The sequence below is a fragment of the Ochlerotatus camptorhynchus genome, unplaced genomic scaffold, assembly GCF_037179485.1.
Source record: "Ochlerotatus camptorhynchus isolate MF236.1 unplaced genomic scaffold, CSIRO-AGI_Acam_v1.1 ptg000311l, whole genome shotgun sequence".
NCBI classification, from domain to species: domain Eukaryota; kingdom Metazoa; phylum Arthropoda; class Insecta; order Diptera; family Culicidae; genus Ochlerotatus; species Ochlerotatus camptorhynchus.
This window is the reverse complement of record NW_027040799.1, coordinates 230,363-302,451: the sequence shown is the minus strand read 5'-3', so window position 1 is coordinate 302,451 and position 72,089 is coordinate 230,363. Positions and strand designations below refer to the sequence as shown.

The window sequence follows — 72,089 nt, the reverse complement described above, 5'->3', positions numbered from 1 at the left end:
ATTGAACATTTTCCTAAGTTCTAAATGTATGAAATTTATGTTGTGTGCACTTTACCATGTTTCAAAACCAGAACTTAATAAAATTATAAAATTCAAACTCTTAAAATTTAATTTTGGTTCCTATGTCTGAGATTTAACTGATAATGAAATATTCAAAAAAAAAAAGCGACGCCGGTGGTGTAGTGGTAATCGTGATTACCTCTCACCCCAGCAAGCCTGGGTTCCATCCCAGTCGGCGACGCCAGGATATTCTGAGGCATTATGTTTCTGATCACGTCGGGATCCCCGGCTCATGAGTTGATGATTCGATAGGTGGGGTCCAGTTGTGGGGGTTGCCTCCCTGGCGTCGGTAGCATTGGTGCTAAGCACGGAAAACAAGATCGACGGAAAACAAGATCGACGGAAAACAAGATCGACGGAAAACAAATATTCAAAATCTAAATAAAAACCTTTTAACAAAAATCATGGGATTTCCTAACTCTGAGAATTTTCTTAAGTTTTAAGTTTTATGACATACGGACGCTATGTGATTTCATTACAAATAAACAAATGATCATTGCTTGTTCAAAATCAGTATGCAGTATGCTTTTATGAAATAAATGTAATCAAATTTATTGTTTCACAATTAAAATAAAATTAATGCTCAATGTCATATTATTGGTCACACGCAACAAAAAGTTGCCTTGATGCAATTGGATTGAATAACATCTTCGCGAGTTTTTATTTAACCGTAGTTTAGCAAAATAAAATAAATGCGGTAGGTCCCCCCTAGGCCCCCTCCAAATAAATTTTCTAGCTACGCCAATGCAAATATCTGCTATTCTTTCATAAGGGCCAATGTAACAAACGTAAACATTAACATTTTCCGTGAATTTCTCGAGAATGAAGTAAGCCACCACGATGTGTGTGTATAGGAAAATTCCCCCTAGCCGATAGAATTGCTGACTTAGCTTTGAATTACGAGCAAATTACATTGGCCCATATGAACGCTCAGTTTCGAAATCACGAAAATTTATTTTTGGCAACACAAAAAGGGGTCAACTTTTAGTCAGCAGTTTTGTATGAAGTTCCACATATGTTATGTGTTCTAGTGTAGACCAGACGAGAGAGAAATAAAGCGTTCTCAAACAGAAGTATCCCTGAAATCTCTTGCGAAACGAAAAATAAAACCAAGTAGAGTAGAACCTTAGCAGAAACATATGTAATATTCTTTTAGCAAAATAGAATTGAAAGGATAGATTGACTTATAAAAATAATATGCATATAGTTTATATATTTTTAATTAAATAAATTGCCTTCGTTCGTCCACTACTGGCTCACCCACCCTAAGCATCAGCCACAGTTTCCTTTTTGTTCCAACACTTTTCACTTTTTCACTGCTTGGACCACCATGCCCTGTGCTCGTAGATCACGCTTTTAGTTTTCTAATCCTGCTTTGCTTCTATTGAGGGAAGGGTAAACAAAAACACTCTGTTCGACAGATTATAATCAACTGATGAAAACGTGGTTTCCGGGGCGCAACGTGGCTAAAATGAATTAAAACTTTGCTTTTGTTTTACATTGTATATCTTTCACTTGAAGTGTGATTAATTCCAAAGTTCTCCTGGGGTTGATTACGAGAAAAATTGGCTCATCTGTCAGAGTAGCAGATTGCCCTGAAATGTTATTCCTTGTGCAATGCGAAGCAAGCATTTACCTTTGAGGATGACTCAGTCTTTTTAATTGGAAGGTGAAGGCAACCTGGTAGATTAATGCATTAGAGTTGCGAACTCATGTTTTAGTTTTGAAGGAGGAATTGACACAATTAGGAGCAAAGTTTTAATTGAATCACTATGATAAGGTGTTACATTGCAGTTTGGAATTTGATTTTTTTTTTTCCGTGCTGATCACCAATGCTACCGACGCCAGGGAGGCAACTCCCACACCTGAACCCTACCTATTGATCCATCAACTCATGAACAGGGGACCAACGGCTTTACTTCTCCCCTTCCCCCCGAAGGAAGGCGTGATCAGAGATGTTATGTCTCAGAACATCCCGGCGGCGCCGACTGGGATTGAACCCAGGCCTGCTCGGGTGAGAGGTAATCACGCTTACCACTACACCACCGACGCCGCTAGTATTTGATTTGTTCAGTGGAAATATTATGCAACACAGTTTACAACGGCACTGATTGATGGTTGTTCTTTATTTTCAGCAATCAAAGTTTGATAGTGAACCATTAAGTCAAGTCTTTATTTTTACATAGATGGCGCTATTTCATTGGTAGTATAAGTATTTCTAAGTGTTTCTATTCATGGAATTTGTCGATCTCTTTTTTCCTGGAAGTTATTGTTACACAAGCTGCAATTCAATAATAAAAAAAAAAAAGTGTGTTTCCCGTACATTTTTTACCCGCTTTACTACACACTTATAAATAGCTTATTTTACACGTGATGTACCAAAAAAAAAACATCATTTTAGAGAATTTAAAAAATTGTAACTAACAAATTGGACACAGAACATGCCGTAGCAATTTTGACGTAGGACTACGTCTTTGATTTCTATATGGGGGTACACTTTGTGAAAACCAAAAATGGATCATGTAACAAATTTAGAAAGATTTTGAACGTTAATAACTCAGCTACCCCTGGTCCAATTTCAATAATTTTATTACCAATCGATCAGAAATATGGCTACGCATTGATAACAATGCTTCCGAGTGTTGATTTTCAACAAGAAACTATTGAAAAACTGGTAAATGTTCAGCATTGTCCAAAAGCGTCGAATTAACTAACAAATCCACCAATTACCTACATGCATATGCTGCTTCCCCAGCACAGTCGTCAGAGAGTAGTAAGTAGACGAAACAAGTCGAAGTGGCATTCGCCTCCGATCCTCGGGCGCGTGTGAATAGGGAGGATGGAATTGCGTAATATTTTACACACTCATCGCCATGTTCAGAACCAAACGCAAATTCTTCGAGATAACCACCATCCGTCGTCTGGCTCGCCGTGGCGGTGTCTGACGTATCTCCGGTTTGATTTACGAGGTGTGCTGAAGGTGTTCCTGAAAAATGAGATCTGTGATGCTGTCATCTACACTAAACACGCCAAGCGTAAGTGGCCATGGATGTCATCTACGTTTTTGAAGTGACAGAGACGCACTCTGTTTGGTTTCAGAGGTTAAATCATCACCAACATTGGAAACAAAACGGCTCTTTTCAGGGCCACCAAGCTTATTACAGTAAAGAGTAGGAATAGAATTCATCTGCCTGTTTGTCCATATTCAGAACCACCGACCACACAAAAAGCTCATGTGATCAAACTGGAAGCAGGGATACAAAATGTTTTGATCAACCTTGATCAACTTTGAATCGCCACGGCCGGATATTTTCGATGGAAGAAGCAACAATCTAGCATCTAATTCGACGAAGACGTCAGGAAACATTTCTGGATCACCAATAGAATAGGGCCCATCAGCATTTGTAAACAAACCGTTCCAAAGCCTCACAAATCGAAGGCCGCTCACACAAACCAACACCAACATCTTGTAGGTAGAAGTTTCCCCTATCCGATGATGGTGTTGGTTTGTGTGGGTGGCCTTCGCTTTGTGAGTAAAGGGCTTTGGAACGGTTTGTTTACAAATGCTGATGGGCTCTTTTCTATTGTTGATCCAGATTTGTGAAGCCGAGTTATTTACGAAAGAGAGTGTTGATGAAGAGAATCGATCAATGTAGATAGGACCTATTGAAAAGTGACGCGAGATTTGTTTTCCGTACTGAGCTCCAATGCTACCGACGCCAGGGAGGCAGCTCCCAGAGATGTTATGCCTTAGAACATGCCGATGGCGCCGACTGAGATTGGACCCAGGCCTGCTGGGGTGAGAGGTAGTCACGCTAACCACCGGCGCCGATATCTATCACGGCGAATGAGAACGACCCAAATTTGAGTTTAGTTATCTCAGAAATAAGTGCAGGAACTCAGCGATGAGTAAATATTCCTCATGTTTTCTCAGGTTTTTCCAGGATTTTCCAGGGAAAAATTCCCGAATTTGAGAAAAGTAAAGATTGGATTCACTCAGTCTATTAACGACGGACGACAGGGTCATAAATGACGAGCAAATAAATTCGATGCTGCTCGCAGAGTATAGTTTGATGGACGCCGCATGATATGACTCCAGTAACGAAGCTGATGAGCTCGAACTTGTGTGATTAACCGTCGTTTCTAAGAAGGATGTCCGCGTATCGACGTAAGGCCTGTTCATCCTCAGAATAGTAAAAAGTATCCATCTCTCGCACGATCTACCTCTCATTATTGCGCAATGACTATACTTTGTCAGAATAGCAGTCTGAGTTTTGTATAACATGACAGGAGCCAGAACTGTCTCATAAATAAATCGGCCAAGCTCCCAACTAGGGTTTCGCCTCTTTAAAAATTCCATAACCTCCTTTGAGATCCTCACGGTATTTCTGCAGCGGGCTTTAAATTTTAAAATAATTGACTACATACTGTATGTTAATAGAAAAAAGTAACCTTTAAAAAATCTTTGTTTGCAACAAACTAACGCCGGCGCCGGTGGTGTAGTGGTAAGCGTGACTGCTTTCTAACACCCCGATGGGCTTGGGTTCAATCCCTGAGGCATAAAAATCTCTGGTCACGTCTTCCTTCCGAAGGGAAGTAAAGCTGTTGGTCCCGGCTCATGTGTGTGTTGAATGGGTGATATCCTACGCAGGTGTGGAAGCTGCCTTCCTTGCACATTCGATTACCATCAATGGATGGCAATCGATGTCCGTCGGTGATTGGCACTAGATTGCGGAACAGAGACCGACGTTAAATAAAGGAAAGAACAAACTAACAACCAAAATCTTCACCGCGCACCGATGTGATTCTCCCACATCCCTGGCAAGACTAGTACTTACTGAAGTCGCCACCGATGTTGGTGGTGTTAATGTTGACAACACGTTTTTAAGCTACATTCAGGTGTGCCGCATGGTTATATCGCGTTAAAAGTTTTTACCTGTGTAGTAATGCTGCTATCACATCAAATTAAAATGCACTTCATTTTTAGGCAACGATAATTCGTGTTCAACACAGTAAACACGAGCCTATGGCACAACAAAGATTAAAAAATCCTTACCACCGCTCGCGACAAACTTTCCTAACAACGTATCATGCATGAACAGAGCTTGCTTGCGAATATTTGAAGCAGCTGTCAAATGTTGACGTAAAATCGAACCAGAGAACCAGGATTTTTCGGCTTCACACAAAGTATATCGGAATGACATTTGTGTCATAGATGTGGATTCTCCCCGGGGAAGCAAACGAACTCTCTACGGTGCTCCCTAGTGATCACTCATTCGCTCCGGTGTGTTGGACTGGTGGAGGTGCGAACGTCAGAAACTGTATTTGTTTGCGAAGTGGGAGAAGCTGTAGAAAGTGAAAACAAAATAAAAATCCCTCGGGTGAGCTTGCTATTGTCATAGTGCGAGGAGTCTTTTCAACTCATCACCCTGCTTACACTGGAGAGAATGGCATCCCTGGGCCAGTGCTGAGATTTGTCATTGTCATTGACAGACTTTCGCGCGATATTGACAAAATTGTTCGTCACATAGTCACTGACAGACTTGATCCTCAAAAAAACCTTGGATCCATGTAATTGTTTTGCTCAAGTCATTTAATTTCGTTACAAATTTAGCTATTAAAAAAAACTGCACATGTTCGTCACTGACACCATTGTCATTGACAATTGACATGGTTTGCCTTGACTATGACTGTTAGCTCAAATGAGTGACCAAAGCAGAATTGTCAATATCACCGTGTACTGTCGAGATTTTGCAGCACTGTCCCTGGCTACAACTTTTGAGTTGAAGGATCCTGAAGCCTAGATATTTGCTGTGGCGATGGTACAGATGAATCGGTAGGCTGAAGAACTGTTCCTTGAAATGTTGCTTTTTGTTCAACGATTTGGCAACATGGACCACGTAAGTAATTTATGATCAGTGCTCACGATCTGAGCTCTGCGTGCGCCCCTTCAAGCCCCTGACATAATAGCTACATACAATGGGAGTGATCACATGATAAATCTACGAACAGCTTATTCCGTTGGCCCAGGTCCATAGCAATGATTTATCTATCTGTTTGGATCATGCCGCAAAAGGAAAAAATTCAACTGTTCGCCATTTGCCTTATCATGACAGGTAGTTTCATCCAACAGCTTCCTTTCAGCCTCAGAAGAGTCCTCATAAGACAAGTGGCTATTAAAATCACCAGCCATCAAGCAATTTTTTTTTGGGTCACGACCCAGTAAAGTTCCAATACGGGATAGATGGGTAGCGATGGTCTTATTTGGTACATGAACATTAACAATGAATAAGCGTTGAGTAAGCAAGTCCGTTGTATAGGAAACATATGCACATAACACAAATGGACCTTCTGAACGTATAATGTGAAGACCAATGTTGTACCACTTGGAAATTATGATAGCGAGATTCCGTTTGAGATTCGAACAAATGAAACCAGTATGCCACGTGTAATTACTGCTATCTAGTAAGCCTGGTAGCATCAAAATTGGCCGCCTGTAGCAGCGCTATAGCAATACCCTGCTGGTGAAGAACATAATCAATTTCACTGCGCTTAGTTCTATTTCTGCATCCACAGACATTCCTGGAACCCATTTTAAGCAGGGTTTGGATGGTGATCTCGTTGTTATCTGGTATCAGATCAGAAAAAATTCTTTCCGATTCAAGGGATGAAAGCTTAAAGTGTAGAGGAAGTTATCCGGTCAGTTGTTAACAAAACCTTTAAGTAGGGGTCGATTCGTCTACGCTGAAACCGAAAACATTAAGAAGCTTACCAGTTACGGGATTTGGATTAGTCCGTACATCAGAAAACAAATCGAAGTCTGAAATCCAAGTCCGTTTCATAGAAGGACCAACTTCGTGAATACTCTGCACACTGCTAACAAAAAGTGCAGTGCTCGGAACGCTTATATAATCTTACTGACGCTTGACTACCTTCGCAATGAAAGCACTTCTCTCCATCCTTATCAGTGTAGATTGTTATGTTAACGGAGAACATATCAGAAAGAATATCAATCATATTGTCAATATTGTCTTCAAAATAATGCTTTTGGGAGTTGACACCTGAAAGATTGAATTATAAATATCTAAAAAGAAACGTTTATGTGGGCTCAATCTCACAATCAACTCCGACTGATAAGGGAAATGGCTCTAATGTTGGCCTATGGATCTAAGATTAGGCCCATCGCTAAAAATCTGCTATTTATCAATTTTATCTAGATGAACGCGTCATTGGGACGGTACTAATGGATATATTCGGTCGCTATTGAAAATTTAGTCGATTGCTGAATTTATGCATGGGCCCAAATTAGGGGCATTTAGGCCGACATTACATCAATTTCCGCTATTAACTGTCGGGACTTAATCATAGCAGCATTTAACAAGATGGCCTCAGATTCAGAACATAAAATACGAAGTCGGTGCAGGAAAGATCTAAATAGTGACTGAGAGCCGAATCGGATAACATCCAATATTGTAGATTAGGGTGTCCCAAAATTGCACTACGTCTGGAAATCTGGGAGCTCACCTTCCAAATGATAGCGAAGGGTGTAACAAACAAACTTTTGTAAGGCGTCAACTCTGAGGAATGTTGTTTAGAGGTCGCCCCGATGAGATTTTTGAAAAAAGTCAATTTTTCATAGCTATTATCCAATAAGTTCCTTAAATTTCAGTGAAACCTCACCCTTTTATATTTTTCGCAGATTCCCAAGGGTCAAAAATAAAAGAAAAAAAGTAGAAGGGTCTGTGCCTAGGGGCACAAACGGAAGCTTGACGTAGGACCGCTAGTGGACGGAATAAATGTGAAGAGCATTAAGTTCTTTTAATTGATCAAATCAGGCATAACATTTGATAACGGCACAAAAGCATTTGTAAACAAACATTCTAAGGCCCTTTACACGCGAACTAAAGTACGCCCACGCAAACCAATACCACTTTCGGAAAGGTGATAGTTGCCCCTATGCGATGATGTTGTTGGTTTGCCTGGGCGTACTTTGGTTCGCGTGTAAAGGGCCTAAGAAGGTTTGTTTACAAATGCTTTTGTGCCGTTATCAAATGTTATGCCTGAAATATCTATTATCTCAACTCTTTCCGATTTTGAATTGTAGGCGATCCAAATTTGTAGTAATCTTTTTCAAAAAGAAAGTTGATTACGAGAATCAACAGGGTGGACAGTGAATTTTCATTTTAAAAATCCAGTGAATTTTCATCTTAAAAACTCCCCGTTGTTAATATGCAACAAAAAAAAAACAAAATTTACTGATAGGATAAAAAAAATTGATTTAAGAAGATTCCCAAGATTCTGGAGCTTTGAAATTTGTGTAGATTCTGAAACTAGAACTTTTCTTCAAAATTTGTGATTAATAACATGCTTCGTGATGCAAGATTTGGAGAAACAATAATTAAAATGTGAAATTTTGATTTTTTTTCAAGATCACAGATTTATAAAAAAAAACATCATACTTATGAGTCGTGGAGTCATAATTGTCACGCTCTGAGACTTGGAAGCATTTTAAGGGTTATAACAAATTACATAGCAATCTGTAGAACAAACCGTGGAATTTTTAGTAAAATTTAAAAGAATTCAAAGTGTTGATTAAAAACAAATATTGAGAAGGATTCCCACACAGTTTTCGAAGGAGAAGAGCAGATTTCCAGAATTATTCTTACATGAAATCCATAGAAATTGTTAGATGAATTTGGAAGGATTTCTTTGGAGAAGAATGCAAGTTCTAAATTAAACTGTTAGGTAATTTTAGTAGATTTAAAAAAGAATTGTGAAAATAAAAATAAAACATTGCAGAAAATTCCTACGTGGTTCTGATGAGATTTGTATGGGCATCGTGAGGAACATGACAGATGAATTTTAAGAAGAATTCCAAGAGAATTATGATCGGAATTCAACAAGAAACAGAGTTCTTAAAATGTTCTGGCAATAATTTCAACCCTAGTGCGAATGATTCATCACATAACCCAAACAAAATTGAATCCAAAAATTTGCTGATAATTAGAAAGAAATTCTTTAAAATACTCCAAGGGGTTTATAAATTAATTTTCGAAAGATTTCTTTTGTTTTGAATAGAGTTAAAAGAAATGTTTGAAAAGATTTTTAAAGGAATCAAAGTCTCCGGATAGGCGGGAACGGGAATATGAAGGATTCCAATAAATTCTTAGAAGGGGTTGGAAGAAAATTCCTAAAAGAATTCAACGGTAATTATTACGCGGAGTGTTTTCTGGTTTATTTCAGAACAATTTCAAGATAATTCAGAGTAGAATTCCAAGTTAATTCTGGAATTCATCATGAGAATTTTGAACAACGAAAAATTAAAACCCCGGAAAAGAATAATTCAGTTTCGGTTTTTACAAATATTTGTTTCCAAACTCCAGCATCTTCAATATTTTCTTTAGAGGACCATGCACTTAACATCTGAAATTGAAACGACAAAAATCTATTTCCAATAATGCTGAGTGATTAAATTCTAAAAACAATAAGACGGTATACTGAAGAAAATTATGCAACAAATAGAGCAAGACATTAATTTGCTAAAGGATCACTCTGTTTTAATGGTTTATTCTGAAATTCTGATGTAAAAATTAGTTCCTATGATATGGTTAATTTATTTTCCCGGTTCTCTTGCAGAATTCACGCGTTTTTCCCGGTTACTTTCCAAATTCCCGGATATTTCCCGGTATTCCCGGATTTCCCGGTTTGCTGGCCACCCTGAATCAATCAAAATCACTTGCACCCCTGCTTCCAAGTTTGTGTGGTCGTTGGGGGCTTGTGGTTCTGAATATGGACAAACAAACAAGCATAGATAAATTCTATTCCTACTCTTTACTGATGTAAGCTTGATGGCCCTAAAAAGGGCCGTTTTATTGAAGAGGACATCCATGGCCACTTACGCTTGGCGTGTTTAGTGTAGGTGACAGCATCACGGACCTCATTTTCCACGAACACCTTCAGCACACCTCGTAGATCAGACCGGAGATACGTCAGACACTGCGACGGCGAGCCAGACGACGGATGGTGGTTATCTCGAAGAATTTGCGATGACGATTGGCACCTCCTTTGCCACGACCTACTGCTACTATTGTCCGAAGCAAAAATGAGCTGATACCAGCCATTGCCATTTAAATGATTTTTATTTCTTGTGATTGTGTGGTTTACATGTATGAATTTTTTTTTTAAGTGACACAGATGCGTCTTTTCAACTTTAGTACATTTGAGATTTTAATTATTATTTACAGTTCCTAGTCCTATCAGGCCTATTTTAAAGTATGACCACCTTGGTGGGATTGGTTTGATTTGAATTGGAAAAAGGAGACTACTTATAACTACTATTTACAACTACAACTAACCTACAACTACTATGTACACCTAACCTACTATATACAAATTGCTTATCAAATCGTGTTCTGATAAATTACATTTTTGTGCAAATTTAGTCTTAATTTCGTTAATTTTGGAATCTATTTTGGCAATGCCTGCCTCTTCATGTAAATTTGTTATTCTAGTGTCGAAAGGACGATCAAGAACCATCCTCAGCACTCTATTCTGAGCTACCTGAATTTTGTTCCTGTGAGTCTGTGCACATGATTCCCACACCGGAGCTGCGTAGAGGATCGCAGGTGCTATGATTTGTTTGTAGACGGCCAGTTTGTTCACCCTTGAGAGGCGGGATCTGCGGCAAATCAGCGGATACAGACACCTAACCAAGACAACACTTGACTACTGTTTTCTCTACATGCGAACGGAAAAGGAGCTTTTCATCGAACAACATCCCGAGATAGGTTACTTCGGCGGACCACTCAACCCTTGTGCCATCCATGATTACAGTACAAGATGGAGCCGGTTTCAGTTTGGGCGATTGCCGATGTAGGAACATGATCGCTTGTGTTTTGGAGGGATTGATTTTAATTTTCCACGTGGTGGCATAATCAGCAAAGGCGTTAAGGCATCGTTGAAGTTTGTTCGTTATTTCGCGAGGCATCCTTCCTTTGACGGCTATTGCGGTATCATCTGCGAACAGGAAAAACACGCAACCGTCTCCAAGGGGAGGAATGTCGGAAGTGTAAATGCTGTAGAGCAAGGGGCCCAGCAGACTGCCTTGCGGGACTCCTGCAGGGATGGAAAACGTGTCTGAAAGACAACCATTCAACGATACCTTAAACGACCTTTGCTGGAGGTAGCTACGGGTGATTTTAACCAGATGTAATGGAAAGTTGAAGTTACAGAGCTTGTATACAAGCCCATTGTGCCAGACATTATCAAACGCTTTCTCAACGTCTAACAATGCCATGGCTGTGGACTTGGATACAGCTTTGTTACTTCGGATGTTATTCATCACCCGCACTAGCTGGTGATTGGTGGAGTGCCCCTTTCTGAACCCAAACTGTTCCGGAAGGAGAATGTTATTTTCCTCGACAAACTTGAGCAAACGATTGAGAATGAGTTTCTCGAACAATTTGCTCAGCGCTGAAAGGAGGCTGATTGGTCTGTAGCCTGAAGCTAGCGTTGGGTCCTTCCCGGGTTTGCGGATAGGTATGATTTTCGCTGTCTTCCAGATGCTTGGAAAGTAGTGCAGTTCCAAGCATCTGTTGAAGACAGCAGCCAGCAGAGAGTGAACCTTCATGCTGAGATTTTTCAACACTAGGTTGAATATTCCGTCAAACCCGGGGGCCTTCATGTTTTTGGTGCATTTCAGCGCTGAGCAAATCTGTTCAACTGTGATTCTATCCTCCGGAGGGATGGCACAAGGGGAGGAATCAAAGTTGAGTACGCATTGCTCAACCTGAACTTCGAGCGGACTTTGGATGTTGGAGCCAAGCAAGTGCGATTTGGCAATATGCTCACCAATCGCATTTGCTTTCTCCTGAGGGGTGATTATGAGCCGATCGTCATCATTTTCATCTTTTAGTGGCGGAATGGGTTTAGGGTGCGTCTTTAAGACCTTGGCAACTTTCCAGAATGGTCTGGAGCGGTTGTCCAGATTCTGGACAAGCCGCCCGAAACTTTCGTTCCGGAGTGAGACCATTCTGGAAGCAATCTCCTTGTTCAGATCGGCCATTTCACGTTTCATCGCTTGATCTCCAGTCCTCTGAAACTGGCGTCTACGAACATTTCTCAGGCGAATTAAGAGTTGGGTGTGGAAATCAATAGCAATAAACTTACCCCTAACAGGAACTCGTCGGATGCACGCCTCGTCAGCCACGGTTATGGCTTGGTGGAGTCCCTCCAACGCTCGGTCGATGTCCTCCACGGTGTCAAGCGGCGGGTTGTCGATGATGTGCCTGTCTACCACGCGTCCAAACTGGGCCCAGTTTACGCGATGATAGTCCTTGCGCAGGCTTGAAGCAGGAGCCACGTTGCAGCCCAGCTCAGACACCACCGGTTGGTGGTCGGAACTGAGTTCGTTCAAGGCTCACGTCGATGCTGTGCTTGCGGAGGAAGTCGGCAAGCTCAATCTCTTTTGCTCTTACAGAGCAAGCATTCCAGGTGACGATACTTAGCGGTTTAGACGCCATACTGGATGATGAACTTACCGAGCACTTGGATCTGTTCGGGCTTATTGCGGCACTTACGAAGAGCACCGGACATGTTGACGAAGATTTCCATCAGTTCATCCGCTGAGAACAGATCGGGGTTGTTGTTTTGCGCTGTTGGTTGTCTCCAGAATCCAGGGGGGATGGAGAGCTTTGGCCAGCAGAATCACCGGAAGTTGCTTGAGCGGAATGCACCCGCGAATTCACTTGCCTTTGCTGAGGAGCACGAAGGGGCGGGAAATCCTCCGTCCGAAATGCCGGGACTTTGTCCTTCTTGCGTCCTGGTTGGTTGTTAGTTGCCGCCTGTTTTCGGATGCGTTTGAAGTCCTCGCGTTTGGAGCACTGTCTGTCGGAACCTTGATGAGCACCACCACAGTTGGCGCATTTTAACGCCACGGCTCCATCCGCAGGGCAGTTGGAAGTGGCGTGTTCTTGAGCGCAGTTGCTACAACGTGGCTTGATGTTGCAGTTGCGAGTGCCGTGTCCAAAATTGAGGCACCTCATACACTGCGTTACGTCACGATGGCCGCCACGGTATGGCTCCCACCGTACGATGATGGAGCAGATTGATCGGATGGCTTGTAGCGCATTGAGCGTCACTGTCCCTTTCTGGAAGTGCACCAGGAAAAGACAATCCGGGTACGTCTTCACGTTTTCGTCTCTCCTTGTCATTCGGAAGACAGCGATTGGGGCAAGCTTGTACCGGTTGATTTCAGCTTCGACCATCTTGGGGTCGAAGTTTGGTAGACCCCTGATGACTACCTTGAAGGGCTTCTCACCGGGGATGTCGTGCGTGAAGAATTCCGCCTTGGTATCCTTCAGATGTTTCACGGCCACTTCGTACTCCGCTTTTGTTCGGAGCATCACCTTGGTGCCGATCCTGCCGAGCTTAAACTCAGCTGCAACGCCCAGCGATGAAAGATCGCCAATCAGCGTGTTGAGTGGGACTTGCTTCACCACCAGTGGAGGAAGCTTAATTTTTGCTGCACTCGGGGTGGCAGCAGTTTCGTTGTCGACGGCGTCGGCAAAATCACCAATGACGCTGACGTTCGTCGCGGTGGCATCGTCCCGTCCACTCGCACCATCGGACTGGCCTTGATTTTTCTTCCTCTTCTTAGACCGCTTCACCGTGGCTGAGGTGGGATTCCCTACATCGGTGGGAAGAGTAGCGTACCTATTCGAAATAGGTACACTCAAGCTACCCTCACCGCTGTTCTTCTTCTCCGTTTTCTCTCGGAGCCTGCTCCGGGAGCGCTGTCTTCCCATCACACGAAGCGACCGACACTACTGACGACGCGATTAAACTGCGAATGTTTGGAACAAACTAGAAACTTTAGAACAACTCGACAGAGCGAGCAAAGACCGAAATGTATTGCTTGACGTTCAAGCAGAGAATGCCTAGCTGATACCAGACAGCAGCGCTGCTTTATATCTTCTTAGGTTAAAGCAGAATGATGTGCAACCAAGTGGTATAAAAGCTACAAAGACTCCTCCCATTATGAGTAGTTTGCTATCAAGTAGCGACACTGGCTATTTTCTTTTTGCGTACACGGCGAATGAGAACGCCCCAAATTTGAGTTTAGTTCACTCATAATCGCCAAAAGTGTAGGAACTCAGCGATGAGTAAATTTGTCTCATGATTTCCTGTGGAAAACCTAAAAAATCTGCCAGAAAATGAGGAAATTGACGAAAATTTTATTCAGTCTCGGAGTAGTACCAATAGACTGAGTGAATCCAATCTTTACTTTTCTCAAATTCGGGAATTTTTCCCTGGAAAATCCTGGAAAAACCTGAGAAAACATGAGGAATATTTACTCATCGCTGAGTTCCTGCACTTATTTCTGAGATAACTAAACTCAAATTTGGGTCGTTCTCATTCGCCGTGATAGATATCGGCGCCGGTGGTTAGCGTGACTACCTCTCACCCCAGCAGGCCTGGGTCCAATCTCAGTCGGCGCCATCGGCATGTTCTAAGGCATAACATCTCTGGGAGCTGCCTCCCTGGCGTCGGTAGCATTGGAGCTCAGTACGGAAAACAAATCTCGCGTCACTTTTCAATAGGTCCTATCTACATTGATCGATTCTCTTCATCAACACTCTCTTTCGTAAATAACTCGGCTTCACAAATCTGGATCAACAATAGAAAAGAGCCCATCAGCATTTGTAAACAAACCGTTCCAAAGCCCTTTACTCACAAAGCGAAGGCCACCCACACAAACCAACACCATCATCGGATAGGGGAAACTTCTACCTACAAGATGTTGGTGTTGGTTTGTGTGAGCGGCCTTCGATTTGTGAGGCTTTGGAACGGTTTGTTTACAAATGCTGATGGGCCCTATTCTATTGGTGATCCAGAAATGTTTCCTGACGTCTTCGTCGAATTAGATGCTAGATTGTTGCTTCTTCCATCGAAAATATCCGGCCGTGGCGATTCAAAGTTGATCAAGGTTGATCAAAACATTTTGTATCCCTGCTTCCAGTTTGATCACATGAGCTTTTTGTGTGGTCGGTGGTTCTGAATATGGACAAACAGGCAGATGAATTCTATTCCTACTCTTTACTGTAATAAGCTTGGTGGCCCTGAAAAGAGCCGTTTTGTTTCCAATGTTGGTGATGATTTAACCTCTGAAACCAAACAGAGTGCGTCTCTGTCACTTCAAAAACGTAGATGACATCCATGGCCACTTACGCTTGGCGTGTTTAGTGTAGATGACAGCATCACAGATCTCATTTTTCAGGAACACCTTCAGCACACCTCGTAAATCAAACCGGAGATACGTCAGACACCGCCACGGCGAGCCAGACGACGGATGGTGGTTATCTCGAAGAATTTGCGTTTGGTTCTGAACATGGCGATGAGTGTGTAAAATATTACGCAATTCCATCCTCCCTATTCACACGCGCCCGAGGATCGGAGGCGAATGCCACTTCGACTTGTTTCGTCTACTTACTACTCTCTGACGACTGTGCTGGGGAAGCAGCATATGCATGTAGGTAATTGGTGGATTTGTTAGTTAATTCGACGCTTTTGGACAATGCTGAACATTTACCAGTTTTTCAATAGTTTCTTGTTGAAAATCAACACTCGGAAGCATTGTTATCAATGCGTAGCCATATTTCTGATCGATTGGTAATAAAATTATTGAAATTGGACCAGGGGTAGCTGAGTTATTAACGTTCAAAATCTTTCTAAATTTATTACATGATCCATTTTTGGTTTTCACAAAGTGTACCCCCATATAGAAATCAAAGACGTAGTCCTACGTCAAAACGTTTCTGCTAAAACTTTCACGATTCGTATACGATAAAAACATTGTACATTGCTTTTGTAAGATCGATATTAGAATATTGCAGCATAGTTTGGTCTCCTTTTTTAATCACACACGAAGAAAGAATAGAGTCCGTTCAAAAGCAGTTTCTATTGTATGCACTCCGCAAGTTAGGTTGGACTGTATTTCCTCTGCCATCTTACACAGCTCGGTGTATGCTCATAAATATCCAAACATTAAAAGTGCGTCGTGAATTTGCTATGATTTCTTTCGTAAACGATATCGTATCACGTCGCATTGATTCTATAGAACTATTGCCATCCTTAAATTTATATACACCATCTAGGCATTTACGAAATTAAAATTTATTTGCTACAAATCGTCATCGTACGAATTATGCCAAATTTGGACCCTTGAACCAAATCATAGATACATATAATAAGCACTGCGATAACATTGACTTTACAATGACAAAAACCAAATTAACGCAATATTTTAATTCCTCGCATAACGTCAGCTAGAAGTAATGTTTTCACTTGTTTTAAAGACATATTATAAAAAAATATAAACAAAGACAAAATTGTAAAAATAGCTCTTAAGACAACAATTGTAAAACGGTCTACACTGATTGACGACAAATAAATAAATAAATGATAAAAATGTTCAGTACCTCACGCCCTCATAGGAATTGAAAACTTCATCCACTCTAAGCATAGACTGCATCTAGCCAAACTGCAGGGCTGCCGGTATTAGCTCCAAACTTACGCCGATAAATAAAAATGATGATATCACTAGAATCCGTACCCAGCTAAAACAACCCGCCTGTACTGCAGCTATTTGTTCGCATTTTATGTTCTCTGGTTGACAGCACTAGAATTATAAAGAAAATTATGATTTTAACTAAGAAAAACAGACCATCGATTCTAGCGATTGCATCTTGTCAAATTCTACAATCAAACATACAAAACAAGAAGCTTATCGATGTCAAAAGGGCAAATAACCAAATCTATCTCTTTTTTTTCAATAAGAAATTTATGTGCATATCACTGTGATCGATAATAAATTGACATTTCATGTTTTCGTGCCCGATACAGTGCTGCTAGTTTGTAATCTTTGTAAATCTATGGTTCAATAAATATTTAGGAATTTTTTACAGTTTTATCTTTTCAAATTGGCGCATTTTAAATCTGTTTTACCAAAACCAAATGATTATTAAAAAAAAACACATTGGTCGGATTTTACTAGTTTGCAATATATAGAAAAATATTTATCGTTTTTTTATAAATCTCCATGACTGCTGCTTAATGATTTTTTTGCAGCCCTGCTTGTTGCACTGAACACGCAATGTTGATTCCGATATTTTATTTCCACAGATTGCACTACGAGTCACTTTTCTGAATTTTAATTGTTCAAACCATACCAAAAATCAACAAAAAACATCCAGCCCACTGCACTCACTTTCTAAAAACTTCCCAGCTGCAGCATCCCCTCTCAATGAGCTCTGAAAATCAGGGAGATAAAGTGGTTAGTTATTGCCTTTTACTTGATTTAATTCAATTTATTAAAACATATTTCTTCAATTTTCAATTGAATTACATGGGATTAGTTAATTTCGATATAGAGGATTGAATTTAATTTTTTATTTACGCTTAGCTTGGTTCAAACTTTCTTCAATCTTCACGAAGAACCAAGCGTCTCCATAGAAACGTGTTTGAATTTATTGTTTTTTTTTTAGATTTCGAACAGATTTAATTCTTTGGATAGCCTAATTTTTCATCGAATTTGATTTCCTGCTAGATTGGATTTCGGAATGGAGGGCCACGCACAATGGATCCATTTGCGTTGCATTGACGTAAATTTAACAGATAACCCATCCTATGGAGTTTGATTGGAAGTGTTTAGGACATAGAAACTTGCCCTGAACAGCATTCAAGGTTACAACTGAAGCACGTTTCCAAATCTTTGAACATCTTGATAGTTTCCTATTCCTATTCAAAAAGAAACACAATTCCAAAATCATCGCAAGTTGCCTTCCACAGTCTCGGAAAATTATCGTGAAAATTGATACCCAATTCCAAGCACGTAGCGAAGATATTTTCCTTGCTTTCGTACAAACGACCGACCGACGGCGCAGTGACCATCGGTGAGTCGAGACGAAACGGACAGCAACTTCAATGAATTGCAAATTTGGCTGATGGCATTTTAATGTGTTTGGTCGTTTGTAAGATGTTAATTTTCTAGAATGAGCAATTAGTATTGTGTCGTGGTTCCACTTGCGTTCGGAAGCTTTGCGTAAGAATGTCAACAAAAACGTGCCCCCTAAATACCGAATTGCGATGCCCTAATGGAGACATTCTTCCACGTCGGATACTAAATGGAATAAACAACACGTTCACATTGTATGTTTGGTACGGTTCGCGGGCAGTCCTAGATAGGTTCCTTTTATTGGAATGTTTGTATTACGATACCAGCTAACCCATTAACGTCCGAATTATTTTACATTTATGATAAGCACGTGAGTTTTTTCAGGAGTAGTTAATTCTAGTCTAAGAACAATTCTAATAAAATTTTAAACAAAATCTGCCGTTAGAATTTTATGAAACTCATGGTGAGTCGTATGTACCATCAAAGTAAAAAAAGTAAAGGGTTGTGTCCTAGACACGACCGCAGTATGACGTAGAACCACACAAAATTGATGTTTTTCATGCATTTTTGACTATTATACTTTATCTTAAAATTTTCAAGTATTTCAATGTTTTGGTTATGGTTGACTCAAAACAATTTACACATTTTTCTTGACAAATATCCATGTGAAATTCCACATGATTTTCATTTGACCACACATAAACAGAATCTACTCAGAAGTACACATGAAATTTACACGCAAATGAATAGTATGTGTGGTCACGCATGGTTTTTATATGTACATATATTAAGTATGTGGTCGACACATAGATATTGATTTGTTAGGAGCGGTATTTGAGCGGTGGGGGGGGGGGGGGTTGGTGGTTAGGAGAGGTTGTTGATGAGTGGTGGTGGGGGGTTAGGAGAGGTTGTTGAGGGAGGGGAGAGATTGTTGTGAAGGGGGGAGGGGGAGAAGTTGTTGTGAAAGGGGGAGGGGGTTTACATCATTATTGTGGTCATGCCGTGATCCACCTTTAGCCGCTGATTTGGTCCTGCACAGATGGGTAGGAGAGGTTTGATGGTGGGTAGGAGAGGTTATTGAGGGGGGGGGGGGGCGAGAGATTGTTGTGAAGGGCGGAGGGGGTTTACATTATTGCTTTTCCTCATTGTGGTCACGCCGTGATCCACCTTAAGCCGCTGATTTGGTCCTGCTTGCTGCAGGACCAAGCGCCACGCCGTCCGAAGCGTTAATGAGCAGTGGCATGCGAGCAGCGCTGATTTATATCTTTTCAGGTTCAACCAGAATGATGTGCAACCAAGTGGTATTCGTTTATGATGACTGGGTTTGGGAAAAAGGCTTATTTCATGAAATCAGTGATAAAATTATCATTTGTACATTTTCAAAAGTTAAATTACAGAAAAATTGGAAAAATATTCATTTCAACAGGTTCGTAATGTAATATCCTATCGATTGGCGTATTTGGATTTTAATTTCATCTATAAATGACAAAGTTACAAGCGTTCAAAACCTAACACTCCTTCACCACACATATTTTTTGACTTGCACCCCAGTATAGTCGACAAAGACGTAGTTCTACGTCAAAATAAGATTAGCTAATAGAATTTATTAACTGCAAGATGAATTTCGGAGAGTTGTGCGATTAATTTGATGGTCAATTTTTTTTTTAATTAGATATTTGTATTATACATCAATTTTGTCCACGCGATGTTCAAAATCATTCTCATGTAGCACTCAAGGACTTCATTAACCCCTCTGACGACAAAAAGTAAAAATATTTCCTCTACTGAACAAATTTAGATACACATAAGTTTTGAAAGCGCTCATAACATGTTCAAATATATTTGATTATGTACACATGTGCACGCACGTGTATGCGATTTTTAAAGAAATATCAAACAAAATAGAGGCATGAGATGTAATGTTGGTCTATCAATGCTAATTGGAAAATAACTGGATCTTTATCTGAGTTTTCGAACACCAGCTTTTCGGTCTAAGGGAGGATCAAAACGCATTCTATGTTTTAAGTAAGGTGGATTTTAGCGCTGAACGAAACATGGTGCCGTCATATATCCCCTGAATAATGTCAAGTCGAAAGGCTGAAACGTCGTACATAAACATATAAAGCGTTGTCAGCCACCGTTGGAAAGAAAAGCTGGGTTTAAAAGTATAACAGGTGTAAGGTTCTAAATATTTATTTATCCCATTGAAAATAAATCATACCTTATGATGGTGTAGCTTTGCGTGGGCAAGCAATCGGTTTCGATAATTTGAAGCCATTGGTTACAAAAGTACTTACGTCGGTTTGAATATTTTCTCGAGAACTATATTGCCGTCATAGAACATGGGACAGTTATGCGTACAACGCCAGTATAGTAGTCGGAACTCTAATACAAAACAAAAACGTCGTGGTGTTCCATTGGAATATTGACTAAATAAGCCTAACTAAATGAACCTCAGATATGGACAACATAGAGCAATGTGTGAGTTTTGGTAAGCAAATACTATTTTTTCGGTTTCCAATATAATTTCTACATTCAGAATAAGCATGTCAGTGTTTTGAAAACTGATGATTTCACATGGATGTGTCAGCGGTTTAGTTCTTCTTTCAAATGCAATTTGTTTAATTTGCACAATTTTTACAGACTTTGAGTTGTGAATAACTCATAAAATATAAATATTACTTCCAAAGACAAAATGGCGTATCTTTATGATTCAAACAAGTTTGTAGAAAATGCGCGAAATTTCTACCAGAAAAGTTATCGACAAAATATTGATTCTCCATACAAAAGCATTACATATCTCAAAAACTGTTATAGATAGAGAATTAATATCTTCTTCAAAAATACTAACTATAACAGTATCTTAATCTTTGCCAAAGACACCATTTTGTTATCACGATTTTAAACGAACTGGTTTTTCTATCTCCCTGCTATGTAGATTAATCATGAAAAAGTAAGGTTCAAAAAACGACCTAATCATAAACACAAACTTCTCCAAAGAAACTTGTTTACGCCAGTTTAAGAAAATCCCGAGCAGTTACAAAGTCAAGAACAACCGAGCTATCTTATTATTGAACAAAGTTAACAAGGGCCATTTTCTAGATGCTCCGACCCGAATCATCTCCCGCTCCAATATGGAACTCTGCAGCACTAGCGTGCACAGGAATCTTTTTAAGGAGGGGCAATTTTTTTCTATGGTGCTTTTAATCTGGGGATGGGGAGTACTCCAAAGTGCGTGGTGGATGGTGCTGTCCATGTACCACTGTTTCCCTACTGTTCAATTTAGTTAATTTTATTTATTTTTTGCTCCGGTGGTGGTTCATCTTCTTCAATGTACACTGCTTTCAGACAGCCAATGGAAATTGGCAATTTAATTACATCGATGATGTCGATGATGATCGGTTCATCAAATGGTTGCGATAGTAGGGCTTTTACCGAAATGATACATTTACTGCAATGTTGTTGCCTTGGTGATTGGATTCAGCCGAAGTCACGGCAAATGGTGGTGATAGCACCGACAAACCGACATTAATGACCAATAAGAATCGCATTCTCCTTTCGCATGCACACTACGTCGACAAGTACAAGGTTCAAACAGTGCGCATAGTAGTGAACAAACAGTATATTGCTCTTGATCAATCCAATCTTGATCAATGTTGTTGAGTACTTGGCACTGATGAAGTCTGCAAGTAGTAGACGTAATACGCGTATCTGTCAAAAGATAAGCAATTATAACGGAATTAAAAGGAAATAAACGCTCTCAAAGCTAAGCTTCATAAAAGTATACTGCTGTTTTTGTCCTTGCACTTGGCTTGTACTCTAGCAGTGCTGCCAGCCATTGCGCTGGCACCATCAAAACATACTGCCATCACCTGCCCCCAAGAAATCTGCATCGCTGTCAGGACCTCAGCAATAGTTTTGAAGATGGTAGTCGCGTCTGTTTTCAACACCCGTCTCACACCCACGAATGTTTCCGTCGGCCGATCATTATCAATACACGATGGCAATCACCAACTGCTCGTGATGGCCACAATCGCTCGTCTCATCTCAATGATTGCCACTGGTTTTCCTCGCAAGGTTTTCGCGATTTTCCGCAACATTACATTGTGAAACGACGTAATCGTGTTATTTTGAATACGGTTACTTGTGTACTGGCAATTTTTTGGCACCTTCCGTCAAGTGTTTTTTCAGCACAGGATCGTAGTGAGCCACCAACTGGGTGGCACACTTTCCGCTCCTTTCGAATGTCCACGAAGTAGTTGGGCACCTTCCAAGCAGCCATGGTAAAAACACTGAACCCTTTTGCACGGGTGGCAAACACACCACCAAGAGCATTGGGTTTTACTTTCGTACCAGTGCTCGATGGAAAACACCAAACGCAGTGAACAAGGCACCGGAACCGGTGCCCGTGCATAATTGTTTGCACCGATGTATGGATCTTCGGCAAGCACCAAAGCCGAGTGTTTCTGACTTCGGGAAACACCGCAGCCGAGTGTTTTCGATTTCGGAAAACACGCTTGCTGCTCGTAGGAATTTTCTTTGGGTGACTTCTGAAAGATTATCGTAGCTGTTATACGCCTTTAGCATCTTCCATTCCTACTAAAGCTGATAGATAAGTGGTCAAAGCAATACTTCCATAATGCCAATGTCCATGGTTCGATTCCAGTCTGTCACCATTCAATTTTTTCTGTCAATATTTTTCATAAGGTGAATCTATGAAATTCATTTAGATTTCTTTTGGCGAAAAAGCATTACGCAATCTTATAAAGCTTAAGAGCTCAAGGGATCATCTACCAGGATTTTTTTAAATACACAAATCACCCACTTCGGAAGAGCATGTTGCTGTTGCCGTCCACCCACTGGTATTTCTTGGCTTTATATTAAATAATTTAGCTGATTGATTTAATGTGATTAGAGTCAATAACTTATCTCCAACAAAAGCAAACAGCTCAACTGATTGACTAATAGAAGAGGGGGGTGTTTACATAATATGTAATATATTATATGCTGGTTCACTATTAGATAATAAATAATATATTATATGCTGGTTCACTAGCTCAACCAACTCAACTAACTAGCACAAATTTCAGAGGCTCCTAAAATTTCATGCTGGTAGATGCTGACGCCCTGTTTACATTATGCTGACCATTTATAAGTACAGCTTTAGTTCACTAGCATCAGCACACCAGCACAGATGTAAACACCCAAATAGCGGTGGGTGAACAGAACTACTCACCATTCATGTAGGGTAGAACAGCCCGAATTGCAGCCCGGGCCAAACGCGCGATTTGATTTTCCATAGCTATTCCACTCTTAATTTTGCCGAAATGCTAGTTCAAGTACTAAACTAGCACTGTGACTTGTCAAATTTATGAATTAAAAACGAAAATGCTATGAAAAATCGCATCCAATTGGGCGCATCCAATCTTCTACTAGCTCCCTATCAGCCATGGTAGCCCCGTAATGTGGGTAGATCACCTTTTCGTGGTACGTTACGGGATGTAAGATCTACCACCGATTCCTAGTCCTGACTACTTCAAACTAGAGGAACAGGATTTTTCAGTAATCCAAGGAACACATCTTAGTCCTTATTACTTTTTGTGCCTTGTTGAAAGTGACAAGACTCGGCTTTGTCTACCGAGGATGATCTTTAAACAAGGAAAAAAAAAATGAGTTAGTTGTCTTCATCTATGTGATTCCTAATCTTCTATTCGTTGTTCCCTAGTTCCTGACTAGGGGAACAGGATTTTTCAGTAATCCAAGGAACACATCTTAGTCCTTGTTACTTTTTATGCCTTGTTGATAGTGACAAGACTCGGCTTTGTCTACCGAGGATGATCTTGAAAGAAGGAAAAAATGAGTTAGTTGTCTTCATCTATGTGATTCCTAATCTTCTATTCGTTGTTCCCTAGTTTGAAGTGGTTAAGACTAGGGTTCTGATGCATGGTCATTATCGGTGTCATACCTTAATTTTGTTGCTAAGGAATCCAATTTTGATTGACAAAGGGGCGCGCCTTTGGAGGGTGTTTCAACACTCCGAAGGGTATAAATAGCGGGACCTTTCAATTAGAGTCGGATCCTTGCGATAAATGCAAGAGTGACAACTGTAAAAAAAATCGAATACTTCATCATTTCTCAATAGTGATGGAGTAATACGACATGCACTAAACTAAGGACACGGGATATACTACAATAGATCAATTTACTGGTCGCAGTAGTGTTAGGTAACGAACAAAATCAGCCATGGTAGCTGTTATGTTGTTGTTGGATATAAGTTATCATTATTAGATATACTCAAATCGTGTGAAAACAATCAGCTCAATTTGTTAACATAAAGCCAAGAAATACCAGTGGGTGGACGGCAACAGAAACACGCTCTTTCAAAGTGGGTGATTTGCGTATTTTTAATAATCCTGGTAGATGATCCTTTGAGCTCATAAGATTCATAAGATTGCGTAATGCTTTTTAGCCAAAAAAAAATTAAATGAATTTCATAGATTTACCTTATGAAAATAATGTTGACAAAAAAGTTAAAAAAAAGGCGGCAGACCAGAATCGAACCATGGACATTGGCATTATGAGACCATTGCTTTGACTACTCGTCTATTAGCTCTAGTCGCGTTCAAGAACTACCTTGTGTAAGAAAATAATCTTTCATAAGTCGCCCCAAAGAAAATTCCTGCGAGCAGCAAGCGAGTTTTCGGAAATCGAAAACACTCGGCTGCGGTGTTTGCCGAAGTCAGAAACACTCGGCTTTGGTGCTTGCCGAAGATCCATACACCGGTGCAAACAATTATGCACGGGCACCGGTACCGGTGCTTTGTTCGCTGAGTTTGGTGTTTTCTATCGAGCACTGGTACGGAGCGTACAACTCAATGCTCTTGGTGGTGTGTAAAAGAGGCAGTACGCAGTGTAGTGTTGCCTTTAGACATGCCTGCTTCCAAGTAACAATTTTGGTTTTATGATGGTTCTGGAGACCATGATTTAGACTTGTAGCACGCTCTAAAACTTCGATAAAACTTGAAATGTTACTTGGGCTTTATCGATGAACGTTCCATCGAAACGCACAATATCGATGAAACGTTCCATTATATAGCGATTTTGTAGCCGGCCCAGTTCTTCGTCGATACCCTTCCTGGTTTTGAAATTCTTCCACGCTTTCATACTTAGCAACATGGGTATCACTACGATTGTGTTTGCCCAGCAACTCGGTCGCTTTCTTCCAATTTCTGAACCCTGTAGGAATCTGACAACTTGGATTGTCCGAAAAGACGGGTAGCAAAATGTTTGATTGTGTAGAATTGACTCTGAAAATCCAGAATAATATTGAAAATAGTTTTTTGAGTTTCTACAATTTCTTGGAAGTTAAAGTCAGGCCGAATAATATTTTGATAGAAAAATGTTGTAATAATGTATTGCGTCTTGCTCTTCTTTACAGTTAAAAATATAAACCAAAGAAAATATATTCTTCAAGGTACTGATATCATCTTTAATTCAGTAACCTTTCTGAAATTTTGTGCACTGCGTTTTTGTGTATTTTTAAGGCATCGTTACAGTCTATTTTTGACTATTTCAAGGTTTTGTAAGCCCTTATATGCTGCTGTAGTTACACTTTACTATTACCGTTGCGATTACGTTGAAGTTGGTCATTATCTGCGAAAATTGTAGTTCTATTTTTTTTTTGACCTAAATGCCAAAGCTAATAGGATCATTAAAAACAGTTTAAAAAATATGTAACGATTTGATCAAAAGCGCACACAACTATTTTGACAACGGGGTACAGGACTGTTAACGGAATGACGATTTTTGCGAAAGATTGAGCATGTAAACCCTATCCCAAAGTACCACCAATCAGGGTAGCAAAAAATGATGACGAACATTCAACATGTTTTAAAGACGATATTTGTCCGAATTTATTGCAACGCACATAAACAGCTGTTATTTTTAACCACGATAACAAATGACTTGACATTTTAAGAGAAAATTCTTAGACGAATTTTTAGTAAGACAACAATAGACCAAGCTTCAATGGCAAACTAATACCCACTTTTCAATTAGGGTATCCAAAAGCTGTTTTTAAACTTAGTACAATTGCGAAAAAGTCCATCCTCAGTATTCCTTGAGGTTCTTTTCGAAATGTTTAGAACTCTATGAGCTATTTTGAAATTCTTCTCAGAAGTCCTCTGGAATTATTCTTAGAACGCTTCTTGACTTTTACTCAGAACATCTTAGAGTTTTAGTATTTCAGAAATTTTTCCCGGAATGAGCTAGAAATTATCGGTACTCCCTTGAAGTTTTCCTCAAAATCCCGTTGGAATTCCACTCAAATTTCAATTTTCTCGGTATTCTTTTCGGAAGTATCTTGGAACTATCTGCAGGATTCACTAGAAATTATTCGCAGAATTTTCAAGGAATCATCCCCAGAAATCTTTTCTTTTGGAACTGTCCTCAGAATTCAATACCCTTGAGGTTCTTCTCGGAAGTCAAGCTTAATTTGTCCGTCCATTCACCAAAACTTTGTAGTTTTTCTACCAGAAATGTTTAATAAAACTTGCCCCTCCATTCACCAGAACTGTGCAATTTTAACATCAGGAATTCTCAATTCAGCTTGCCCTTCCATGCAGCAGATTGTTGCAAATCTTAAACCAGAAATTTTCAATACAAACTTGCCCCCAGAAAATTTCAATTGCCCGAACGATGCAAATTTTCTACCGTTAATGTTCAATAAAAATTGCTTCTCCAATCTTCTGATCGGAGCAGATTTCCATTTTCCACCAGACATTTTCAATATAGCTTGCCAACAAATAAAGTTTGCCCCTATGTTCAGATTTTTCATCATAATTTTTCAGTACTGCTGCTTCCCTCCAATCATCAGAACGGTGCAAATTTTACACGAGAAGTTATTATTAAAGTTTGTTTCTCTATTCAGCAGAAAGATGCAAATTCAAGACCAAAAATTTCCGAAAAGTTTGCCCATCCGTCCACCAGAACGGTGAAGATTTTACACCAGAAATTTTCAATATAGCTTAATTTTAAATAAAGCTTGTGCCTTCATTTACCAGACCAGTGCAAGTTTTCCACCAAAAATTTTCTATTAATTACACTAATCAGAGCGATGCAAATTAAGCACCAGAAATTTTCAATAAAGCATGCTCCTCTATTCACCAGAACGGTGCACCAAAAATTGTCAGTGAAATTTGTTTCACCATGCACCTTTTTGGTGCAATTTTCAGATTTTGCCTCTTCATGCACCAGAATGGTGTAAATTTTCCACCATACATTTTCAATGAAGCTTACATTCATCAGAACGATGCAAATTATGCACCAGAAAAACAAATAAACCATGCTTCTACATTCACCACCGTGTTGCGAACTATATTCACCAGAAATTTTCAGTTAAATGTGCACCTCCAAATTTTTAGCGTTATTCAATTTTTCCACCAGAGTTATTCATTTTGTTCAGTCCCTCCACGCAACACCTTGATGATATGTTTACACCAGAAATATTCAATAAAATGCTTTTTCTTCGATTTATCACCACGAGGGTGAAATTTTTCAACCTTTAATTTACCCTCTTCTTTTAACCCTCCATGAAACAACTTGAAAAAAAAAAATTACAACACAAATTTTTGTGGTGCAATTTTTTGACCAAAAAATTTCATTGAAGTTTGTCCCTTCATACACCATTGTAGCGCAATTTTCAGGCACCATCTCAAAGGAATTGACGCAATAAAAGGTTTTCAGTGCCCTTATTTTATGAAATGAAGTTATTTTACCTTCAAATCAAGTTATTTTATATCATAATTTTGTATATTTGGAAATAAATATCATATTTATAAAAGGAGGGACAATTGCCCCACCTTGCCCCATCCTGTGCACGCCAGTGCTCTGCAGACTATAAAAGGTGAATTCTAAACCATAGACATATTAGGTTTTGGTCATTAGTCTTAAGTTATTCGTAAATTTACCGTCCTATGGACTGTTTCAATTTGAAACTAGAACAGAACTGCACCCCTTGTAATGCTGATATGCAGTTCAATTATTCGAGCACTATTTTACACGAGATTTGCAACTGCTCGACCATTCCGTTTTATTTCTGAACGGGTTTGAAACCCGAATGGAACTCTGTTTCAAATTTCTCTGGATGTATTTATAGATCTTTATTGTAAATGTTCAGAGAACTTCATAGTAGTTGAGAGGATTTAATTGAAATTTGGGAATTTTACAGAAGTTTTGGGAACATCTGAGATATTTGGAAGATATAGAAGTTCGGAAAACTTGATAAAAATACGAAGTGCTCCATGAAAACAATGGTGAATTTCATAGAGAACAGCTTGTACTTTAAAAAAAATGTCAAGTAGTTGAAGTTCAGGTAACTTCATAGAGAGAGTATTTCATAAAAGAGAAGTATTTCATAAAAGATCGGGGAACATCATAGATGATCTGGGAATTGTATAGCATATTATAGAAACTCATGGAAATGCATATATCTTCACAGAATTTCATGAAAGCGCATGCATCTTTTACATCAAAAATATATTCTCTCATATGATACCAAGCTGCTCAGAAATTATTCCAATGATCTTCAGGTGTCAGATCACCATGAAGTCCATTTGATATTTTGTCACGATTTCTGGTTGATCAGGTGTTATTCTAAATTTCTTCAACTATTCAATAATTCAAATCACGTTTATTGAATGTTCTCTCATGATACCAGGCTGCTCATACATTAATACGAAGACCATCAGGTGACCAGAGGTTCCCATGATAACCTCAGGCTACATTTTCAAAAAATCAGGATGATCAGGTATCATTCTTAAAATATCCAACTATGCAACAATTCAAACTGCATCTCTCATGATACCAGGTGACTCAGAAAATATTTCAAAGTCCTTCTAATTATATTTTATCAAGTCTTCAGCAATCTACATAAAATAATCTCCATAAATAATCAACAATCAAAATCACATCCCTTAGATATTTTTTTCATCCAAGCGACTCAGAAACTATTTCATAACCCTTCAGGTAATCAGAGATCTTCATAAAGTACTCAGGATATTTTTTCAAGTTTTCATATTGGTCAGGTACTATTTTGAAGATATTTGGTTGATCATTACAACAAACTTAAATTTTTAAGCGTTCCTGAATCCATTTTATAAATAACTAACGGATGAATTTTAGCTTGGTAATTATTCCAATGATGACTTTGAACAGCATTCTGAAGTACAAATGGATAAACTTATGCAAAATCACAAATAAAAACTACTTCTACTTAATAGCTTTTCTAAACTTCTTGCTAAAAAATGTTTCAAATTCATCGACTGGTTTCAAAAGTGCTTCTAAATTACATCTATCTGTAGTAGCCCACTGCTCGAATGATATCTCAGACAAATCATGCTGCTCAATTTCTTCTAAAAACCTTATCTCAAATTCTGATTGGGTAGGGTAATTTGCTCATTCACGGATATAACAATATTTTGGTCGCGATGATGAATCACACAATATTTTTTTCGAAAAGCTGCTTATAATCAGTGTTGGATAGCCGGCTTACCTCCTTCGACTTGGTGGTCAGTGGATCATCCGGGTCGACTCCAACACTGCTTGGGGGCCGGTTGTTTGATTACCGGCTACTGATGTTGGGTATGGGGATAGTGAGGTTGGGGACCATACGTTCCTATGAAGGTTGTTTCCTTCTCCTTCCGGTAGTACTTCTCCCAAATGGGACAGCACACGCAGATGGGGTTAAACACAGTTTACAAAACTACATTAAGATTCTTCATCCCCGATGGGAGTACCTCTGTTCTAAACGGCTACCGAAACCAACTTATCTCCCGTCTCCTGATCTGGTCATCGCTTGACCTATGGTCGCCTATCCCAAATCTCCCTCTAGCGCTGTGCAGAAGTCTACCAACGAACGGCGACTATCGGTAATTAACTCTCGCAGGTCCTGCTACTATCGATCCCAGATGATGCCGATCGCCACAATCCACTACCTCGTATGGATATCTCATCTGGCGCTCTCCCGACCGAGCGTAGGTAATGGTGATGCTGTGGTTTGTTTCCTAACGATTCAGGGTTGTAGTTTCTGGGTGTTTCAGTCCCAAATAATCAGTCTTGAATGAATATTTGTTGAGACTTTGTAACATTTAAATAAATCTTTTCATGAATATTGCAAACACAATCATTATCAGAAAGCCTTAAAGCCACAAATGTACTGAATCCAATTTTATGTTGACTGACTTCATTAAATAGATTAAACGTTTCTCTAAGGGATGAAAGCAAAAACCGCTTTTAGATTTGTTGGCGCTTATCATTATTCTTCACTGATACATAATCCCTTTGTCGTGGCATGGCTCTGCTAATGTCATTGTCGTCAAAAAACAGCAGCACTTCGTTCGTTGTTGTTGTTGTTTCTTTATTAAGTAGACTTTCAGCCTAAGGCTGAGTAGCAATTCGTTCGTTATTTCCGTATCCAAAAGTGTTTCCCAAATTGTAGGTGGGAATTAGCCAATGCTCCTTTGTCAGCAGCTAATTATTTTGCTTGTAATGCCATGTATTGGTTCGCCTCAAAAACGTTGGTTATCTTTTGAATCGTCCATGAATTCGGCAAAATCGTTAATATTCGAAATCTGTCAATTCTCGAACAATCTAGTGCTTTGAATTTATCTCCCAGTTTAGCAATAAATTTCATCATATGCCGCAATTTTTGTTTTCAACGTATTAAGCTCTTCTGAGGTGGGAGGCTGAATAAGTGATTTTTAATGCCTGTTACAATATCGGAAAACTTTTGTCAGCGGTAGCTTTTGTTGCTGCAATCTCTCAATATTGGAGACACGTGAATTCCCGCAACACTTTTATTAAATAAAATAGCTCAATGTTATGCTTCTTGGAATAATCCAGAAGATTACTGATATGATTGAAACTGCCGATGGTATATCCTCCAAATCGATGCGTGATGTAGATGACACTTGTTCATTACGGATTTCTGGCTGCTTAACACTTTCCACTGGATAAGGACGATACGAATATAAACGACACGAATTACAAATTCTTAACGACGTATGCAAATGAACAGTACACTGCATTGAAATAAGTTTATCGATCATCTTATCCGTTAAGTTTCAACACTTTTTCCCATTGTTTTGAAAAGGTGTACAACAATGATATGTTGTTTAACACTCCATTTTAAATAACTCTACATTTCGATTGCTTAGTAAGATACTTCTACACTGATGTTATTATTTTGAATTATAAACCAATTTAACTGAACACGTAGGTATGTATGCAATTGCCCCGTAACGTGGGTAGATCACCTTTTCGTGGTACGTTACTGGATGTAAGATCTACCACCGATTCCTAGTCCTGACTATTTCAAACTAGAGTAACAGGATTTTTCAGTAATCAAATGAACACATATTAGTCCTTGTTACTTTTTTATACCTTGTTATACCGGCTTTGTCCACCGAGGATGATCTTGAAACAAGGAAAAAAATGAGTTAGTTAGTCTTCATCTATGTGATTACTAATCTTCTATTCCTTGTTCCCTAGTTTGATGTGGTTAAGACTATGGCTCTGATGCATCGTCATTATCGGTGTCATAGTTTAATTTTGTTGCTAAGGAATCCAATTTTGACTGATAAACGGGCGCGCCTTTGGAGGGTGTTCCAACACTCCGAAGGGTATAAAAGCGGGACCTTTCAATAAATGCAAGAATGACAACTGTAAAAAAAATCGAATACTTCATCATTTCTCAATAGTGATGGAGTAATAAGACATGCACTAAACTAAGGACACGGGATATACTACAATAGATCAAATTACTGGTCGCAGTAGTGTTATGTCTCGTGCAGAAGAAAAAAAAATGTATGCGATGTATATTTGCTACCATCACCAAGGCCCATTGTTGAATAGGCATGCATTAAAATAAAATTTGCTTTATACCTGTTTGAGTGAACTAACCTTTTGGAATATTTACTGTTTCTACCTAAACAATGTATACCCAGATATACATCAAACAACAAATTCTTTATATTATGTGGCCTGTGGAAGTCGCAAGAAAACAACGGTTAATGAAATTGTTTATATTTCTAATTAGGCTCGTATGCTACGTTGTAAGTGAAAGCACCAAATTTTACAAAACGTTTAAAGACATGTAGAAACGGACAATCATGTTTTGCTTCCACATTGAATATAATATTCTTCTTTTACTCATCCTTTGCATAGAAACAGGTCGTCCAACCTTTTTGGTGTCCTGTCCTGTAGGGAATTTTATGCACATCTTCTACATTGAACATTGAAAGGAAAAGAAGTTCACATTTTATGCGTACCTATATGTTGTTTTATTTTTCAAAAATTTAACTTTTTTTTCAGTGTATTTTTCTTTTCTTTAAAGAACAATCAAGTCTCTACAACTTCTTTAAGACATAATTTTGAATGAATAAACGTTTTTAGAGTAAGTTTTTTTGAAAAATTCATAGATGAAAACACAAACACCCTTTTCAAAAATTAGCGTTGAGTCAATATGGCCTCGCGATTTGTGGAAAAATCATAATCTCCCATACTGAAGACATGTTGAAAGTTTCATCAAAATCAGAGAGGCTCGTGCCAAGCCGTTTGCTCATTTGACAGAGTATTGCATTTATGCATCACAGCCATCGCTATAAAATGATATAGCCTCAACTATTGTTCCCGATTCGGTTTGAGGTTGGGGCAGTTGCTTCTCCAGTGCATCATCAACCGACAGTGGGGACAAATCTGTTGGTATAGAACACACAAAGTTTGCCTTTGGCACATCATCATGCATGAAATTTGCCATACCATAGTGCAAAAGCGTGCTGAATCTTTCAATTCAGTGATACTCGTAAAAAGGCAAACTGCATATGGATTGCATAGAAGTCGATAATAGCTGGCATCCTCTACTGCCAACAGTAGGTACTCCATTTCCATTCAGCTGCCAAATAATTCAGTTATCTCATGTTGGTTGGGATACAAATATTCCAGCATGGCTTGGCTCTGCCCATGTATGTTAGTAAAGCAGCACCAGAGGGGCAATTAGAAAAATTATTAGAGGGGCAAGATGTTTTTGAAAATCCGGCTTTTCAAGCGGTATGTATACCCTTCCTTGTAAAAAAAATAACAAGGTTAATTTTACAAAATGGCAGGAGCTAATTATCCCGACAGAACTGATGATATTGATGTTGTTTTTCAGTTTGGCTAGTATATCCTGCCATTCTTGTAGTTGAAAAATCAGTTCGTGAAGCGTCTTGTAAAATGTGTTGTAGTAGATTAACGTAGAATAACTGTATTAGTAGAGTCAAGACATCTCATACTATCGTCGAGGCGAGCCTTTTTGAACACATTATAGCAGTAATTGAACTTCAACATATCTTAATGAAGTTGATAAGCTATAACATTATATTTCGTATAAGGGTACCCTTATGATTTGTTACGAGAGGTATTTATATTGATAAAGGGTGATACGGTCAAAATTTGGTCAAGGGAAAACGCGTGTAAATCGGTGAAATCGTTTATTTAAAAAATCAAATTAAATTTCTTTTTCAAGTTCAATTAGTATAAAATTCAGGAAAAATATTCAGTTAGGCTTCCGCTTTTCCAAATCCGAATTGCCGGGCCTTACGCTTGACCCCTGCCATCAGATTTTGTACAGCCACCTTGTCCACCTTCTTCGCCGCAGAAAGCCAGTTTGCCTTGAACTGCTGCTCGCCCTTAGCAGTTTTATTGGTCTTCTTTAGGTTCCGCTTGACAATAGCCCAGTATTTCTCAATTGGGCGGAGCTCTGGCGTGTTGGGAGGTTTCTTGTCCTTGGGAACCACCTGCACGTTGTTGGCGGCGTACCACTCCATGGCCTTTTTACCGTAATGGCAAGATGCCAAATCCGGCCAAAACAGTACGGAACAACCGTGTTTCTTCAGGAAAGACAGCAGACGTTTATTCAAACACTCTTTCACGTAAATTTCTTGGTTGACAGTCCCGGAAGCTATGAAAATGCTGCTTTTCAAGCCACAGGTACAGATGGCTTGCCAAACCAGATATTTCTTTGCGAACTTTGACAGTTTCATGTGCTTGAAAACATCTGCTACCTTTCCCCTTCCTTTTGCCGTATAAAACTCCTGTCCCGGAAGCTGCTTGTAGTCGGCTTTGACGTAGGTTTCGTCGTCCATTACCACGCAGTCAAACTTCGTCAGCATCGTCGTGTACAGCCTCCGGGATCGCGCTTTGGCCGTCGTATTTTGTTTATCATCGCGATTTGGAGTCACTACCTTCTTGTAAGTCGATAGTCCGGCTCGTTTTTTGGCTCGATGCACGGTTGTAGACGATACACCCAGCTTATTTGCGGCATCTCGGAAAGAGAGGTTAGGGTTTCGCTTGAAACTACCGGCAACTCTCTTTGTCGTCTCAGCGGCTTCCGGTTTTCGATTTCCCCCCGATCCAGACTTCCTGGCTGTCGACAAACGTTCTCCAAACACTTTAATTACATTTGTAACGGTTGATTTGGCAACTTTTAGCGATTTTGCCAACTTTGCGTGCGAGTAGCTCGGATTTTCGCGATGCGCGAGCAAAATTTTGATACGCTGCTCTTCTTGCTTGGACGGCATTTTGACAACTGAAGAGTGAATTCCAAAATCAAAATAGGAGCAGCATTCTACACACACACACACACCTTCAAAATGGTTCAGGTTTTTTAAATGCAAAATTGAAAGAAATACGTCAAGTTGATATTGACCAAATTTTGACCGTATCACCCTTTAATCAAACTTAATTGAAAATCAATTTCAGCAGGTGGGCTACTTTGGAACTGAAATTAAGCATGTTTGGATATTTAAATGGAAAGAAACAATTTTGGGGATAATGTTTAATTGTAGCTTCAAATAATTCAACGTAATTATATATAGGGTAAATGTCGGCTTCGGTACCCATTGACTGTTTTCGGCAACCAAAATTTAAACGTTAATTTCACTGTATTTTCCCATCAAATCTCTTCGCTGAATGTATTCACACGATTCCTTACTCTTTCTGCTTCCATCTTATTTCAGTGTTACGACTGAGCAATCCCGTTATGCCATTTTTTTTTCTTTAAATGAAATATGTGCACTACAAAATGCGGCTGATTTCAAGTTGCCGATAAAAGAAAAGCTGGTTAACACGTAGTTCAAATGAAAAGACTGCCGAAAGAAAAAAGTTTGCTCACTAAAAAATATAGGAATGAACCATATAGGGGAAATTGCTCTAATGTTGGCCTATGGATCTAAGTTTTGGCCCATCGCTACAAATCTGCTATTTATCAATTTTATCTAGATGAACGCGTCATTGCAAATTTAGTCGAATGCTAAATTTATGTATGGGTCCAAATTTGGAGCATTACATCCATTTCCCCTATTAGCTATGTTTTTGCAGAGTTAGTTTATTGAACCTCCTCGCCTAGGCTACATGCCCGCACCTTGGACTTAACGCTACCCATCTAATCCTGTGCAACACTTGCGCCATCTTTCTTCCAATTTTTCTTCAAATCCTTGCAATCGACTAAATTTTTCAATAGCGGCCAAAAATATCCATTACTACCGTCCCAATTATGCGGTCATCTAGATAAAATTGATAAATAGCAGATTTTTAGCGATGGGTCCAACCTTAGATCCATAGGCCAACATAAGAGCCATTTCCTCTATGTGTTTATTTATTCACTTAGATTTTTAAAAATATTCGACCCAGTTCGTACATCGACGAAAAGTGTATCGGCGCGCCATCTAGGAGTCAACCCTCATGGACCGACAGCATAAACCATTCTCGTTCGTCGATCATGGCGCCCGGCTAAAAAGAGAATTGTCGGTCTCACTCTATCCGGTCTTCTGCAAAATGGAGGAATCCCCTATAAAAGGCCGACTTGTCAACGTGCTCGTTCTCTTTTTCGTGCGACAACTCGACACCCATCGACAGCGAACCAGAATCACAACAAACAAAGTGAAATAGAAAGATCAGTGTAGTTTTTTGAATTATATTTTAGAAGTTAGAAATAAAAGTAGTTACCTAGTTACGTTAGTAATTAAATTACAGAAATCTATAGCTATTCACTTGTGCTCTATATCGGTGTGGGTATTAGAAACTATAGGAAAGTGAAAATAAAAAGAAATCGATTCATAAAGACTGGAGTGTTCCCGTTGTGCTCTGTGGTGCCCTGAAAGAAAGAAAATTTGGCACAGAACTACTGTTCTCCGCTGATCCATCGAACATTTGGTCCTTCGAACCGGATTGGACGTCGAAACTCCGACCTTTCTGGAACCTTCCCGTGGAGAAGCAAACCGCCATCGCACCCGTGAGACGAGTCACGTAGGATCCGCCATCGTAGCCACTGAGGGAATCACAAAAGCCCATTGGATTCCGCCATCACGACTGCTGATATAATCGATTCAAGGCAATTCATTGCCTTTAAAAGGTAATTAGCATTCCTATTATTTCTACCTCTCCTTTTTTGGGCTACGCGGTCTTTCGTTTTGCAGAACCACTGAATCCCGTAACCCGCATTCATCTTTACCGCAGCTGCTTGGAATTATTCAATACAAGGCACTAATTGCCTTCAAAAAGGTAATTAATTTTCCAATAAAATTTACTCTCTCTCGTGTGAGCTACGCGGTCTTTCGCATTACAGACCCTGCTCAACACCATGTCTACCGATCGACGTATCAAAGGCCTCAAGACAAAGCAGAAGAGCCTGCTTGCGTCGTTCGGCCTCATCAAAGCCTTCGTCGATAGTTACGATGAAGAAACCGGTGCGTGTGAGATCCCGGTTCGCCTAGAAAATCTCGACGCTCTATGGACTGAGTTTAAGCAAGTCCAGTCCGAGCTTGAAACACTTGACGAGGCCACTATCGACCAGCAGCTAAAGCAGCGAACCGATTTCGAGACAGCATACTATCGTGTAAAGGGATTTTTGCTGTCAAACAATAAAATGCCTTCCACACCCCGCCTGAATACTTCTTTGAGCTCGCAAATCCCTGCTTCTTCATCGTCGCATGTCCGCTTACCTGATGTGAAGTTGCCCGTCTTTAATGGAAACCTAGACAACTGGCTCAACTTCCATGACTTGTTCGTTTCGCTGGTTCACGCATCGCTCGAGTTGTCCAATATCCAGAAGTTTTATTATCTACGTTCTTCTTTGGCTGGAGATGCCCTGAAGCTGGTTCAAACGATTCCTATAAGTGCAAACAACTATCCAGTCGCCTGGAACTTGCTGGTAGACCATTTTCAAAATCCTTCTCGATTGAAGCAATCCTACCTTGACGCTCTTTTCGAGTTTCCTTCGTTGAAACGTGAATCTGCTGCCGAACTTCATTCGCTGGTTGAAAAGTTTGAGGCCAATGTCAAGGTCTTGAAGCAGCTTGGTGAAAAGACTGAGTTTTGGGATATCATCCTTATACGAATGCTGAGCATCCGTTTGGACCCAACCACTCGACGAGACTGGGAGGAGTATTCGTCAACGAAGGATGCCATCGCCTTCAACAATCTTACGTCTTTTATTCAGCGAAGAGTAACTGTCCTACAAACAATTCAAGGGAAAGTTGTGGAAGCTCCAGCGTTCACTCAGCAGCTCAAGAAATCTGCTCAACGTCCGGTTGCCAGTCATGGGGCCAGCCAATTCAACTCCGGTCGGAAATGTATCGTCTGCTCCGATCACCATCCGCTCTATTTGTGTTTGTCGTTCGCCAAACTCGACTTGGTGGCTAAGGAAAGGGAGGTTCGACGACATCAACTCTGCCGTAACTGCCTTCGACAGGGTCATCATGCTCGGGACTGTCCATCGGCTAGTTCTTGCCGTAAATGTCGAGGTCGCCACCACACCCAGCTCTGCTCTGAGGAGAAGTCAGTCGCTGCGAACTCCAGGACTACGGATTCTTCTCAAACCAAAACACCAACTACTTCTACGTCTGGTGAACAACCAATGGCATCCGTGTCAGCTACCCTCTATGAACCTACCAGCTACGCGAGCACTGGACAAGCACGAAAGAACGTACTTCTGGCAACAGCAATCGTCAATATGGTCGACGACAATGGGACTGCACATATCGCAAGAGCTCTCCTCGATTCCGGTAGTGAATGCTGCTTTATTACCGAATCTTTCTCGCAGCTTGTCAAGGCAAAGCGCTACAAAGTCTCTGTACCGATTTCGGGGATAGGACAATCATCGACATATGCAAGGTACAAGATCGTCTCTACTGTTCGTTCGAGAGTTTGCGATTACTCCACCTCGGCTGAATTTCTGGTCCTGCCTAAGATTACCATAGATCTACCGACTGCTTCTTTCGACGCTAGCTCGTGGAAAATTCCTCCTGGTGTTCAATTAGCCGACCCGGCTTTCTACAATGCAAACCCCATCGACATTATCATTGGCGCTGAAGTGTTCTTCGATCTATTCAAAGTTTCTGGGCGTATTCAACTTGGCAATTCTCTTCCGACCTTGGTTAACTCGGTCCTCGGTTGGATAGTATCTGGAAAGGCTTCGTACGGTACTCCTACGACTCCAGTGATCGCCAACGTTGCCACTGTTGCTGAACTACACCAGTGGATGGAGAAATTCTGGGCCATCGAAGAAAACGACACTTCACCTTGCTATTCCGTCGAAGAAGCAGCTTGTGAAGAACACTTTCAACGAACGGTTAGGCGCAACTCCGAAGGAAGGTACATCGTTCGTTTGCCGATAAAGGATGACGTCATCAAGCAAATTGGTGACAACCGTCGCACTGCTGTTCGCCGTTTTCGGATGCTGGAAGGTCGCCTCGGTCGCAACTCCGAACTTGCCCAGCAATATCGTGACTTCATAGACGAGTACCTTGCTTTGGGTCACATGAAGCAAGTCTTTGACTATCAATCACCTCCGTCTCCATGCTATCACATGCCTCACCACGCTGTGGTTCGAGAAGAGAGTACTACAACAAAGCTACGAGTAGTCTTCGATGCATCTTGTAGGACTCCAGAAGGACCATCGCTTAACGATGCACTCATGGTAGGCCCAACCGTCCAGCAAGAGATCCGTTCAATCATCATGCGTTCCAGAACCCGTCGAGTGATGATCATCGCTGACGCCAAGCAGATGTATCGTCAAGTCTTAGTAGACGAGCGTGACACTCCGCTTCTACGAATAGTCTGGACGCCATCACTGGACCAGCCATTGGGTACCTACGAGCTCCTAACAGTTACCTACGGTACTGCAAGCGCACCGTTTCTCGCTACTCGAGTTCTCCTGCAACTGGCAGACGACGAGAAGGACAGTTATCCTGAAGCAGCTGAGGTATTGCGTAAGGACTTCTACGTAGACGACCTTTTCTCGGGAGCAAGCAGCATCGAAGAAGCAACTAAGCTCCGTCAGCAGCTAGAAGCACTCCTAGCCAGAGGCGGATTTCAACTTAGAAAATGGGCATCTAACGAAGAAGCAGTTTTGGAAGGTCTCGCACCGGAAAACCGAGCTCTCAAAGCCTCAATAGATCTGGATCATGACCAGTGCATTAAGTCTTTGGGTCTTCATTGGGAACCCGCTTCGGATCAGCTAAAATATCGCATCGAACTTCCGGCGGACTCGACTGATTTTCCTCTCACTAAGCGAATAGCTCTATCGCAAATTGCTCGCCTTTTCGACCCACTTGGTCTACTGGGTCCGGTCGTAATCTCCGCTAAACTCTTCATGCAAGCACTCTGGACGCTGAAGGACGACGATGGTAAAATTTGGAACTGGGACCAAGAGCTTCCGATGCCAATAAGAGAACGTTGGCATACTTACCGATCTCAGCTACCACTTCTCAACAACCTTCGTATCGAGCGGTACATACTTTCATCAAATCCGTCAAGCGTGCAGTACCACTTCTTCTCGGACGCTTCTGAGCAAGCATACGGCGCGTGCTGTTACATTCGATCGGCAGACTCTTCTGGAGCAGTTAAGGTAGCTCTTCTAACAGCGAGATCAAAGGTAGCACCCTTGAAACAGCAGAGTATTCCTCGCCTTGAACTATGTGGAGCACTTCTCGCTGCACAACTCCACCAAAAGGTCTCGGCTTCTCTTGAACTTCCGGGAGAATCTTTCTTCTGGGTCGACTCTACGACAGTCATCAGCTGGTTGAAAGCTACGCCGTCAACGTGGACTACCTTCGTAGCAAATCGGGTCTCTAAAATCCAGTTGGCAACTCAGAACTGTTCCTGGAACCACGTCTCTGGGCAAGAAAATCCTGCAGACCTTCTGTCCCGAGGAATTCTGGCAGAAAACCTGATCGAAAATCAACTCTGGTGGCGAGGACCACCGTGGCTACAGCTAAAACAACCTTCTTGGCCAATTGGACAATCCAACAACGAACCAAACAGTGATGCTCTCGAGGCAGCAAGAAATCGACCAACAACTGTCTGTCAGGCATCAGCCGAACCATCGTTCATCGATCTATACGTGGACAAGTTCTCTGACTACAATCGAATGCTCAGAGTAACCGCTTACTGCCGCCGGTTTATCCAGCATTGTCGTCGAACTCCAATTGCAAATCTCACAACCTACGTCACGACGGAGGAAAAGAACGCAGCCGAAGCAATCCTCATCCGGCTGATTCAACAGAAATTCTTCGCAGAAGAGTGGAAGCAGCTCGAGCAATCAAAACCTATTTCGCTCAAATCCCGCTTACGTTGGTTCCATCCGTTTCTGTCTGTGGATCATCTAATTCGCATTGGAGGTCGACTAAATCAAGCGCCACAACCGTACGATAGTAAACATCAGATTATTCTCCCCGCTTCTCATGCTTTCTCTACGCTTTTGGTTCGTTCGCACCACGAAAGGCACTTGCATGCGGCTCCCCAGCTACTGGTCACCATCCTTCGCTTACGGTATTGGATCACAGGGGCCAGAAGCCTAGCCAGATCCATCATGCACAATTGCATCACCTGCGTCAGAGCTCGGCCTAAACTTCTGGAGCAATTTATGGCCGAGCTACCAGCTGCACGAATTACCGCAACCCGACCGTTTTCCGTAACCGGCGTTGATTACTGGGGACCAATCTCACTACAGCCAACACATCGTCGAGCAGCACCACGTAAGGCCTACGTAGCAGTTTTTGTGTGCTTTTCCACCCGTGCTGTGCATCTTGAACTCGTCGTTGACTTGAGCACCGCAAAGTTTCTTCAAGCGCTAAGGCGTTTTGTCTCTCGCCGAGGTCTTTGTAGCGATATCTATAGCGACAACGGTCGCAATTTCGTTGGAGCCGCCAACGAACTGCGGAAACTTGTCTGCAGCAAGGAACACCAACAAGAAGTAGCACGAGAATGTGCCGATAATGGAATTCGTTGGCACTTCAATCCGCCAAAAGCATCACATTTTGGTGGTCTGTGGGAAGCTGCTATTCGATCCGCCCAAAAGCATTTCACCCGTGTACTTGGTACTCACTCCCTCGCCCAAGACGATATGGAAACGCTCCTGGTGCAAATTGAATGTTGCCTCAACTCTCGCCCCATCGTTCCACTCAGCGACGATTCTTCCGACTTCGAGCCACTTACGCCTGGTCACTTCTTAATTGGATCTGCATTGAAGGCTGTTCCGGATTCAGATGTAACCGAAATTCCAGTAAATCGCTTGCGACAGTGGCAACAAACGCAGAAATTGTTCCAGCTAATTTGGAAAAGGTGGAAAACAGAGTACCTTTCAACGCTGCAACTTCGAGCGAAATGGTGCAATCATCCAATTAGCATCCAGCAAAATCAACTGGTACTACTGAAGGACGAAAATGCACCTCCAATGTCCTGGCAGACTGCCAGAATCATCGATATCCATCCCGGACTTGATGGTGTCACTCGGGTAGTCACTGTAAAAACACCGACCGGTCGCTACACTCGTCCGGTTTCGAAGATTTGTCTGCTGCCGATTCCACCCACGCAAAACAACACCATCGAAAGCCCCGACGATTCACTCAACGGCAAAACTCCAAAAGATTCCAACGAAGCTCATCCGTCTGCAAATGGTTCCACTTCGGATCACCTAAAATGAAAATATACAAGGCCCTTTTGATTAAGGGACAAGGTAAGAACCTGTCCAAATTCTATAAATAGTTTGAAACCCTCTACAGGGTCTCTTTTTTGAATGTTTATTTTCCATGCTGAATCTGCTGATAATCTTCGCGACGACGAATGACGAAACGGATCAGGCGAACATCGATTTATCTGTCAGAAATGAGATTTCTGAAGGGGCCAGCATGTTCGTACATCGACGAAAAGTGTATCGGCGCGCCATCTAGGAGTCAACCCTCATGGACCGACAGCATAAACCATTCTCGTTCGTCGATCATGGCGCCCGGCTAAAAAGAGAATTGTCGGTCTCACTCTATCCGGTCTTCTGCAAAATGGAGGAATCCCCTATAAAAGGCCGACTTGTCAACGTGCTCGTTCTCTTTTTCGTGCGACAACTCGACACCCATCGACAGCGAACCAGAATCACAACAAACAAAGTGAAATAGAAAGATCAGTGTAGTTTTTTGAATTATATTTTAGAAGTTAGAAATAAAAGTAGTTACCTAGTTACGTTAGTAATTAAATTACAGAAATCTATAGCTATTCACTTGTGCTCTATATCGGTGTGGGTATTAGAAACTATAGGAAAGTGAAAATAAAAAGAAATCGATTCATAAAGACTGGAGTGTTCCCGTTGTGCTCTGTGGTGCCCTGAAAGAAAGAAAATTTGGCACAGAACTACTGTTCTCCGCTGATCCATCGAACAGACCCAAAATGAATTTTTGGTGATCATTTTTGTCTGTTGCATTTTTTCGAGTAAAGTCTGAACTAATTTTTAACAAGCAAATAAGGGTGGCGCCTAAAAATCAGTTTTTAATAAAGAGTTTATTTTTCCACGTCCTTAAAAGTTTGTTTCCCGATTGTGTAAGTCATAGAAACCATAATTGATGAGATACTTAATTCACCCAAGCCGAGTCTCATAGCCGTACCAGAAAAAAAGCTTGAACAGTCTTTTTGGTTATATAGTGGTGCTCATGCTACTGAACGTTGTGCACACAAACGGTATTTAAAAGGATGCAAAAGTTAATTCTATAAACCTAGAATGCCGTAACTTGATCATGTTATGTATATATGTATAGAGTTGGGGCTCTAGTTTTATCCAAATGTTGTAATTATCTTTTGTTCCTACTACAGTATATGGAAATCTTCGTGAGCCATAATAGGAAAGAACATCTCCCCTACTAAAATCGCATCCATTCTGATATCTCGAAATCCACATGCCGGTCGGTTACGTAACCAAATAGAAATTGATGCGAAGAAGCCAAAAAAATAGCCCAGAAAGATAGCTAATCTTGAATCCTGCTTTACTCTGGCAACGAAAAGTTTACTCAATTTGTGGGCCGATGGACATTAGACTGATGCAAAATTTGAAATTTTCGCTCCGACAGTTTTAACTCATTTGATAAGAAACTGACTTGGCACAAACCATTTGAAGTTTATATGGAAATAACTATGGGAAAACAATACTTTTTGTTCATTGTCTTCTAGTCTTTTTGCAATATGTTAACAAATTCTATTGCTTCTTATGGGAATTTTAATCAGCTGCAACTTTATACAAAATCTTTTTTCAGCCAAACGTCAAATTAAATAATTTTTAATTGTTTAAGAGATTGATAATATTATGGCAAGATTAAGCAACTGTATTGTGGGCAACACTGTATTCTGCAGTGTTACATAGTAGCCATGATTGTTGTCTTCTATTCTACGTGCCATAAACACCAATGTTGCCTTCTGAACAGTTGATTGAGCATAATCATAAGACATCAGTGACTTGAATCATTTATAACTTTTGTTCCTTACATTTGATCAAAAACTGGTCTTCAACAAAGTTGTAACTGAGAATTTTCAACAAATTCAGTTATCATTTCCTAAAGTAGAGTAAACTGGTGAATTTTGAGATAGATATGAACCGAAATTATGGTTTCTCCATAGTAATTCCCATATAAACTTTAAATGGTTTGTGCCAAGTCAGTTTCTCACAAATGAGTTCAAATTTTTGGAGGCTAATCAGGGCCCAATTTGGAACCGTTTGAGCGAAAATTTCAAATTTTGCATCAGTCTAATGGACATCATGATGTGAATTCTAGCTACCCATTTGCTTCAAAAGGTGTGGAAACTTCCATCAGCTACCACTATTCGTGTCGTTATTTGGAGGATAATATTTTAAATGCTGAATACAACGCTAGACAAAAGCTTTCTAGCTTGTTGTACACAAATTCTTATTGACGTGAAACATGTTCGTTCGTCCTGAAACATGTTTGTTCGTCCTCAAAATTGATGCATTAGAACAGCATAATGCTGACGTGAAGCTCGCAAAATGTATCGACTGAATATAATAATGAATATTGAAACATCATTCTTCCAGAATCAATCAATGTCAAGCGATGAACGTTACACTAGCAGTTGCCGTTGACTTCAGCACAGAGTTACGTGCATGCGAATCGCTGCCTCACTCTATTTATTCATGGCTTTGCTAACTCTTTTTATAAACCATTAACTGTGATTGATCTCAGTAGTAGTAACTTTCTAATTGAAACTTCACCTCTGGAGGAATTCATCAAGCTACGAAGACGCATTCACTATTGCAGATAAACTATTTCCGTTCGAATAAACCGATTAATAATGTTGGCTCTGTGGAGTAAACTTCATCGCAAGCTTGCGCTATTCGAAGAAGGTAATTTAACTTTCGTCGTCGTAGAACGGATGGCAACAGATGCAAAATAATCTTAAATTTATGCTACAAATTACTGTGCGGCTTGAAGAAATTCTTTAATCAGGTTTATAATTATGTATCTATAACCATTTTGTTGTTTTCGATGTAGGATTGCATCTTTGCGGAATAAACTGGGGTGCCAAACAAGAAAAAAAAAACAACTGAAAGCATAATAGCTTCGGTCCTCACCAATTCCTACTCGACACCTTACAGCTGTGTGTGCTGGCGTGGTAACCACGGTGATAGAGAAAATGCTTCACCAACCTAAGAGAAAATGTTAAGGTGGCTTAAGGTGAAAGTGGATCGGTGCAGAATGACTTACTTCATCGATTTTTTACAAAATAACGCAACGCTCAATCGAAAAAACTCTTCCGTGCAAAATTAATGAACTAAAATTGCCATCTCTAGCAATTTTTACAAGATGGATTTATTGTTTAAATTTTCTGAAAACCATTTTCTAAGTTCAATTTTAGGCTCATGAGTTGATGGGTCAATAGGTAGGGTCCAGGTGTGAGAGCTGCCTCCCTTACGTCGAAAGCATTGGTGCTCAGCACGGAAAACAAGATCGACGGAAAACAAATTAAGAAAAAAAATGTGATCCTCGATTTTCACAAGTATTTCATGATATTCTGTGAAAATTTAAGCCTTTCTGATAAAGGTATTGTAGCCGACACTGGCCGATCTATGGTAAGTCTGCGGCTTAAGCGCCACTCCAGTTAAGGCAGGCCTTCTTCTTCTTCTTCTTCTTCTTCTTCTTCTTCTGCTACTCTGGACTAGACTGACTGAATTCGATTTTAAAGTCTGTGTTAGGGAATGCGCTGTTTTCAGACATCATTTTGATGACCATTAACGCCTGAAAACAGGCAAAAACTCACAAACAGGTTGCTTTTCCATGGTGTACAGTGTGATAATTCAATAATCAATAAATCTCTTGTAAACAATTACTTCACTCATTCATTTCACTAAATAAAGGCTCGCCCACGCAATTCAACGTCATTGGAAAAAAACAAATCGTGCCGAAAGCCGAGGAAAAACTAATTGCACCAATAAATTCAGGCCTATAATTCCACACCTTCTATTAACAGGTTGCGCCTTGATAGCTAGCTGCTTGCGTGAACTGATGACCTTGACCAATGTCCAAATAATACTCTTTAACATATTTTTGGTGGCCCTGAAAAGGACCGTTTTGTAGTCATGGTTGAGATTGATTGAAATTCTGAGCTGGGTGTACCTGTCGCTGGGTGAGGCTGTCGAGCTGTATGTCGTTTGGAGCGAGGGTGACACGCTTGGCATAGATGACCGACCCGCAGCGACCCCCGAAGAGCTACTGATTCCGATCCATAATATAGCGGTGCAGCTTCTTCCTCCTTTGATGGTTGCTTATGTGGGCTCTGCAGCTCGCTGCTTGCAGGCAGCCTTTCGTTGTTACTGGAGAACAATTTTCAACGCCACACGCCGAAAGCACTGCTACTGCTGCTACTAATTTCGACGACCGTGATGAGTGATGAGTGTGTAAAATATTACGCAATTCCATCCACCCTATTCGCACGCGCCCGAGGATCGGAGGCGAATGCCACTTCGACTTGTTTCGTCTACTTACTACTCTCTGACGACTGTGCTGGGGAAGCAGCATATGCATGTAGGTAATTGGTGGATTTGTAAGTTAATTCGACGCTTTTGGACAATGTTGGACATCTACCAGTTTTTCAATAGTTTCTTGTTGATATTCAACATATGTAAGCATTGTTATCAAATCGTATCTACATTGAAATACATAAATAAAAGGGAAGGGACGGTCCAACAGGACACCCGATTGAAGCGATTTGGACGGGGAGAGTGGGAATGCCAACTCCCTGTTGATAACATTTCGTGGATAAAGGGCGGGCTCTTCTCCCCACTCATTGGGGCATCATCCTGTTTGGGGGCTTGTCTTTTTGACCAATGGATCACATCATTCGAGCAGTTTAAAATGACGTTTCCTACCACTCGAACTTTAACGTGGAATAATATTTTGATATATTTTCTTCTAGAACCTCGAGAAAATAGGGTCTTATTTGTAATATGCTTGAAAAATCCGGAATTTATTGTTTCATTTCCGTAAAATCGCTGGTAGAAGGTCGTCCCAAAACTGCTCGACAATATGATCAATTGGAAGATCAAGTTGCTAGAAGGAGATTCTCTTGTTCCGTAGATGCGTATAGGCGACTTTGCCTATCGATCTACCCAATCCATTTTTGGCCCTTCATACAGCGACATGTTGAGGACAATCAGAGGTTATTAAGCTTGATCAAGACAAACAGAGAAGAGAGCCCACTGCTGTCGGACTTAGTTTCCGTGCTACAATGGGTGGTAAACCACTATCATGCATCATATTACTATGCACAGCCAAGAGCAGAACATGACAACCGTTTAGTCTTTAGTCACATTTATTTTGCGTCCGTGGGAACATTCTGTCTCTATAAAAACTGCAAAGCTCTTGTGATACATTTTCTTTTACTTCACCTTTTGAGACACGTTAGGTAGGGTAGATGTACCAGTTATGGCTATATTTTCGTAATATGGTGCGTTCCAACTATGGTATTCCGGATTTCCAGAGGCCATAATTGAAAAACTCCATTTGAAGGTATAGCCATAACTGGTATACTTACCCTATGAAGATGGTACAGAAGAACGTAAGTATGTGAGAATATTTTCACTCGCATATTTGCTGTCATCCACCTCTGAAGCTTTTAACTTGCTAAGCGTGCTTCTGGAAATGGAGCCAACAAGATTTATGTGACACGTTCAGAGGTCGTTCATTTCAGGGGGATGTGTAAGAATCCAAGTCGATGATCCGTTGAGCGAGTCTGTCGCTATGCATTATTTGCAACTTTAATTGGTTTTGGATGATGATTTTGACATCATTAAAATTGTTCACTAAATAAAAAAAAAAACAATAATGAACTAATTTAGTGAAAAATTGATCAAGGTTTTTTATTTGGTGTTTATTCATGTCTGTTCAAGAAAATCTGATGAAAACCGTGTGAAAATGCAAAGTTCGCACCTTCTTGCTTTGAATACACCACCTCAAAGAATTTGAGTGACATGCCGTCGGATATAACAAACAGTAAGCGCTTTTCGTTTTTAATGTACCTAGGTATATAGGTACATTGAGGTTGACGGTGTTGATAGGAATTTGTACTAGCAGCTTTGCATAGAAAAGTGTAAATCCTGCATGACAAAGAGGTTCCATACATGGTACGATGGAAGAGTGCTCATTTCACGCTAAATATACAGGTAACAGCAAAAAGGAATAGGGCACATTTAAATGGTAAGACACTTTTACCGCTTTTATAAGCTCATGTAGGGTAATTTGCCAATTGTTTCACACTTCACATTGTTTACTGTACAGCATTTATCCATGGTGGCATGTAATCATTGATCAATTACTGAATGATCGAACATGTTTTCATGATGTTCAGTACGGTTAACTACCCCATTTCCGGCCTATTAGGCACAACCCGGACTTAATCTTTCTTAATCTAGCGCAGTTTAGCACCAAAGGGAATGTTATTATTACTGATGGCTTCCAAATTTATTTACCTTTCCGTATATACCGTAATATTTGAAAAGAGAAACCAATCGTTGAGATATTGTCAAAAGTCTAATACTGCTTCTTGACGGCAAACTCGGCCTACGGATTCTAAACTCGGCCTAACGCATTGAAACGCCAATGAATTCACTTCGGCCTATCGGATGAAGATTAAAATTGATTCGGTCAGATCGCTTCTTTTGTTTTTGGGAATAACGGGTGCAAACCTTCATATCATGCGTTCTCATTGACTTCGTTCCGTAGCTTATTAACTAAAGTATCGTACCAAACGCATAATTGACTTGTTAGCTCTGAAATCATGGATTTATTTGAAGTTTTCTGCTCGATAGGCCCAAAATGGGCGATTAGGCCGAAGTAGTTCTCTACCTACCATAAATCAGGGTGAAAATGCTCATTGAGATGAAGCGTTCATTCTTCGGGTTATTATTATTTCGAGCGATTTCTTAATTTTTCAGCTAATAATAAAATAAGCTATTACTAGCTTAAAATTCAATTAGCTGAAATAATCCTTACAGGAGAATATTCATTATTTTTATATCCAAAGATACATTAATGTTCAATAATTGGATCGTATTTAGAAATGCTCGATCCTGGATTGTCTATGGAGATAACGCCTAAAGGTATGCAACGTTGCAAAGTACAACCAACAATCAATACGAAACTAACGATTTTAAATTGGCTCACCACTTTAGTAGCCTATTGGTCCCAAGCAAACGATTAACGTACCCTATTCTAGTTGAAATTCTATTACTACACTACACGCTAACTTGAAAGTACTCATTAATGAGTAAAAAAAGACCCATTTTGAAGAAAAGTGGCTTAACTCATTAATGATTAAACAATTTTACCCATTAATGAGTATCTGTTACCCATTAATGATTAACAATTACTCATTAATGGGTAACAGATACTCATTAATGGGTAAAAAATTTACTCATTTAATGAGTTAAGCCACTTTTCTTCAAAATGGGTCTTTTTCAACCATTAATGGGTACTTTCAAGTTAGCGTGTATGTTTGTTTTGATTCGCTATGAAAGTTTGACAGATAACATCAGGGGTGTGTGGATTCATGCAGAACATGCAGGGGTGAGTGAAATAGCTTGGGACTGCTTGGGACCGTTGTTCTGGTACTGAGTGAGCCAAAAATAATAATGATTTTCTTCGGGACCCAGTAGTCTTAGAGTTACCTCTATGGTACAACGTTGCTGCGTATATTTTCCTAACAATTTATTAAATTAAATTAATAAAATAACTGAAATCGTGAGTACAACATGCCTGAAAGTTACGTTCAATCATCTATCAGAACGAGTGAAGGAGTCTTCTTGCTGAAAAAATTCATTTTACGATGTATTTTGCCATATTTTATGGGAGGGGAATAATTAGATACCGGGCGAACCAGCTTTTAGACTGAAAACCTTGTAAACCACACAGAAACAGAATCCACTCAGAAGTACACATGAAATTTACACGCAAATGAATAGTATGCGTGGTCACGCATGGTTTTTATATGTACATATTTTAAGTATGTGGCCGGGGAGGGGGGGGGGGTTAGGAAAGGTTGTTGATGAGTGGGGGAGGGGTTAGGAGAGGTTGTTGAGGGAGGGGAGAGATTGTTGTGAAGGGGGGAGGGGGAGAGATTGTTGTGAAGGGGGAGGGGGAGAGGTTGTTGTGAAAGGGGGAGGGTGTTTATATACATTGCACAGTGATCCACCTTTAGCCGCTGACCTAGTCCTGCTTGATGCATGACCTAGTGCCACGCCGTCCGAAGCGGTAATGAGCAGTGGCATGAGAGCAGCGCTGATTTATATCTTTTCAGGTTCAAGCAGAATGATGTGCAACCAAGTGGTATTCGTTTATGATGACTGGGTTTGGGAAAAAGGCTTATTTCATGAAATCAGTGATAAAATTATCATTTGTACATTTTCAAAAGTTTAATTACAGAAAAATTGGAAAAATATTTATTTCAACAGGTTCGTAATGTAATATCCTATCGATTGGCGTATTTGGATTTTAATTTCATCTATAAATGACAAAGTTACAAGCGTTCAAAACCTAACACTCCTTCACCACACATATTTTTTGACTTGCACCCCAGTATAGTCGACAAAGACGTAGTTCTACGTCAAAAAACCCAGTAGGCCTGGGTTCAATCCCAGTCGGCGCCGCCTGGATGTTCTGAGGCATAACATTTCTGATCACGCCTTCCTTCGGAAGAGAAGTAAAGCCTTTGTTCCCCGGTCCATGAGTTGATGGGTCGAAAGGTAGGATTCAGGTGTTGGAGCTTCCTCTCTGGCGTCAGTAGCATTGGTGCTCAGCACGGAAAACAAGATCGACGGAAAACAAATACCTAAAGGAAAAAATAAATACAAAGTGTGCAATAATCGAATTTTAATGCAAATGGTGCGTACTCTGAGACACATTTATAATCTTTATTTCAAGGAAGATTTTAACGAATTAAATTGTAAATGAGCTCCAGAAATGTTTCATGAATCGCAATCAAAGGTTTCTTGAGGAATTCCCACGTCAAAATTGTTTTCAACCTCGTAAATTGTAACAGTAGCTATACATCGATGGACACGCATGGTAGTGTAGTCGCATTGGTGTATTGAGTAAAAACCCAAAACTTGATAACTTCAAAATAATAAAACTCAGAAACAAAAAAAAAAGCTCATCGCTGATTTTGTGATACAATGTGTAAAAAGCCTAAATTTTCAAAAAAAAAAAATATATATATATATCATACTGCGGCCTTATCTACCAACAATGAAAACCATAAAAAAAAACAAATACAATTAATGTTTTTCAATACTAAATCATCATTATATTTAACCTATATTATTAATTACTTTTCATTTCATATTTTGACTTTTGAAATCGCCCAGTGGTTAAAAATTTATGAATTTTTGAAATAAATAATTTTTTGGACCACCCTAACATCAAAATAGTTACCCTAATTTCAAAATAAATTTAAATACGGGTCTAATATACAGGGTGTTTGGTTCCGGGTTTTACATATTTTCAGGGTAGATAGGGCTCCTAAAGTTATGAAAAAATCCCCATGAAACATAGGGTCGGAAATGACTGCTAAGTGAGTTATTCAACATTTTATGTTTTTTTGTTTTGCCAACTTTGGTTAGCTATATTTTTTTAATCTTAATGTGGTTTTCTGATTTCAACATACCAAATGAAAGATTAAAGTCTTAGCTATCAATGCTGTCTGGAAAAGAACTCGATTAAAGTTAATCATCATACATTAAAATTGAAAAGTATGATGAAAGTACCGAAAAAACTGGTGAAATTTCATACATTTTAGTGTTTTTAAGTTGAAAATTTTCATTTCTGTTTATTTTGTTGTTCTACAAAACATTCTCCATGCAGTTCCCTAGATTTGTGTCTTTGGTAGTAACCTTGTAGGCTTTATGGTTTCTTCGTAATTATTGATTTAAAACAGCCATAAAAACTTGTGACGTTTTCTTAAAATGCGCTATAGTCACCCTATTCATTCGTACGTTCGGCTGTTGCAGTGGACTACGCACATGGAAATTTGGTAGAATGTTATTGTAGATGTTAAGCTACATTCTTAACTTTTCATTACCGCACATCTCCTGCGCCAAAAGAAAAAATAACTGCGGAGATGTTTCGCGGTATCGAATATTGCTCAGTCTCAGCAGAAAGCACAACGAGAGACACCGAATTGGCGAATTCTGAGAGCGGAAGGGAGAGAAGTAGGTAGTGGTAATAAGTCGATGTCCTTTTTATTTCATAGCACTCGCAGCTCAGCTGCTGTGCTGTTTCGATGGAGGAGTGTGGAGCTCCGCTGCTTCTGTATACACACTTAGCTTTTTTACAGGAGTTAGTATTTTTACTGGATTTTTAGATTAGTGACTCGGTTAAAATTCAAATGAATCGAATTTTTTTTATTTTTCATAATTACACGGGGTTAACAGAAGTTAGTCTGTAAAATTTGGAAACACATTTCTCAACTTTGAATTTTTTACAGATTTTTAAAATTTTACCGAAGAGTTCTGCAATTCAAAAACTCGGTAAAAATTACTTACTCGATAAGTGTGTACTGATGTATGGTTGGTGAAGAGGCTAGCATGTGGAGGGTATTCTCGGGCTAGTGAATGCCACCCATCCCCACTTATAATTCAGTAATACACTATTTATTCATTTCTGTTTGATATGTTTACAAAGTTTGACAAACAGAAATGAGCATTGCAGTGTAGTTACCAATATTCCAAGTCATAGACTTCAGATAACTGTTCAAAGTCCCAGATTTTTTATAACGGAATCATGAACAAAAAACCAAAGACCACTATGACAAACGTGATCGTGAACTTCGAGTTTTCTAGGGAGTTGATCTCGGGCACTATTGTGATTTGAGGCAATAAATTCTCATCACAGTTTTGTTATTGTATGTTTTCCAGTAGCAGATAATGGACTCCTGTAAAAAGTAAAAGGGTCTGTGCCTAGGAGCACGAACTGAAGCTTGACGTAGGACCGTTAGTGGACGGAATAAATGTGAAGAGCATTAAGTTCTTTTAATTGATCAAATCAGGCATAACATTTGATAACGGCACGAAAGCATTTGTAAACAAACATTCTAAGGCCCTTTACACGCGAACTAAAGTACGCCCACGCAAACCAATACCACTTACGGAAAGGTGATAGTTGCCCCTATGCGATGATGTTGTTGGTTTGCGTGGGCGTACTTTGGTTCGCGTGTAAAGGGCCTTAAAAGGTTTGTTTACAAATGCTTTTGTGCCGTTATCAAATGTTATGCCTGAAATATCTATTATCTCAACTCTTTCCGTTTTTGAATTGTAGGCGATCCAAATTTGTAGTGATCTTTTTCAAAAAGAAAGTTGATTACGAGAATCAATCAAAATCACTTGCACCCCTGCTTCCAAGTTTGTGTGATCGTTGGGGGCTTGTGGTTCTGAATATGAACAAACAAGCATAGATAAATTCTATTCCAACTCTTTACTGATGTAAGCTTGATGGCCCTGAAAAGGGCCGTTTTATTGAAGAGGACATCCATGGCCACTTACGCTTGGCATGTTTAGTGTAGGTGACGAACACCTTCAGCACACCTCGTAGATCAGACCGGAGATACGTCAGACACTGCCACGGCGAGCCAGACGACGGATGGTGGTTATCTCGAAGAATTTGCGATGACGATTGGCACCTCCTTTGCCACGACCAGCCACGACCTACTGCTGCTTTTGCTGACCACACCGTCCGAAGCGAAAATGAGCTGATACCAGCCATTTTTGCCATTTAAATGATCTTTATTTCTTGTGATTGTGTGGTTTACATGTATGAATTTGTTAAGTGACACAGATGCGTCTTTTCAACTTTGGTACATTTGAGATTTTAATTATTATTTACAGTTCCTAGTCCTATCAGGCCTATTTTAAAGTATGACCACCTTGGTGGGATTGGTTTGATTTGAATTGGAAAAGGGAGACTACTTATAACTACTATTTACAACTACAACTAACCTACAACTACTATGTACACCTAACCTACTATATACAAATTGCTTATCAAAGCATGTTCTGATAAATTACATTTTTGTGTAAATTTAGTCTTAATTTCGTTAATTTTGGAATCTATTTTGGCAATGCCTGCCTCTTCGTGTAAATTTGTTATTCTAGTGTCAAAAGGACGATCAAGAACCATCCTCAGCACTCTATTCTGAGCGACCTGAATTTTGTTCCTGTGAGTCTGTGCACATGATTCCCACACCGGAGCTGCGTAGAGGATCGCAGGTGCTATGATTTGTTTGTAGACGGCCAGTTTGTTCACCCTTGAGAGGCGGGATCTGCGGCAAATCAGCGGATACAGACTCCTAACCAAGGCGGAACACTTGACTACGGTTTTCTCCACATGCGAGCGGAATAGGAGCTTTTCGTCAAACAACATCCCGAGATAGGTTACTTCGGCGGACCACTCAACCCTTGTGCCATCCATGATTACAGTACAAGAGGGAGCCGGTTTTAGTTTGGGTGATTGCCGATGGAGGAACATGATTGTTTGTGTTTTGGAAGCATTGATTTTGATTTTCCACGTGGTGGCATAATCAGCAAAGGCGTTAAGGCATCGTTGAAGTTTGTTCGTTATTTCGCGAGGCATCCTTCCTTTGACGGCTATTGCGGTATCATCTGCGAACAGGAAAAACACGCAACCGTCTCCAAGGGGAGGAATGTCGGAAGTGTAAATGCTGTAGAGCAAGGGGCCCAGCAGACTGCCTTGCGGGACTCCTGCAGGGATGGAAAACGTGTCTGAAAGACAACCATTCAACGATACCTTAAACGACCTTTGCTGGAGGTAGCTACGGGTGATTTTAACCAGATGTAATGGAAAGTTGAAGTTACAGAGCTTGTATACAAGCCCATTGTGCCAGACATTATCAAACGCTTTCTCAACGTCTAACAAGGCCATGGCTGTGGACTTGGATACAGCTTTGTTACTTCGGATGTTATTCATCACCCGCACTAGCTGGTGATTGGTGGAGTGCCCCTTTCTGAACCCAAACTGTTCCGGAAGGAGAATGTTATTTTCCTCGACAAACTTGAGCAAACGATTGAGAATGAGTTTCTCGAACAATTTGCTCAGCGCTGAAAGGAGGCTGATTGGTCTGTAGCTTGAAGCTAGCGTTGGGTCCTTCCCGGGTTTGCGGATAGGTATGATTTTCGCTGTCTTCCAGATACTTGGAAAGTAGTGCAGTTCCAAGCATCTGTTGAAGACAGCAGCCAGCAGAGAGTGAACCTTCATGCTGAGATTTTTCAACACTAGGTTGAATATTCCGTCAAACCCGGGGGCCTTCATGTTTTTGGTGTATTTCAGCGCTGAGCAAATCTGTTCCACTGTGATTCTATCCTCCGGAGGGATGGCACAAGGGGAGGAATCAAGGTTGAGTACGCATTGCTCAACCTGAACTTCGAGCGGACTTTGGATGTTGGAGCCAAGCAAGTGCGATTTGGCAATATGCTCACCAATCGCATTTGCTTTCTCCTGAGGGGTGATTATGAGCCGATCGTCATCATTTTCATCTTTTAGTGGCGGAATGGGTTTAGGGTGCGTCTTTAAGACCTTGGCAACTTTCCAGAATGGTCTGGAGCGGTCGTCCAGATTCTGGACAAGCCGCCCGAAGCTTTCGTTCCGGAGTGAGACCATTCTGGAAGCAATCTCCTTGTTCAGATCGGCCATTTCACGTTTCATCGCTTGATCTCCAGTCCTCTGAAACTGGCGTCTACGAACATTTCTCAGGCGAATTAAGAGTTGGGTGTGGGAATCAATAGCAATAAACTTACCCCTCACAGGAACTCGTCGGACGCACGCCTCGTCAGCCACGGTTATGGCTTGGTGGAGTCCCTCCAACGCTCGGTCGATGTCCTCCACGGTGTCAAGCGGCGGGTTGTCGATGATGTGCCTGTCTACCACGCGTCCAAACTGGGCCCAGTTTACGTGATGATAGTCCTTGCGCAGGCTTGAAGCAGGAGCCACGTTGCAGCCCAGCTCAGACACCACCGGTTGGTGGTCGGAACTGAGTTCGTTCAAGGCTACCGGCTTGGACAAGCCGATATTTGTCAGGAACAGGTCTAGTGTCGATGGGTTGCCCGCCGGTGAGATAAATGTTGGCTCATCCGAAAACCAAACGGAGTACAGCCCATGCTGTGAGTGGTCGAACAGGAGACGACCGTTCTGGTTCTGCTGGTAGTTCCGCCAGGCCTCATGGCGAGCATTCAGATCTCCTCCAACTACGAAGCGGGAACCGGTACGGGTGATGGTGGACAGGTCCTTCTTGAATTTAGCCGCTAGTCCACTGCTGGCGGCACACTGTCGAGGGCAGTAGACGGCGATGAACTGGACGTATCCAGTCGACGACTCCACCTCCACACCAAGGGCCTCGATGATAGTGGTGCGGATATGGGACAGAGTGTGGTATTTTATTCCTTTCTTGACGACGACCGCAACACCACCCCCCCTGGAGCTGGTGCGATCAAGCCGGATAATGTTGTGGTCAGGCAACCAGAAGCTGTCACCGGACTTTAGATGGGTCTCGGTTAGAAGGCCCACGTCGATGCTGTGCTTGCGGAGGAAGTCGGCAAGCTCAATCTCTTTTGCTCTTACAGAGCAAGCATTCCAGGTGACGATACTTAGCGGTTTAGACGCCATACTGGATGATGAACTTACCGAGCACTTGGATCTGTTCGGGCTTATTGCGGCACTTACGAAGAGCACCGGACATGTTGACGAAGATTTCCATCAGTTCATCCGCTGAGAACAGATCGGGGTTGTTGTTTTGCGCTGTTGGTTGTCTCCAGAATCCAGGGGGGGGTGGAGAGCTTTGGCCAGCAGAATCACCGGAAGTTGCTTGAGCGGAATGCACCCGTGAATTCACTTGCCTTTGCTGAGGAGCACGAAGGGGCGGGAAATCCTCCGTCCGAAATGCCGGGACTTTGTCCTTCTTGCGTCCTGGTTGGTTGTTAGTTGCCGCCTGTTTTCGGATGCGTTTGAAGTCCTCGCGTTTGGAGCACTGTCTGTCGGAACCTTGATGAGCACCACCACAGTTGGCGCATTTTAACGCCACGGCTCCATCCGCAGGGCAGTTGGAAGTGGCGTGTTCTTGAGCGCAGTTGCTACAGCGTGGCTTGATGTTGCAGTTGCGAGTGCCGTGTCCAAAGTTTAGACATCGTTGGCACTGGGTCACATCGCGATGGCCTCCACGGTATGGCTCCCATCGTACGATTATGGAGTAGATTGAGCGGATAGCCTGCAGCGCATTCAGCGTCACCGTTCCCTTCTGGAAGTTCACCAGGAAAAGACAATCCGGGTACGTCTTCACGTTTTCGTCTCGCCTCGTCATCCGAAAGACAGCGATTGGGGCCAGCTTGTACCGGTCCTTGAGTTCTTCTTCGATCGCCTTGGGATCAACATCCGGTAGACCCCTGATGACTACCTTGAAGGGCTTTTCACCGGGGATGTCGTGCGTGAAGTATTCCGCATTGGAATCCTTCAGGAATTTGACTGCGATTTCGTATTCCGCTTTCGTCCGGAGCATCACCTTAGTGCCGATCCTGCTGATCTTGTACTCAGCTGCGATGCCCAGCGATGCGAAATCGCCAATGAGCGTCTTGAGTGGCACTACCTTCACCACCAGTGGAGGAAGCTTGATTTTCGCCGCACTCGGACCGGCAGAATTCTCGGTTTCGACGGCGTCGCCGAAATCACCGATGTCGCTGGCGTTCGTCGCGGTAACATCGTCACGTCCGCTCGTACCATCGGACTGACCTTGGTTCTTCTTCCTCTTTTTCGTCCGCTTCACAGGGACTGGGTTGGTATTTCCAACATCGGTGGGCAGAGTAGCGTACCTATTTGAGGTAGGTACCGAGCTACCCTCACCACTGTTCTTCTTCTCCGCTTGTTCACGAAGTCGGCTCCGAGAGCGCTGTCTTCCCATCACGCGATGCGACCGACACTACTGACGACGCGACGTGCAGTATATCTGCAAACGTTTGTAACAAACTATAGATTTATCGAACAACTCGACAAAGCGAGCAAAGACCGAACTATACTGCTTGACGATCAAGCAGAGAATTCTGATGAGCTGATACCAGACAGCAGCGCTGCTTTATATCTTTTTAGGTTAAAGCAGAATGATGTGCAACCAAGTGGTATAAAAGCTACAAAGACTCCTCCCATTATGAGTAGTTTGCTATCAAGTAGCGACACTGGCTATTTTCTTTTTGCGTACACGGCGAATGAGAACGCCCCAAATTTGAGTTTAGTTCACTCATAATCGCCAAAAGTGTAGGAACTCAGCGATGAGTAAATTTGTCTCATGATTTTCTGTGGAAAACCTAAAAAATCTGCCAGAAAATGACGAAATTGACGAAAATTTTATTCAGTCTCGGAGTAGTACCAATAGACTGAGTAAATCCAATCTTTACTTTTCTCAAATTCGGTAATTTTTCCCTGGAAAATCCTGGAAAAAAACCTGGGAAAACATTAGGAATATTTACCCATCGCTGAGTTCCTGAACTTATTTCTGAGATAACTAAACTCAAATTTGGGTCGTTCTCATTCGCCGTGATAGATATCGGCGCCGGTGGTTAGCGTGATTACCTCTCACCCCAGCAGGCCTGGGTCCAATCTCAGTCGGCGCCATCGGCATGTTCTAAGGCATAACATCTCTGGAAGCTGCCTCCCTGGCGTCGGTAGCATTGGAGCTCAGTACAAATCTCGCGTCACTTTTCAATAGGTCCTATCTACATTGATCGATTCTCTTCATCGACACTCTCTTTCGTAAATAACTCGGCTTCACAAATCTGGATCAACAATAGAAAAGAGCCCATCAGCATTTGTAAACAAACCGTTCCAAAGCCCTTTACTCACAAAGCGAAGGCCACCCACACAAACCAACACCATCATCGGATAGGGGAAACTTCTACCTACAAGATGTTGGTGTTGGTTTGTGTGAGCGGCCTTCGATTTGTGAGGCTTTGGAACGGTTTGTTTACAAATGCAGATGGGCCCTATTCTATTGTTGATCCAGAAATGTTTCCTGCCGTCTCGTCGAATTAGGTGCTAGATTGTTGCTTCTTTCAAAGTTGATCAAGGTTGATCAAATAATTTGTATCCCTGCTTCCAGTTTGATTACATGAGCATTTTGTGTGGTCGGTGGTTCTGAATATGGACAAAAAGATGAATTCTATTCCTACTCTTTACTGTAATAAGCTTGGTGGCCCTGAAAAGAGCCGTTTTGTTTCCAATGTTGGTGATGATTTAACCTCTGAAACCAAACAGAGTGCGTCTCTGTAACTTCAAAAACGTAGATGACATCCATGGCCGCTTACGCTTGGCGTGTTTAGTGGAGGTGACAGCATCACGGATCTCATTTTTCAGGAACACCTTCAGCACACCTCGTAAATCAAACCGGATATACGTCAGACACCGCCACGGCGAGCCAGACGACGGATGGTGGTTATCTCGAAGAATTTGCGTTTGGTTCTGAACATGGCGATGAGTGTGTAAAATATTACGCAATTCCATCCTCCCTATTCGCACGCGCCCGAGGATCGGAGGCGAATGCCACTTCGACTTGTTTCGTCTACTTACTACTCTCTGACGACTGTGCTGGGGAAGCAGCATATGCATGTAGGTAATTGGTGGATTTGTTAGTTAATTCGACGCTTTTGGACAATGCTGAACATTTACCAGTTATTCAATAGTTTCTTGTTGAAAATCAACATTCGGAAGCATTGTTATCAATGCGTAGCCATATTTCTGATCGATTGGTGATAAAATTATTGAAATTGGACCAGGGGAAGCTGAGTTATTAACATTCAAAATCTTTCTTAATTTGTTACATGTTCCATTTTCGGTTTTCACAAAGTGTACCCCCATATAGAAATCAAAGACGTAGTCCTACGTCGAAAGCGAAGTGGAACCAGAGCCAGAGGTTCTGAATCGTTTCACCTTAAAACAATTTCTATGTAAAGATCCCTTCAGACCGATCACGTTTGTCATAGTGGTCTTTGGTTTTTTGTTCATGATTCCGTTATAAAAAATCTGGGACTTTGCACAGTTATCTGAAGTCTATGACTTGGAATATTGGTAACTACACTGCAATGCTCATTTCTGTTTGTCAAACTTTGTAAACATATCAAACAGAAATGAATAAATAGTGTATTACTGAATTATAAGTGGGGATGGGTGGCATTCACTAGCCCGAGAATACCCTCCACATGCTAGCCTCTTCACCAACCATACATCAGTACACACTTATCGAGTAAGTAATTTTTACCGAGTTTTTGAATTGCGGAACTCTTCGGTAAAATTTTAAAAATCTGTGAAAAATTCAAAGTTGAGAAATGTGTTACCAAATTTTACAGACTAACATCTGTTAACCCCGTGTAATGATGAAAAATAAAAAATTTCGATTCATTTGAATTTTAACCGAGTCACTAATCTAAAAATCCAGTAAAAATACTAACTCCTGTAAAAAATCTAAGTGTGTATACAGAAGCAGCGGAGCTCCACACTCCTCCATCGAAACAGCACCGCAGCTGAGCTGCGAGTGCTATGAAATAAAAAGGACATCGACTTATTACCACTACCTACTTCTCTCCCTTCCGCTCTCAGAATTCGCCAATTCGGTGTCTCTCTGTGACTGAGCAATATTCGATACCGCGAAACATCTCCGCAGTTATTTTTTCTTTTGGCGCAGGAGATGTGCGGTAATGAAAAGTTAAGAATGTAGCTTAACATCTACAATAACATTCTACCAAATTTCCATGTGCGTAGTCCACTGCAACAGCCGAACGTACGAATGAATAGGGTGACTATAGCGCATTTTAAGAAAACGTCACAAGTTTTTATGGCTGTTTTAAATCAATAATTACGAAGAAACCATAAAGCCTACAAGGTTACTACCAAAGACACAAATCTAGGGAACTGCATGGAGAATGTTTTGTAGAACAACAAAATAAACAGAAATGAAAATTTTCAACTTAAAAACACTAAAATGTATGAAATTTCACCAGTTTTTTCGGTACTTTCAACATACTTTTCAATTTTAATGTATGATGATTAACTTTAATCGAGTTCTTTTCCAGACAGCATTGATAGCTAAGACTTTAATCTTTCATTTGGTATGTTGAAATCAGAAAACCACATTAAGATTAAAAAAATATAGCTAACCAAAGTTGGCAAAACAAAAAAACATAAAATGTTGAATAACTCACTTAGCAGTCATTTCCGACCCTATGTTTCATGGGGATTTTTTCACAACTTTAGGAGCCCTATCTACCCTGAAAATATGTAAAACCCGGAACCAAACACCCTGTATTGTGATAAGGAACAAAATTACCAAATTATACGAAATATTTAAACCACTATCACTAGCGTACATGCAGGCGTATTAAAAAAAAAAAATTCTACAATATATGCTGTTTTTTCGTAAAACACAACTTTTGTTGGAAAGCCGTTGGTCCCCGGTTCATGAGTTGATGGGTCGATAGGTAGGGTCCAGGTGTGGGAGCTGCCTCCCTGGCGTCGGTAGCATTGGTGCTCAGCACGGAAAACAAGATCGACGAAAAACAAATCAAGGAAAAATAATTAAAGGGTTGTGTCCTAGACACGACCGCAGTATGACGTAGAACCTATACATCTATCTCTATCTATATGATGCATGATATATCCGACGTCCCTCCTTTTTTACATATTTTGCAGAAAAAAATTCATCCGAAGTCCCTCCGTTTTTACATATTCTGCACAAAACATACTTTCTAAGCCCCGCAACTGACAGGATTTTCCGCCATTTTATGGGGGCGGGGCAGAACGTTTCTTTTGTGCAGAATTTGGAAAAAAGGGTGAACTTTGGATGTTAATATAATTTAATGTATAGAGGTACCAGATATGTTTTACAGTCAGTTGTGTGTAATTTACCAACTTATTATCATCGAATATGTCTTTCAAGCAATTTTTTCATCATCGTAAATACGCAAAATATCAAAAAGCTTAGCTCAGCTTAGGTAGCACCTTTACAACCAACAGGCCGTGCCCTACTTTCTGCAATTATTTTTATTTAATCATCAAGTAACTATAGGTAAGCACTAAATCTCAATGACATTTTCGAAAATCTCTGATGTATTTTTCATTTTCACTCATCTAGTCACATAGTCAACAAAGCAACTACCCCTGGGTGGAAGTAGAACCATCGCGACGATCAGCAAAACGGTAGCAATCAAGCTTCTAATCCTCGTCTGAGTGCCCATTTCTCGTAGAAAAGCTGAGGTATCCTTCGCTACCACTGTGTCAACCCGTGTCTAGCAGTAGCCAGGCCGAGACTCTTCAAAGTGCCTATTCAACGTTGAGGTATCCTTCACCTTCCAACCCCTCCAGCCGAGACTCTTGCGAGTGCCCAATCATTACACCGAAGAATATGGGATTGTCTGGTCCGATTTGCTGATCTTCGTCATCATTATCTTCCGAAGTTTTTAAGCCTGTACTACCTCCGGCCTTTTTCAGGGCCACCAGGATTTTGTAAAAGAGTTAAATTTCTGAACATGTCCCAACTAAAATTTATATCAAAAATTTCTTTTCAGGACAATCATAGCCATATTAAAGAGTATTAACAGAGAGAACCCCGCTCAAATTCCTACACAAAGCACAAGCCAGGATCAGTTAACATATAACATTTATTATATAATACCACGTAGTCCTACGTTACCATTGCGTACAACCCCATAGGGCTGTCCCTTGTAGTTTTTTTTTTAAATAGATGTTATGTAGATTTCCGTTTGTTATATTGTGACAAGTATACATTTAGGACGCATTTCGAACACTTTTATAAGGTTCCCACTATCTGTAACTCCTGTTCTATGTAACTCATAATATAACATAACATCAATTGCTATTTAGGAGTTACCAAACCTCACGGCCCAAATTGCGCCACCCCTAAAAATGCTAATTTGAGATCGATCACGAGACTGGATTCTTGCTTCATGGTTAGATCAAAATGTACAGAAGGCTTAGAAACGGAGTTGAACCAAAACACAAAGGTTTGAGCTGGACGATGTATCTTTAAGATAATTAAATATGACAATCTAACCAAAATCGAACTGGTTACAGTTACAGATATATATTTCCTCTAGAGTTTACAGTTGCTTCACAGCGATATAAATGTGGAAAAGCTCAGGCGTCTACCTCTTAGTTCGCCTGTTTGTCAACCTATAATATTGATAAGTATTCAATAAACAAGGCATCCTTTTACACTAGCAACCCAGCAATCTGATGCTATCATAATTTTCAGAAATGTCAGGAATGCTCACAAACCCCTGACATTCAGCGAAAAAACTTACTACTTACTCGAGGTATCTTTCAAATAAGCTTCAAAGTTGCATTTTTTTTCATATGTTAAATTCAAGCTCAACGATGAGAAACCGGAAAGGCAATATGTGAACCCCTATGTGCGCGATGAAATTTTTTGCTTTTTTCTATACCGTGTGATTCAAATGGGAGCTGAGTATCTTCGTATCCGGTCGCGCACAAAACGGTTAAGGCTCAATTTACTTTGTAAATTTTCACTACGCACATATAAACCGATATGAGTGTGTTGGTAATAATGAATAATTGTGAAAAAAAAAACCTTTAATTTCCACTGGTTTACTAAACCGAACAATGTTGATGGTCACACAATAATTTTCTAAAAGTACTCACCTCATCGTGTAGCACAAAAACCTTCGATTTTTTGGAGTCATTTCTGCGGAAAACTGTATTTTTAAGACACCACGTCGAAAGTTTCCCCGCGCACAAATTTTCCCTCCCATCAACATACACAATCACATCCGTCATAGCCAAGGATTTCGATGGTAGTTTTATCAACAAAAATATAACTTAGGGAACATTCGGAGCACATGACATCCTCGTAAACTTTCCCAGCTTTCACCTTGTTACTCAAAAACCCGCGGCAACGTTCGTGAAATCGCGAAAATTACGAACTTGAAAACATTAAAACAGAAACGTCACATATTTTTCTCCCGTCACCGTACCAACACCCTCTCCTAGCAGCAATGTACACATTACAGGTCTGACGGTATGATGATACTTGCCTCTTTTATTCCAATGTTTTTAAATGGAATCCATAGTTTGACGTCACATTCACTGCTGCATATGGACAGTGCAAGATAAAGGAAGTAAAAAAAAAACAATCCAATTCCAATCCTGCTTCGTTGGCGTTTGTGTTTTGGATTTTATATTTCGCTTCGTTGCAGTGTTGCTAACATGGTGACTCAGAAATCAAAATAAAAAAGGATTAAAATTCAAATATCGAGGGAACTTAGCGTTCAATTAAAATAGCTTATTTTTTTATAAAATCGAAATTGTCATTACTTTCGGGAGCACTGCCTGCTGGTTTATATGGACAAAAAAAAGGCAAAATTGTGAACATGACTTTCTCATATTGTGTGTACGATTTGTTGCTAATTGAGAAAATTGCCGTTTGTTACCAAAGCTAGGAAGGCAGCTTCGAAGCGCGAAACTCTGAAACGGAAAAGTGCAATTCCGGTGAACGCAACATCAGTGAAAAGTGGTCGCTTTAGTGATTCCGATTCAGAAGCAGATATTGATTTCGAGTTCGAGAATCTTTGGGAAATGATATCGTTACATTCGTATGATAGTGACGGAGATAGTGAAAATGAATACATACCCTTTAATTTCAATGTTAATGAAGAAAATGAAATTAAGTGCATCAAAATTGATCAGAAAAGCAGCATGGCTGAAAACGGGAATGTATGGGATACGTTCAATGCATGTACCAGGAGTGAGCTGCAAAATTTTGCAATACCCCTTGGAGATATTGACAGTATGACCATGTGTGAAAACGTGGATGCAGTTGAAAACACTTGTAAGGCGACCGAGGAAGTTGAAGAAATAATTCCTGTCCATCAGACGAGTATAGATGAACATCGAGGTATGAACAAAATATTAACATTTACTTATTTTTTTTATTTTTTTGTTTACATAATAAATCCATACATCAGATTCCCAAGTCTTGTTTGATTATTATCCATGCGTAGAGGACTGCTGTTCTTCCCTTGAAAGCTTGGTAGGTTAGGTAAAGCAAAAAATTAGGATTTTTCAATTTTACTTTATGATTTGTCTTAGATAAGCGAACACGATGTACCTTTATTGTCAAGTTCTAACGTATCTGGTAATTTTGATCCAATGGAAGGTTCTTCGAAAGCGATACCTTATCCAAAGCTCGGCAGTAACTTTGAGCCTAATATCACCGCTGAAGCAGAATATGAGACACAGGTTGCAAGTACGACATTTACTTTGCCGGAAAAATCATCAACAGGTGTCTATGTGAACATGAAGATAAAGGATGTCCAGTCAAAGGATAAAAAAACTGTAATCGATACTGATCAATACAGCCAGGCTATTAAATCCTCATGGTTTAATGTGGAGGGTCGAAGAATCGTGGATTGGAGCTATGTTTGCCAATGCTTGCTAAGGGCTCAACGGGCGCATTCAAAGTCATGTCCAGGGCTGTTATCCATGTTGGAGGAAAAATATAGGTCAATGATCTCCGTAATGATTTTCGGATGTGATTCATGTGAAGCTTTATTCAAAGTGCGTACTGAAAAACCGTCAGAAAAGCCGCAGCTAAGAAAGAGTATGGTTTGGGCCACGCTTTGTTCACGTGGTACATTTAATTCTACAAAAGAGCTATTAACCCTCTGCAACATCCCCTTCATGCCATTCAAGACGTTCATTTCTGATGAAATGGATATGGATATCATTTTGGAAGAAACACTGGAGAATTCACTTGTCCGAGCCATCCAGGAGGAAAAAGAAGCCACGTACGGCGTTCAAGATCATGATTCCATTTCAGAAAATACATCTGCACCAGTAAAATTGAGTGTGGCTTTAGATGGAAGCTGGGGCGCTCGGAGCTACGGTAAGCGGTTCAATTCAGCTTCAGGTTGTGGTATCATTATCGGGGAAAAATCAAAAAAGATTGTGTATGCTGGATGTAGAAACAAACGTTGTTCAGTTTGCAACCGTGCGACTCGCCTCAAGAAACAAGAAACTCCATCTCATCGCTGCTATAAAAATTATTCAGGATCGTCCGGTGGAATGGAGCCAGATATTATGATTAAAGGTTTTCAAAAGCTGATGAAACATGAAATCTGGCTAACGACTATCACAACGGATGGGGATTCTACTACCGTAGCAAAATTAAAAAATGCTTTAAAGTATGGGCCTTCTATTCAACACCAACTATGCTGCAATCATGTTACAAAGAATTTTGGCAAAAAGCTTCGAGAGGTAAGTTATCATTTTTTAAGCCTCCTACAAGAATAATAAACTTCAAGATTTAAAGTTCACCAAATATATTATATTAACAATATAGTTCACTGTTCACTTTTCCATACATCTCGCAGAGGAAGTGAGCGTTTGATTATAGCCCAGGGGTGCATGAATAGCGATTATTACACATGAAAATTTTTAATTAATTTATTACATTCAAGGAAAAAAGTTTGGCATGTTGATAAATGTGTAGGCACTCGTTGGAACATGATTTCAAGTTTTTAAACAAGTTTGATGTCCCTCCTTCGTAATATTTTTAGAATATTTTCGATATTGTTTTTCAATATTTTAAGAGAAAATTTACTAATAAAAACATTATATTTTTCAATTTGATCATTTTAAAAAGTTGGACAAAACCGTAAGGTGTGGATTTTTCGGTTTGTTTTGGCCAACTTTTTACCGGCATGATATAGAATAAAATTATTTGCTCGTAATTTAAAATTTTTATTCATACTATTTTTCTATAAAACATGCGGGAAAATCTGATTTTTGCTTAGATTTTTGACACCATTTATTGTTATTTTTATATAAATCAAAATGTAAATTTATCACTGGCAAGGATAAGTTCGCGTTAAAGTTATCTAAAAATCGTATTAGAATTTGTAACCATTCTGATACTACATTTTTATTTGTCTGTTAGATTAAATGTCCTAAGGAAGTTGCGGATATTGTATCGAAGAATTTGGAAAGAATAACCTTTGGTATTCGGAGTGCCAACGACCAAGATGTCGAGGGCTTAAGATTGGATATAAGAAATGTACCAGCACACGTGTTCGGCAACCATGACAATTGCCGTAATTATTTTTGCGTCAAGCAAACACTGGCCGATGTTACGTTCAGCAACTTGAAAAATGTGGTGTTCATTCGAAAATTCAAAGAGAAATTGATTATGTAGCTGCTAAAGCAGAATTTTTGAACTATAACAAAACGAGTAACATGTAAGTATAAAATAGTATAACTTGTGTTATACTTTATATTGTATCCAAACGACCTTTCAGGGCTGAAAATGTCTTCAGTAGACTGTGTAAGTTTAATATTGGCAAAAGGTTGAACCTTATGAGCCGTGGATCGTATCAAAGGAGAGTTTGGATAACAGTACTGCAGCACAATGATGGATATCGATGGCATTACGAGGGCTTGGAAAAGTTTGCAACATGCACCCCAGGTACACTTCTTGCCCAGATGGTCGAATATAAGGAGACATTGAAGGAAGCAACACTTAAATCTAAAAGTCGACCAGAATATTCAAGAAAGTCTCTCAAGCAAAATCCAGTAGAGCGAGACTATGGACCACAAGCCATAGCTGCAGCTGAACGAATTAAAGAGTTTGAAGAAATGGCAGTTGATGCCATTGAAAAGTATACTGTAAGAATCATTGCTTGAATGCATTTTCCATTTCATAAATATTCAATTTATTATAGCTAACCCCTGAATCTCGTGCTAAAATAAAGCAAAATCTTGTGATTCCCGATCTCGAAGAATTTGCCAAAGGTCGAATACTATCTAGGTTTGTGGCAGACATTGTATGGTCGACCCCAAAAACCTTGGCACAGAAATGTGAGAATATTTTGCTCACTACAAATACCTGGAACTACATAAAACAAAACAGAGATATCATTGGACCAATTGTTCAGCATCTCAAGGCAGATCATGGGTACGAAATGGGAGGCAGCAGAATTTTTATCGACAAGTGTCATAGTTTTTTATGCTGTATTCCTGATGGTAATTATAAGTTGCTATAATATTGATTTTGTATTAATAGTTTATTTATGTGATATTTCAGCCATTTCAGATTCTAACGAGCAAATATTAATGGTGAAGAAAAAGGCAATTCATGGACTTATACGTTAGCATGCACGTAATGATAAAGGAGGAATCGGATGCAAAATTAAAAACAACGAAATTATCTTGGACAGAAAAACGTATTGCGAGGCGCAAATCGCATTGCATGTTTGCGATCTCGAAAAGGTTGTGTATGTGTTTGTCAATTCGAATGACTTTCACGATTACTGAAAGTTGAAAGACGATTCATATTTCTTAGAGGAAGTAGAGAAAAAAGTTGTTGAATTTTTTGAAAATTATTTGTCACGACAAATTGTTGGAGATGATATCTTTATCAGATGTTAGTCGGTGAAGTTGTATTTTGTTATTCGGCGAAATTTTATTAACTTTTTTGTTTACTATTGAATAAGTTGCTTAGAAATTTAAATGTTTCATCTCTTAATTGCTTAGCCTATTTTTTGTAATGCAAATGAAGTGAAATTCTTGATGTAATAACAGTAAGTGTTTGTATTGGCTTGCTAAACGTAACGTGAGAGTGAGTAAATTATCAGAAGAATTCATTTTTTTGTCAAGTCAAAAAGAATATTAGGTTTTAGAAAAAAAAAAAAAAAAAAAAAAAAAAAAAAAAAAACAATTCGACTATGGTTTATCCAAAGAACCCCCATTTATTATTGGCCCCGGGCACCCATAAAGTAAATCCGGTCCTGGAATGTATGCGACTCTTTTACTACTACTCCACGGTTTCCATTTGATACTTTAAAGTAAAAAAATAAATAAAGTAAAATTACAATACTTCCCACACCACTTGCCTTGCAAACATTTTTTTGTGTATGTGGTGGTTGTCTGATGCCATCACCAATACATATGTTTTATCACTAAGACATATGTAAAGCAAATCCATTCTCAATAGAACCTTAAGGTTAGTACACCCACGAGTACCTCGGGACTCATCGTATTTTTTTGCGGTTTTTGCACCGAACATTCAAAAATCTACTGTTATTCAGTAACTTTTTTTTTTATCAAACAACTGATAACGGTATCTATGTAAAATAGAAGCTATACGTGTGTGTGTGTGTGTGCGTGTGCGTCATCCTCTATCCCTCACCCAGCCGGTGGCGTTGGACAAGAAGAACTGCGCTTAGAGATGAACTAGCCTAAGGCTAAAAATCTCTTTAATGAAGAATTAAAAAAAAAAAAAAAAAGTAGAACTGCGAATAATTTGATCAAATATCATGCTCCGTAATGGTGCCCTTTATGTTGTGAAGACTAGTACTTCAAAAAGAGTAACTTTTGAGGCAAGACAGATGTCGACAACAGATGTCGATGCACTAGATGTCGACAACAGGTACAGCAAAACATCACATAGACGCCCTTATTCACACTAACTACTCAGAGGGTAGAAGGTCAAGAAGAGCCACCGCCACCAACTAAAGCTTGAACCGGGTATCTGGGACTCCCACGATATGTCCGCGGCAATGGTCAGCAGACGATTCCCTGTGCGTATTTAGTATGTAATATGTTTTATTTGGATACACAAAATGTTTGAAACCATGCGTCATCTAAACCATAATTTGCATCACCACAAATACATTTGTCAACAATCTTCAACTGGAACGTACTCAACAAATCACTTCACCCTGGAGCGCATTCCCGATGCTCATCCAGCGACTCCAACCACACAACAACCAAATATCACTTTTCTTTTGACGTAGGAATACGTCTTTTGGGAAGATGAGGGTACAATTAATGAAAAGCGAAAAATGAAATTATGAAAGATTTTGAACGTTAATAACTTAGCTGCCCCTGGACCAATTTCAATTGTTTTATCACCAATCGATCAGAAACATTTTTACGCATGGATAACAATGCTCTTGACTGTTGATTTTCAAATTAAAACTATTGAAAAAGTGGTAAATGACTAACAAATCCACCAATTACGTACATGCATGTGCTGCTTCCCCAACACAGTCATCAGAGAATGGTTCCTAGATGAAACAAGTCGTAGTGACATTCGCCTCCGATCTTCGGTCGTGTACGAATAGGGAGGATACAATTGCGGAACATTTTTTGCCAATTCAGAAACACACGCCCTCAACCATCACACAAAATGCTGTTTTTTTTCCATGGATTTGTTTTCCATGCAGCAATGCTACCCACACCCATGCTTGGCATACACAGATTTGGTCAAGAACTGTTGATTTGCTAATAACTATGCACACAGTTAACGGAACATAGTTCTTTTTGAAGCCTAATCTATCAATTACTTAAAAGAAAAATAAATTTCAACATCTGAGTGAAAAGTTATTACCAAATGAGCAGTTGCATGCCCACACCTGGACCCTACCTATCGACTCATAAACTCATGAACCGGGAACCCCGAAGGAAGGCGTGATCAGAGATGTTATGCCTCAGAACTTCCCGGCAGCGTTGACTGGGATTGAACCCAGGCCTGCTGGGACGCTTACCACTACACCAAGGGCGCCGCTGCTCTCTAGAGTTGTAATCTTGTAACCAAACTTGGAAGCAGGGGATACTCTATATAAATTCTATTCTATCTCTTTTCTTAAATGAACTTGGTGGCCCTGAAAAGGGCCCTTTTGTTACATTGGTGATAAGTTTTAACCTCCGAAACCGTATAGAATGCGTCCCTGTCGCTTCAGAGCATAGACGACATCCATGGCCGTGACGGTTTTGCGCTTGGCAAAAATGGTTTCAAAAATCAAATATTTTGTTAGGGAAATAAATTATGTTCTATCTTATCGGTGGGTAAATTACTTTCCGTTTCACTTTCATTAACTGAGAAACCTTCATCGTATGCATTCTCCTGCTGCGCGACATCTTCGAGAACGTCCGAACCGTAAAAAAATTCGTAGTCCTACCGATACAATGTGGTTGTATCTTGTACACCACCCTCTAACTTTTTCAAGTCACTCCGTGCACAAAAGCAATGCACATTGCAAAACCCTAACAATAGATCAGCGCTGTTCTCATCACCGCGTAAATAAACTGAAATTAAAATTTTCACTCGCGATGCCACAAATTTCCTCTGGGCTGCGGTCATTTTAGCTCCAATAATCCTCCCACCGGTTGTGCTTTTTCTTTAAACACAAACAACAGTAAAGGAATCACAGGGACTTGTAAAATAAAATCTATACGGTACAAAAAGTGCAGAAGAATCAGTATTTATTATGTTAACGAAATACCAAAATTATTGAACATACCAGGACAACCATATTTATGAAGGTTTTGTCGAAACCTTCATGGAGAAGAATTGAATTTTTGACCCAGAACTTCGAGCAGCAAGTGGACTGATAGCCAGATGGATGGTAATTAGTAAGGCCAGTGGTAAGTTTTCTGGCTGTTTCGCTCAGATTTCCGGTCGTCAGCAATGTCGAGCCTCACCTGCTGATTCTCTGGAAAGAACAGGAAAACAATCGGTAAACCAACCAGTTGTTGGGCTAATTTCAAAACATTATGGACGATCACACACTTGACGGGCGAATGATTTTTTTTCATTCATGTTGGTTGTGAAAATAAAATTGTGGCTGTACAGAGTCGAGCTTACTTAAAAAAAAATGCGAACCTTGCGTTTTTGACCAACTTGTGCCGGAATCGTTTGAACCAACGTTGAAAGGGGAGGATAAATCCCATCTGCCAAGTAGTATCCGTAATGTAGATTCTTCTACTTGCTTTGCAGTACAGATCGGCAAACAACGGTGAACGCTCCAAAACATTAATATCGTTCGTAGACATAGAGATAGGCATTAGAGTGATGCAAAATTTGAAATTTTCGCTCCACAATACTTAAACGATTCCAAATTGGAACCTGACTAACCTCTCAAAATTTGAACCCATTTGGTGTGAAACTGAGATGGCACAAACCATTTGAAGTTTGTATGGGAATTACTATGGTAAAACCAAGATTTTTATTCATGTCTATCTAATAATTCACCATATCGGTCTGCTTCAAAAGCTTTCAACTGTACTTGTAGGAAATTTTCCCAGCTACAACTTTGCTGAAAACCACTTTTTGATTAAATGCAAGAATCGAAAGTTATCAA

General features: G+C 40.3%; 1 protein-coding gene across 1 annotated transcript; it reads left to right on the top strand.

Moving 5' to 3' along the window:
* Positions 1–36,689: 36,689 nt before the first annotated feature.
* LOC135707421 (uncharacterized) lies at positions 36,690–42,032 on the top strand. Its single transcript, XM_065229236.1, has one exon. It carries the CDS (start codon positions 36,690–36,692, stop codon positions 42,030–42,032), a length of 5,343 nt encoding a protein of 1,780 aa, XP_065085308.1.
* The last annotated feature ends 30,057 nt before the right edge of the window (positions 42,033–72,089 follow it).

Bases quoted from the DNA above. Each gene is read 5' to 3' on its own strand.
- LOC135707421 (XM_065229236.1), top strand. From the start codon at position 36,690: ATGTCTACCGATCGACGTATCAAAGGCCTCAAGACAAAGCAGAAGAGC.